Consider the following 72,089-nt stretch of genomic DNA (forward strand, 5'->3'; position numbering starts at 1 on the left):
TTGCATAGATTGTATATACTCTCACCGATTAAGGCAAATTTGGCAACATCTTTCTTCTCCCCTAAGAGGAAGAAGTCTCATCTCGAAAGGGCTTCGGTCTCCCCATAAGATCAATATCACAACCAATGAGGTATGGAGGGATGAATAGGATATTTCCTATATTTGGTTCCAAGCTCGCGCATTGATTCTATTCCCCATTCATGTCCAACCTTTCTTCCAGCCGGTGGTTGAGAACACTGAAGATTATGGTGGAACAAGCTAAAGAAAGGTGCGAAAGACACTTGATTTTGCATTCTCTTTTGAAATTTCAATATTCATGAGATTGTTTAGGAGTTAATTAAGGAAAATTTGATTTAATTTGAGCCGATTCATAATTAGTTAGGTATCATTCGTAGAACGAGTGTGTAAGGGATGCTAATATCTTCCCCTCACATAACTGTACTCTTGATCCCAGTTTTGATAAAAATAGACTGTGACTACTGATTCCTGACCTTAGAATTAGACTAGAGACCAATTAACGAGTAGTAATTAAGTTAACTAATTATACCTAGAAAAATAATACGTTAGTGGCGATTCCATCAAACTATCAATATTATCATCACCGCTCGCCATTTCAAACCCTTTTCGTGGACGTTGTGACACACTTAGTTGTAATCTCTTACAATTTTAATTAATTTATTTCTAACGTGTATGAGACTGCAACAAATTATGCATACGTTTATTTTAAAAGTTCACTAATGTTTTGTTTGGGTTCGAACTTTGAGTTTAGATTTGAATGGATTTGGAAAAATTTTAATATAATTTTATATTACTTTTTATCTAAATTCAATACAAATCAAAATCTTATGCCTCTCCAAATATAGGATAATAATAAATGTGAGTAGCAAAATAAGACTTATCATAATTACTTATTCTCATACACATAGCTTATTTTACATGTACTCATCATCTCCACTTATATTTTACATGTACTCATCATCTCCACTTATTATTATTATTATTATTATTATTATTATTATTATTTAATATTGATAGTTGGTATTATGACTTTGAAACTTTATGAAGCATTCATTATCAACACTTATCATATTAATTTTTTTTTAAAAAATAAATACTTAATAGTAAGCGCTCCAACTGATTGAATCTATAAATTTATTGTACAAAAATCTACTTGTGTGCCCTATATGCCTACTGAAATTCGACATCGTTTGGTTAATTGAATTTTATTTTTCCAATGGTATGCTTTCAAGTCCTATAATTTTAAATGTGTCAAATTTTTATTTCTCCAATTAAAATAAATAATAGTATATAAGTTCATGTTTTAGAAGGGCTTAAGTAACAGTTGGAAGGAAAGCGTAAGTCAATCAAACCTACTTGTGGCAACTGAAACTCGACCCAACTTGAAGTCAAATTAATTAATTAATTAATTTAACGAATTAAGTTCAAGTTTTAGAATGTCACTCGTAAGCCTAGTCAAACTTTTTTATTTTATTATTTTTATATTATCTAAGTCACATAATATATAGTTTATACATATTTAAATTAAATAATTTATATATCTATTTAATATTAATTTATAATTATATCAAATTCAATCGAGTTGAGCTTGAATTTTTTTAAGAATTTGTAGTTGAGTCAAGTTTAAGTTCATAAATCTTAAAATTGATCAAATTCGAGTTGAATTTTGAGTATTCAACTAGACTTGACTCAAATATATCGTTATCTTGAGCTAAAGAAAATGAACTCATTTAAAGCAAGCAAAGCATGAAAGAGATTTGATTAAATTTTACCTAAAAATAAATATTTACTTTTGAAAAGCAATAAGCTGTACAACAAGTTCAACAATTTAAGAAAAAATTGGTAAAAGAACAACTAGCTTGACAACTTTGCAAGTAATTTTTTTTTTTTTTTGTTTACATAAAAACTGTTTTCTACATTAAAATTATTATTTTTGACATACATATAAAATATGAATTGTTTATATATTTTTTATTTAAAATATTGAAAATTTAGTGATATATTTTATGTAAATATAGAGACTTACAAAATATAAATATAGAGCAAAGAAGACATCTCCAAATAAATTGGACTAGTTGAGTCTTAACCCATGGCTAACTAGTTCAACTGCAAAACAATAAACATTTCCAATTTTAAAGTGTGTCGCCTTTTTGAATTTGATTACTGGTTTTGATAATGACAAACCGCATGTTATTAATGTGTGCGCCTAAGTACTTGAACATGTTAATCATTCATATCATACACATGAAAAAAAGTGGAAACCAAAAAGACTTTAAACAAGTACATAAACTTAACATATTCCATGAGAATATAAAGATCAAAAGAAAAAAGAAGAATATTTTTATTGTAAATGCATTTATGTTTTAAATTTGGTCTGTAATAATGTATGACATGCATGATATGTATGATAAGCTCAACATGACCGTAGATTGACCATAGGGAACCAAATGACCGTAGGACACCCTTCGGTCGACCTTACCGACGCCGGATTTTTGAGGTTAACTCTTAGAGACCTTAGACTGACCTTAAGTTCGAATATATTGCATGAAAAAGCCCTCATATATCTTAAAAGTAATGATCATGAGTAGGGGTGACTTCAAAAGGAAGTTAGAACTCAAATGCACAATTTTCATGTGTTCGGTCGACCAAACCTGAAAATATATAACACTTTGGTTGATCGAACCTCCCCAGGGTCAAAAGTTTGACCATTTGGTCAAATGTCCCTAAAATGTACATCAACGTCTTGGGAAAATCTCAACGCCTTAGTCAACCGAACTTGAAGTAGAAAATTGACCCAATCGTCTGAACATCCAAATTCAGTCAAACAAACTTAACTTGGTCGACCGAACCTTGGAGGTTCAAAATCGCCTCAAGTCTGGTCAACCAACACCTTAGTTAAAAAACACGCTAGTCGACCGAACCCTAAAAATGTTCAACTGAACTTCTCGGATTGGCAAAATTTTTACCGCAATTAAATAAGATTATTTTTAACTAAACATGTTTAATCTTTTTCCAAAATACCCAGTGTGTCCCCAATGGTCACATTTTTCCCCAACTCTTTATATACCCCTTCATTTGTCATAATTAGCAAGAGATTAACAAAAATCATTAAGAAAATTTCTCTGAAATTTTTTTATACTCAACCTCCTTTTATTGCTCAAATACTTCCAATCTTTTCAAAGCATACTACTCATACTTTCTTACACTTATTTTTAAAATCATTTTGAAAAGAGCATTTGATTAATCTTTGAGCATTTATTTTCATTATCCAAAGCTCATACTCTCACTTGTTCTTTGCTTGTGAAAATTTATTTTTGATAGTTAACTTCTTCGATCTCCCATATATTTTATTGATAAATATTATTAGGAGAAAATTTATATAGATTACCTCGAAAGACTTGAGCACATATACTTTGTACTAGGAAAATCTTCTTGCATTTGTGCACACTTTGATGTACACTATTTGCAAAATCATTAGAAGACAAAAACCCTAACTTCCTTTGAACAAATTTTTGAAAATCTTTAGGGAAGAAATCTTTTGGGGTTGAATCTTTGAAATATTCACTATATACACTTTACTCAAAGATTCCAAAAAATTATGTTGAGAAAAATCACTATACTCGCACTGAGTTTATTTTCATATCATTCATTAGTGTATTTTGAACTATATTGTTGTACACATCTGCTTAGGGTAAGAAACACATTTGATTGTATACAAATTATTCATATATGTTGTATTCTCGACGAATGGTCGGAAGAGGGAGACTAGCTTTGTAAATAGTCCTGAACTGATTCAAACCCGATTAAGAGAACTAGGTGCACCATCCTGATAAGGTATTGTAAACGATGTCGTTCCACCTGTGATGTGAGTATCTAGTGGAATCCTCTTATTTGTGAGTTTGAGGTAGAGACGTAGGTAATATTGACCAAATCCCGATAACATATCGTGTGTTTGCTTTTAATTTCCTGCATTTTATATTCCTGCGCATGTATGTTATATTTGATATATTGTAAACGCCATGTATAATTTAATTTTCACACATTATTTTCATCTGCTTAGTTGGTATATGCTTAAAAAGACCCTAGGTTGTGTATTACTGCTACTAGTTTAGTTGAACCTAGGAGATAAATTTTTAAATACCAAATTCACCCCTCTCTTGAGAATACACCAATTCCAACAAAGTGTGACCTCAATAAACGTACACTAACTACAAAATTTAAGTCTCATCCTATGAACCCATTCTTCTCTATTCAAGGAAAAATCTTGCGAGTTTCAGAGCATCTATAACCAGGCAAAAGTCTACTCCGAATTCAAATTCAACTGCATAAGAAATTAAGAATTAACTTCTTTCAGTTAAAAAGTCACAAGAATCAACACTTGATATAGCAACAACACTCTTATTGAATAGGTAGAGAATCTAGTTATTAGAGACACTCATATTCCTAAAGTTTGTCGAAAAGATTGACACCTGCCATGAAATTTTAAAAATGCCACAGACTAGGTTTCAAAAATGTTGGAGGCCTCCCCCGAGGTTTAGCAAAAAGATGAAAACCTCCCCTAAACGAACTTATCTTTTTGCAAAATATAAGGAGGTTTATATATTTTTGACAAACCTTAGCGGATGTCCTTGGAATTCATGAAACCTTCGGGGAGGTCCTTAAAATTTTCGAAACCTCAGGAGAGGTCATTGTCTTTTTGCCAAACCTCGGGGGAGGTTAGTACCCTTCGCCCCTAGTTATTTTACAATAGTATTACAAAGTTTTCAGTATCATTATTTAGATAATGAATTTTAACAATACATATGATGTGCAAAATGGATTTATAATGCTTTTATCGACAAGAAGCTAGGTAATGTGGTTTTAAACAAAATATGAGTAAATTAAGAAAGAAAACTACCAAAATTGCAAATAATAGACAAATGCTGCAGTACCCAATTTTTTTGTGTGGAAGAGTGTAGGCTCTAGCTTGATTCCCAATCTTTGTACCATATACAGTGTCTTAGTAGTAATCTTTGGGATGGTGACATGTCAAAGGAATGTTTTCATGTGAAGTCATGTCAACAATATACTTTTTTTGGGTACTCTTTCAACAATATACTGTCTACAGTTGTTTGTAATAGACATGGAACACAGAATTGTTTCAAAATTAAGCAATTCCCTACAACTGGAAAAGAATTGGGAAGATAAGGAAAAAGGCATTGGGCGTTCAGAGTGGGAACACAAAGCTAATGCTAGTCCAAAAGCCAAAGATAGTTCACACTGGTGCCAGCCAAATGACCCAGTTGCATGCTAGAGGAATGACCTTGTCAAGAGTATAATTCAAATTGGATTGGCCTAATAATAATGATATCGTACATATTTAAGATATAGAAAACTTCATACCTGCTAAAAGAGTTGAACAAGGGCTTCCCTTTCAGCGGCTATGGACAACTTTAACCTGAGCTGCTCTTTACGAACACTTGATTCCATTGCCATTTCCAGATGTAGCCCCCAAAGGGTATATGCCTAATGGATCACCCTTTTCAAACCATATAAGACCAGCAACCTGCCATGGATGTCAGACATCTTCAATTGGCTCTTCACTCCTTGCAACAACTAAATACTGTTGAACAGGAATGGTGACGGAGAAAGCAAATGTGGAAATTTCAGTCACCTCCAGTGGCAGCAAATCAAAAGATCACCAGACGGCAACAAAGCAGCTGAATCTCACTTGGGGAAAGAGGTTGCATATAGAGCCCTTTATGGATCAAACAAACATTGCACTGGAGGCAGAAAGGTCAGAACCAAGGCCATCGGAGCATTAAAAAGTAGGCTAAGCAAGGTTTCATTGGTTGATCAAGCAGAACAGTAAGGGAAAAGGCTCTAGTAGTTTGCATCACCATACTGAATTTACTCTTGTTACAAAAATGTCACATCAAATTTGTTTTAACAATGCAAGTACATTCACCATAACAAAATGGCATGGCATAGAATAAGAGAGCAAAATTTATCCTTGAAAAAAGCAGTAGTACCAATAAAATCATATTTCATATCACACAATGTTTCCATGTAATAGAAGCATGTCTCTGTCATGTCAATCACTAAAATGATAGCACATAATTAAAAATACAGTTTTTTGGAGGTGCAATGTCAAAAAACCATGCCTCAATGCCAGAAACCAATTTCATTTTTGTTTTGTTTTGTATATTGGAGGGAAAGTTTAGAGGCTTTATAAGTGTGCAACTGTGTATCTATGTGGGTAGCAGAAGTTGTGGAATAAGGGTTTTACACACTGCACCAACTTTTGATCAGACCAAACAGGATAATTATCTGACAAAATCGGTTTCTAAATTCACCAAACCTATTTGCACCTTGAAACAGGAAAAAGAACTTGTGTACTTGGGCAAATAACATTCTGCACATCAGACCAAAACTAAAATATATTAGGCATGCAAGTTCTCTAGAGTTCCAAGACCTTTTTCTTCATGTTCTTTCTTTGAGCTTCAGCTTACTAAATTATAACATCTAAAGAAAAGGCAGATAAGCTAAACACAATTTAAACCTTCTTAAATTTTAGAGCTTGGATCAAACCTTTGCAAGATTACAAGCAGCATCTTCATGTCCAGGTAAACAAAATTATCCACCATCTATCCAAAATGTAGATAAAGAGTACTGACCATCTTTTAGCCAAAGACTACACAAGGAAACATTTAGGTGAGCGAAGCTTACAAACAACTCATAAATGGAAAATGATATACGAACCCAATCTTCCAACCTCAATCGCATAAAACACCCATCTTCCTCCTCCTCCTCTGCTTGTTAAAAATGAAATAGAACCAAATATGGTTAAGAAGAGGCAGGCATAGTTATCTTTACTTTGCCACTCCTACCTACTTCATGGAGAACCATAAAATATGCATTCCCTTACATATTAGCATCCATCAACTTCATACGCTTGTACATAAATACATAAACCATCCTTCCAAGAGAAACCATAACAAGAAAACAACACATGAAGCAGGTAGAAAATATTGCATTTTCTTTTTCTTTTTACCATCTTTCATTTGTCTCATGAACCCATGTAAGCCATAAGGAACTGATAACTACAGCCCCACCAGAAACCTACAAAGAATTGATTGTGATATCAGTTTATTATTAGTACAGAATCACTACCATATGCAAGACAAAACTTTACACAATTCTCGGTAGCATCTCTCTCCCTCCCCCCCTCTGTCCCTCCTTCCCTCCCAGTAGGAACAATAATGAGAAACTGCACTGCTACAAGAGTGTGGCAGTGAAATTGGAATAATAATCAGACTTACTGCTCAGGGTTTACTATCAATGTGACATGCATCAAAAGCACTATGAAAATATGTACACACCATAAATTAATATAGTAAACCAAGAAAATTAAAAACCTACAAATATGAAAGAAAGTTAAATCTTTGTTCATGTTGCAGAGAATGCACTTCCACCTAATTTATCATCTACCAGACAGAAGAGACAAGAGTATGTCACTAAATTTAACTTGACCTCAAGGAGAACAACAGAATGTGGTTTGATGGCACTGGTCACATAGACAAACACGTTAAAAAGGAACTTGTAGGCAAAGAAGATTAAAAGGCGAGGGGGAGTTACATTGGGAAAAAAGAAAAATTTCCAATATTGGCTTATGAACATAGACAGCAGTTGCTTTACACTTTTACCCATTTCCAGAAATTTTTTACCTACAAGAACCCCAAACCATCCCCATTCAAATCATCACCTAGAATTGGACAATCAGTTGCATCATGTCCAAACTGCCCACAGCAAGGCATGGAACAACGCCTTCGTTTCTTGTATATATCGACCCCATCTCTTGGTCTTCTTTCTTTCAGTTTCCCCAGAGTCATAGACTCGTGAGGATTCCCAGTGGTAAAACTTTGAACAATACCATCAGAATCTTCAACTTCTGGAAGAATCAATGAGTTTGAAGGGCTATTATAATCAATATCATTAGTACCATGTGCTGGCCCTCGAAATTCCTTGATGCGAGATAACACCATGGAAATTTGATCACAGGCAACATCAAGGCGTTCCTGTGTCTCAATTGATTCTGTTATAAGTGTAGAAACCATGGACTGTAATAACTGGGCTTTCCCCACATGTTCTCCAGAAGTAGAAGTGTGTAATGGCTTCATCAAAGGGGGGATGACATCTCGCCAGCGAATGGGTAGATACTGGTCAGGAATATGAAAACAATTGTTTGTTGATAAAACACGAAGAACATGCCTACAAAGAATGCCTGAAAATTCAAACTGATGGCAACTACAACTAATGTACTCATCATGAGGAATCCAAATTACTTTGGACCCTCCATCCATCTCCGTATGGTGTCTCACAATGAAATAATTCTCATCTACCATTAGTGATGCATACTGTGGAGCCAGCACAAGTTCTTCTTGTAGTTTGCAAAAGGCATATGGTGTAAGAATGGTAGCAGCATGTGACTCAAGTGGAGAACCTGATTTGAGAGAGACTCTGTTGGTCTTCCGTTGTATCTTCTGTTTTGCTCCTGCTTGATCCTTACAATCAACAACAGCAGCCACCTGTGAAGCAGAGGCTAAAATGGTGAAATTTTAAAAAAATTAATCAGCAATCAAAGGGAATAGGAAACCGTTTCAAACCTGCTCTACAAAGTTATCAAGAAGAGACTGTGCACTCAAAAACCGTTGGATATAAGCATTTATGGACTCTGCTTGGAATGCACTTGTCATTCCTGCAAAGAAGTAACATCTCAAAAAGGGCAGTGCCCAAAATGCTCTTAATGCATATAAGCTAACAATGTGCTTATTTCCATGGAGTCCATAAGTGTCAACCATCTCCCTCCATCCTACTTCAAAATCCTCCACTGACTGTAAATTGTACAGGCGATGGAACTCAACTTTCCATTTATCATACTGTGGTCCAAGCAGGACAGAAAACCAATCTGAAAATTTTGAAATGATATGCCAAATGCAAAAGGCATGCTTTGTCCTAGGCATTTCCACAGCAAGTGCTTCCTTAAGCCACACATTTTGGTCAGTTAAAATTGTTTCCGGAGCCTTTCCATTCATAAAGCCCAAAAATGTCTGTCATGCACCAGAGCAAGCAAAAAGTGATATTAGCGCATGGTAGACATGTGACCATCATCCCAAACAGCAAAGTAAATGAAATCAGCAAATAAAAGAAAAGGCTGACAGAGTGACTCTCTTAAGCCAAATTTCAAGCCAAGCCTTTAAGGCATAAATTGTGTGTCATGCTAGTCTCTCATGAGGATTTGACCTAACAGAGCCCCATGCCTTTTTCAAAGAACATTGCTTTGAGGCACACAAAATCAATAACCTCAGATGCCCATTAAAAGGTAATGGACGGGTTTAGCTTAATGTCTAGAATCACTAGGGGACCACATGTCACTATGAAAGTGGAAGCCATTAAAAAGGAAAATCATTAATCCATGCATATGTGCCATACAGCTGCCTACCTTTAATGCCCAAGAAAAAGATTGCATATTTTCATCCTGTAGAAGCACACAACCAAAAAAACAAGTAGCTCCATCATTGTCCACTCCAACCCAAATTCCAAGAAGCATATCGTAGGCATCTAAACGGTGGGTTGTGTCAAATATTATGGCATCACCAAAAGCCTCATATAATCGAATGGATGAAGCATACGACCATGCAATATGCTCCAATCTGTTATGTGCATCCATCTTGAAGTTGTACTTAAAGTTTGGGTCTTTATCCTTCTTCTCCTTGCACATCATAAGGAGGTCAATGGCATCATTATCTCGATCCACATTTCTAAAAGACTGCAGCAGGTTCCTCACATCTATTTCCGTGAATGGTAAACAACCCAGCTTAATACCCTTCTCTAGCTCCATTAATCTTAACATTTGTCGCACTGACATCCCTGCTTTTGCGAACATGCAAATCCGACTCTTGTCATCTGCAGACATGGGGCAGTAGGCTGGAAGTAGCTGCACCTCATTTGATTTCATGAGTTCATGGTTGTGGATGTTGCAAAATCCAGTGATACGCCATTCAGGGACATCAAAGTCTGCCCTTTTAACAATTCGCATATATGCTTGACATCCACAACGTGAAGATTTTCGATTTCGCTGCATCTTTCCATCATCAGATGGCTTTATCTGTGGGAAGCCACCACGATGGCAGGTGAAATCCCTCCTTGTAACTCCTCTACCTACACCATCTTTCCCTCGAGTACGATGACGTCTGATAGAAAAGCCACATTGCTTTGCAAAGCTGCAATAAAATTCATAGGCAGCATCCTGTGAAACAAATCTCTGGCCAATAAATGGGACAAGGTTCACAGAAGTTTGCCGTGACAAAATTGTGTGTTCAGGCATTTCCTCAATGGTGCCAATATCATCTGGAGACAGATCTGTGCCATTTTCAGAAGTTTCTTTTACAATACTTCTTAACTCAGACATTGCTATAAAATCAATAAATGAAACTGCAGATATAGTGCCTGCAAACAAGTTCAAATAAACAAATAAATCATAAAACAGAATCTGGGTCCTATATAAAAACAATTAAAAAAAAAAAAAAACATTGAAGCCTTCAAAAAGAAATCTTTGAAGCCTCATGCTGCTAAGTTATTGAACTTAAAACAAATATAAGAAATACAAACGGAAAAATAAATAAGAAAAACTATGAAGCTGAACGTGTAAACTGGGGTTCTGTGGATGTATGACACTTGAACATGTACTACATCAAAGCTTCATAAACATAATTAATCTTGTAAAGTAGTTCTTGTATGACCTACCTCGATGTTAATTAGGCAGATAGATCAATAAAGTTCTCGTCCACTTCATTTTTTCACTTCTCCACCCTTCCCTTTTTCTCAGTTTCTAAAGGGGAAACAACAATGAATGGACGGATTCCAGTTTCCAAAAAGAACGACTGACTTATGGCTGCAATAAATGTGAAGTTGCATGTTTGCTTCCTACTGATTGACCAGAGTGTAATTTACTCCACACCATTATAAATCTGCACTTACATTCTGATAAGATTGGGAAAGTTAAACTAATTTGCACTGCATACAAGAGACAAAAGCCCATTACTACAAGCACTTGGAAACAAAAAAAGAAACAGCAATATGACAGAGCGAAAGCAAAGACAAGATCTCATGAACACCCACAAAATGATGAATTTACACTGACAAGAACCATGTTAAGCAGTTGACTAACTTATGACATCATGAACTGCACAAGGGTCTAGACTTTTTGCTTCACTTCCACTTTCAATATCAGAAAGAGTTTGACATAAAGAGTATGAAATATTTTAGTTTATATTTAGATAGTATATATCAGAAAATTAAGCTGTAAATAATGCTGAAAATCTGGCAGCATTTAGGTGCTGAAAATGTGCTGAAAATTAGACTGTAAATAATGCTGAAAATCAGGCAGCATTTAGGCGCTGTAAATGTGCTGAAAATTAGGCAACAACTATGTAAATTTCTTCTATGTATAATGAAAGCAAACCAGATGGAAAGGAATTTAGACCAAAATTAACATAATATCAGAGCCCCTCTTCTGATTCTGTCATTTAGGTCTTAAATCACTGGGTGCGATTCTCATTGCTGGTTTTTTTTTTTTTTATAAAAGAAAAAAAAATCGCTCGGTTTCAACAAGTTCTTTCTTGTTTTTCGTGGGTGTCGGCCTTCTCTGTAGTGTCCACTTAGGTGGTTTTGAGTTTTGTTGGGGGCTGCCAGAATTTTTTTCAGTTGCACATGCTGTCCTTGGTTGCGGGCTACTCATCTTGGTGTTTTTCTCGTGGGAGCTGGGCATCTTTGTGGCTGTTGGCAGTTTCTGTGGTGGTCAGCAGCTTTGACTTCTCCTGGTGTGATCGACAAAGGTGCTGTGTTTCTTCCTCTGCTGTGTCGTTTTTCACACATGGCAGGTATTTTGAGATAGGCTTCCGTGTTTGATCTGAGTTTTTTTTTTTTATTTTCTGCAGAGCTTTTGTAATCTGGTTGTGTCTGAGGACCTCTTATTATTTGGATTTGGACCTTATTATTTGGATTTGGACCTGATTTGAGTTAGGCTTGCCATTTATTTGGTTGACTGCTTGGGCTTTTTTTTTTTTTTTTTCATTGCCTTCATCATGTCTATTGAAAAGACTTGTTCGATTTACTGTAAAGAATTTCCCTACGTGGGAATTCCAATTTAAAATGTTCTTGAAAGGGAATGAATTATCAAATCATATTGATAGTTCTGCTCAAGTTCTCACTAATGAAAAGGAATTTGCACAATGGGAGGTCGAGGATGCTAAGGTGATCTCTTGGCTGTTGGGGACGATTGAGTCTCACTTTGTGATCAATCTTCATTGTTTTACTACGGCTCAGGCTTTGTGGAATTATCTCCACCGTATTTACCACCAAGATCACAGTGCTCGGAAGTTCCAATTGGAGTCGGAAATTAATAATTACAGTCAAGGTAATTTACCTATTGAACAATTTTATTCTAGTTTTATTAATATTTGGAACGAGTATTCTACTATTGTTCATGGCACTCGTGACTCTTCAAGCGGTTCATGCTGAGAGTCAACGCGATCAGTTTTTGATGAAACTTCGATCTGAGTTTGAGTCTGTTGCCAGTTTATTGAACCGTAAGCCGGTTCCTTCTTTGAATATTTGTCTAGGAGATTTATTGCGTGAAGAACAGTGGTTATCCACTCAAATGGGTATGACTTCTAAGAAGGTATTTTTTGAAGCTGTGAATGTAGCATATGCAGCACAAGGGAGAGGGAGGAACAAGTTGCAGTGTTTCAGTTGCAAGGACAGTGAAGAACAGTGGTTATCCACTCAAATGGTCATATTGCTCGCAACTGTCATAAGAAAGTTTGTAACTACTGTAAGAAAGAAGACCATATCATCAAAGACTGTTGATTGCAGCCTCAAAATCGCCAATCCCAAGGCTTTTAGGCTGTTGTTCAATCCTCTACTTCTTCTACGCCACCCACTGTAAGCTCTAATTCGTCTATTCTCGCACTAGCAATGGTCCAACAAATGATTGTGTCTGCTTTTACGGCCTTAGGCCTGCAAGGTATGACTACTAAACTTCTTGGATTGTTGATTCGGGCGCTTCTAATCATATGACTGGTAATATGACGGGTCTCCATGGTGTTCGTAAGTATAAAGGCACGCAAAATATTCAGATTGCTAATTGGGCTCTTCATTTCACGATGTTTTTGTCTCTCCTGGATTGTCTACTAATTTGATTTCTGTTGGACAATTGGTAGATAATAAATGTGATGTTCATTTTTCTCGTGGTGGTTGTCTTGTGCAGGATCAGGTGTCGGGGATGATGATCGCGAAGGGGCCTAAAGTGGACGTTTATTTTCTTTACAGTTTTCTATTTCTAATGTTGTTTCTCTTGCTTGTACGACTATTGCCAATAATAATGAAGTTTGGAATAAGAAATTGGGTCATCCTAATTCTGTTGTCTTGGCTCATCTTATGAAGCATGGTTTTTTGGGCAATAAAGATTACTTTTCTTCTTCTCCTGTACCTTTTGATTGTGCTACTTGTCATCTTGGTAAAAGTAAAACTTTTACCTTTTCTTGCACATGGTAGTCATGCTTTTAATTGCTTTGAGATTGTGCATACTGATGTTTGGGGTGTGAGTCATGTTATTTCTTATGGTAAGTATCGTTATTTTGTGACGTTTATTGATGATTATAGTCGATTCATTTGGATATATTTTCTCTGCTCTAAAGCTGATGTGTTTTTTGTCTTTCAAAAATTTATTGCGTTTGTCGAGACACAGTTCAGTACTTGCATCAAAACTTTACGCTCCGACTTGGGGGGGGGGGGGCCGGCCCCCCCCCAGTACATGTCTCAATCTTTTCAGACTTTTCTTCATCATAAGGGGATCATTTCCTAGTGTTCTTGTCCTTATACCCCTCAACAAAATGGAGTCGTTGAGTGTGAGAATTGTCATCTCTTATATGTCATTCTTACTTTGTTGATTGATTCTTCCGTACCTTCTAAGTTCTAGGTAGAAGCTTTATCTACTGCTGTCTATTTGATCAATCGTTTGCCTACTGCCACTCTAAATTATGATTCCCCCTATTTTCGATTATTTGGCATATCTCCTGAGTATCAATCCTTTCATACTTTTGGGTGTATTTGTTTTGTTCATCTACCACCTGTTGAGCATCAAAAGCTTGCTGCCCAGTCCATCACGTGTGCCTTTATGGGACATAGTGCTACTCAGAAAGGATTTGTTTGTTATGATGCTCATGCAAACAAATTTCGGACCTCCTGGAATGTGATTTTCTTCGAAAAATCAATATTTCTTTCAGTCTCAGGTTATTTCTGATACTCCTATTACTCTTCTTCCCGCTTTTGATGATGTGTCTTCTTCTATTGAGTGTTTTAAACTAGGTGTAGTGTATCATCGACATTCTCCACCTTCTTCAACACCCCTTCCAGACACTAATCCGTCATCTGATTCCGCGGTTCCTCGGCGCTCCACTCGGGTTACATATCCACCGGATAGGTATGGTTTTTCTTCATACCTCACTGATTGCCACTCTCGACACTATTTCTGTTCCTCACTCATATACCCAAGCAGCCACCCAAGAATGTTGGTAACAGGCCATGCAAGAAGAAATCCAAGCTCTTCAAGATAATCACATTTGGGATCTTGTGACTTGTCCCCCTGGTGTCAAACCTATTGGTTGTAAATGGGTGTACTCAATCAAGTTTTGGTCTAATGGGTCACTGGACAGATATAAGGCCCATCTCATGGTTCTTAGGAACCGGCAGAAGTCTGGTATTGATTATGAAGAGACCTTTGCACCTATTGCCAAAATGACTATTGTGCGGACTATCTTGGCACTTGCTGCGTCGCAGGGGTGGTCTCTCCGGCAGATGGATGTGAAGAATGCTTTTCTACATGGGGATTTGAAGGAAGAAATCTATGTCTCCACCTCTCGGCATGTTTGCTACACCTTCCTTAGAGGTTGGTTGGCTACGCCGATCCTTGCATGGACTGAAATAGGCTCTGCGTGCATGGTTTGATAAATTTCGCTCTACCCTGCTTGCTTTTCATTTTACTCAGAGTCAGTTTGATTCCTCTTTTTCTTCACAAGACAAACAAGTGATTACTCTTCCTCACATTTCCACCGAACGTCAAACTCCAAACATATTCCCTAAAGCTCTTTCTCGGCACCAGCATCAGTTCTTGGTTGACAAATTGATGCTTCTTGATCTACCAGCATCAATTTAAGGGGGAATGTTATAGAGATAATTTAGGATAATTAGGTTGTAAATAATTTAGTTGAAATATTTTAGTTTATAGTTAGATTGTATATAGCAGGAAATTAAGCTGTAAATAATGCTGAAAATCTGATCCTGAAAATCTGGCAGCATTTAGGCGCTGTAAATGTGCTGAAAATTAGGCAACAACTATGTAAATTTCTTCTATATATAATAAAAGCAAACCCGATAGAAAGGGATTCAGCCAAAATTAACAATCTACACTAAAATTGGCATTAAGACTATGACAAACCCGTCATGATAGAAAGTGAAAAATAAAGTTTAAACAAGGATTCAGAAACTTAGTAAAAACATCCAAGAAAGGTCCTATCTGATAATTTTTCAGAACCTAAGGTTGTTATTTATAAATTTTATGTGAAAAAGAAAACACGAAGTCCCATTGGTGACGTTTGATTTTTGTGTTATTAGACAAAAAATTAAGAAAACTCGAACATTTTTGGCCTTTTCATATATCCCCATTTTAGCAAAAACATATATTGATGCAGGACAGGGACAGAAATCAGAAACAGTGAGAAAAGGAGAGAGAATTATGTTCCACTTTAGCTAAAAGCTTAAGCTGTTATGTTTGGCCAACAAAGTGTATCAGGCCTTAACACTCCCCCACACATGCAGCCTGACAGCGCATGGGGAGATAAACACACGAAAAACAACACCCATTGTAGGGAATAAGATAATTCTTAACAAATAAATAATAAATGCAGGCAATAAGACTAGAACCCAGGACCTCCTGGTAACTAGCTTTGATACCATGTCAGATTACCATTTTACCTAAAAGCTTAAACTATTAGGTTGTGGGCCAACAATGTGTATCAGGCTGGACAGTAGAGAACAGAACAGAACAGAACAGAACAGAGAAAGAAGAAGGGAAGAAGGAGAAGAGAAGAGGAAGAACCTAGATGTGTGTGTGTGTGTGTGTGTGTGAGAGAGAGAGAGAGAGAGGGAAAAACAGATCTGGAGAGAAGACTCAAATCGATAACTAACTCTTTACATATTACAAACAACATATTTATACACCCCAAAATACAACCAAAACAAATAATTATAAAATAGCCCCAACTAAAACAAATAATTACAAAAATTAACTTGAAAGTACTTAAAATATGCAAACAAACCTAAATTAACTAACTTCTAAAATAACCAGAATTTCCCAAACAAAAAAATCTCAGCCACAATATAAACATCTAAAGCTCTCCGGTGGTTCTCCATCAAACTCCCCTTGTTAGAGAAAACTTGACATCAAATTCTGAAATGTAATAGTAGCTTTAATTCCATGAGTGGGAATAGTGACAAATGTAGGCAAATCAACAGGTGGTACAATCTGCATTGCATTGTCAGCCACCATTCAAGAGTATCTAAAATATCCTCCAACTGTGAGTAGCATAGAAGGCTGCAATGTCCTTTGATAAGATAACAATTCCTCCAACGAAGGAATCAATTTAATATCCAAATCTATTAGCAGCTCAAGCAAATATGCATTTGATCATATTATAGAATGATGGACAATGTTTCATTTGATTTGGCTAACGAAGATGTGGAGGGAGAAGATGCGAGGGTTGGAGACAAAAATTGACTTGGTGGAGGAGAAACATTCTCAAGGGGATTTTCAACAATAGGATCCATGATTAAAGAATTGTCAACAAACTCTGGAGCAACCAATTGTTTCTCACTCTTTGAGTTAGAAAAGGAAAATTGTGGTTGAAGAGCAAGGTAATTGGCAAACATATCTATTCTAGTAGTTGGAAACTCATCTTGAAGCTCATTGCAAGTCTCAACAACCAAGTTTAGTGACCAGTTGAGGTCCATTTCTAGACTAGAGGCACCTACAATGTTTAAGATCACTAAAGAAAATTTTAAGGGCTTATTTTGATAAGAATATTCATGACTTATATTCACTCAAGAATAAAAAATATTGTGCACTGATAATATGCAAATCATTTGTGTAGTCATGTACTTAGTTGTGCAACAATTTGCATGGGCACTTACGATATTTGATTGTTTATCCTCAACAATTTGGGTTTTCTCTTGAACATCTTGGGTGGGCCTAAGACTACCTCGTGACCATGAAGATTGATCTAAAGTCTAAACTGACAGAAGTCTTTAAGATTGGTGTTAAGGGCTGGTGGGTGGAGATATCACTCAACTTCCAAAGTCATGTCGTAAGTCTTAGATAGAGAAGAGGGACATTTTTGAGTTTGCAAAATCATATGCTTTCTGATTTCATCCCCTCAATCCTTTCCTTTAACATAATCACTACTCTAGGTTTCATTAAGAGCACATAAATAAATAAGGTCTCTAAATTTAATAATTGGTGACACTACAAGGAAGTTGCCTTGAACAACACGGACCACTAATTGCTCCTGTAAGAATGTGGATACTTCAATCTTAAAATATATCTCATTTTTTACCATGTGGTGACAGGAGGTTCTCCAAGATATTTTTGTCCCTTTCAAGTTTTTGCCAAAATTTCTTCGCTAAATCAAGAAGTTTTGATTTAGCTACCAATTAAAAGAATTCCCCATGCCATCCAACCAATCTTCGAAAAACTGACCTGAAAAACCATCAAAATCAGGACACCTATGTTTTATCAATTGTTGATAATCGTCATCTAGGTGGGAACTAGATATGCAGAATTGAATCATATATGGACCGATACAAAATCAAACAAGTACCAATTAGAGAAGCAACATTAAATCAATTTCCATGAAATCCAAGCAGTGTAAGCTTATGCAACAGTACCAAAAGGTCCTAGTGCTGAGTTTCAAGAGATTTTTCAAATATTTAACTTCAATTTCCCATGGATGCTCCAAGAAAACTCCACTAATAAACCTGAATGGAGCTGGTACACTGAATTTATCCTCCAAAAAGTATGTATCAAACAATTGAAGATGTATTTCTTGAGACCAGCATCAAAATTTCGCAAAGGAAAGCTAATTTTTTGCAATAAATCCCAAAATATAACAACTTGGCCTAAATCAAAATGTTGGCAGGCCTTCAAAACACTCAAATTCGCACTGACAGTCCAAGATGTAGTGGTATAAGTCCAAATATTGCGAAAAACCCAAAATATCCTCGCTAAAGTCAATTTCTCACGATTCTGGAAAATGGAGAAGAGTCTGGTGGTTTCTCCCATGCACGTTGCTGGTGCGTGGGGCACGTGTGCCACCAGCTAGGGTCCTCTGGTGATGGTTTTCAGGATGGACGTCGATTGAGGGGCAGTGAATAGAGCGGTGGTGATGGTGTCAAAACAACTCCGGAAAGGCGGAATTTTAAAGGGTCCAGCGGCTGGGAGATTTGCTGGTGGCAGGTTTGGCCACATTCCTGCTTCGATGAAGGTGAAATTGCGGGTGAAGGCTGTTCGGGGGGCGCCGGGGGGGGGGGGGGGCGCTCTGCCTACAATATGAGGGAGGTGTGATGAATAAATCAGTACTCGAATGTGAGGCTTGACTGTAATTTTTTGAAAGTTGCAAATGAACAGTGCTTAATGTCCTAATTTTTTCACACACAGCCGGTCCTAAGCCCGGGTAAAGGAGGAGGGTTGTGTTAGGTAGCAGACAGCCAGGGTAAAATTTGTCAGATCACTATGATATGAATCCTTGCCGAATATTTGCTGGGACGTCCCCTACAAGTGACGCATTGCACTTGTCCCACCTGGGTGTAGCGAAAAGTGGGCGAGGGTGGGCTAGGTCGTTGCCATGAAGTGACGTACCGTGTCGGCGCTCGGGTATGGTGTCAAATATGCGAGGGTTCCTGCATAATTCTGGACGTGGGCAGGTAAAAACGTTAGTTCAAGAAACTAGGATTATATTAGCAACTTGGAATATAAGGACACTTACAGGTAAAGACATGGAAATTGTGGATACAATGATCAGAAGAAGAATTAATATAATTTGCCTTCAAGAAACTAAGTGGGTGGGGGAGAAAGCTAGAGAAATTGATAAATCAGGATTTAAACTTTGGTACACTGGAAAAGAAAAGCATAAGAATGGAGTAGGAATTATTATAGACAAAAACTTAAAAAATAGCACTGTTGATGTAAATCAGTGTTTTGAAAGGCGTTTTTGAGTGCATTTGGGGACACAAACGCCTCAAGGTGTATGTGTAAAGGCGTAAATCCAAGAAAGCATTCACCTCAGCCAACAAAGCGTACGCCTCAGCCAAAAAACCACACTTTTTTACGCCTCATAAGCAAGGCGTACACCTTTCGGCCTCCCACAAGCTTCTTCTCTGCTATGTTGCCGAAGCCTGACGAAGCCTTCACTCTCTCTTTGAAGCCTGGATGAAGCTTGACGAAGCTCAGCGAACCCTCTGCTCTCTCTTTCAAAGCTTGGACGAAGCTCCACGAAGCCAATGAAGCTCGGTGAACCCTTTGCTCTCTCTTTCAAAGCCTGGATGAAGCTCCACGAAGTCGACGAAGCTTGGCAAACCCTCTACTCTCTCTTTCGAAGCTTGGACGAAGCTCGACGAAGCCTCTGCTCTCTCTCAGCATCTGCTCTCTCTCTCTCTCTCTCTCTCACAGCCTCTGCTCTCTCTCTCAGCATCTACTCTCTCTCGCTCTTGAAGCATCTGGTCTCTCTCTATTAACATCTGGTCTCTCTCTTTTTCGAAGTCTCACATGTCTGAGTTCTTTATTCGTCTCTCACATTTTTGTTTCATATTTTAATTGTTTAAATTAAATCTTGTTGCTGAAATGTTTGAAGTTGATTCAAGGGGCCAAAAAAAAGATTTTTCTTGGAATATTTTCTCCATTATTTTAACATTTTTCTCCATTTTTCTAACATTTTTCTCATTTTAATACTATATATATAATTTTTTATTTATTAATTATTTTAAAAATTACAGTCTCAAAATGCTTACGCATCAACACCTTGAGGCTTACGCCTCGCCTCGCGAAGGGTAAAACACCTCACCTTACGCCTTTGCCTTTTAAAACACTGATGTAAATAAAGTAGGGGATAGAATTATAAAAACCAAGATGGCATTGGGACAAGAGATAATAAATATCATTAGTGCTTATGCACCTCAAGTCGGCTTAGCCGAAAATCTTAAGAGACAATTTTGAAAAGATATGGATAGTATTACACAAGGCATATCAAAGACTGAAAAATATTTATAGGAGGGGATCTAAATGGATACGTTGGAAGGGATAATAAAAATTATGAGAGAATACATAGAGGATATAGATATGGAGACAAAAGTGAGCCTGGGGAGATGATCTTAGACTTCGCTATGTCATATGATTTTAGTATAATAAATACTTGCTTTAAAAAGAGAGAAGAACACTTAATAATCTTTAAAAGTGGGCAAAATAAAAGTCAAATAGATTTTTTTTTTATAAAAAAAACTAGGAGGGTAGATCGTTTATCATGCAAGGATTGTAAAGTTATTCCAGGTGAAAGCCTAACCACACAACTTAGAGTCTTAGTGTTAGATATATGTATTAAAAAATGAAAGAAAAAGGATTAAAATAAACCAATATAAGAGAACTAGGTGGTGAAACCTAAAAGGAGAAAATATAATTAAATTTAAAGATAAAATGATCAAAGATGGGGATTGGACTATAGAGGATGAGATAGATACAAATACTCTTTGGAGTAGATTAGCTGCCTCTATTAAAAATATAGCAAAGGAGGTTTTAGGTGAATCAAGGGGAAGATTCTCAAATAGCAAAGAAAGTTGGTCGTGGGATAAAGATGTACAAAAAGCCATAAAGACAAAAATAATTTGGTATAAAATGTGGTAAAAATATAGAAATAGGGATAACTTTGAAAAATATAAGGAGGCAAAAAAAGATGCAAAAAAAGTCATTAGTGAAGCTAAATACTGATCATTTAATAGTTTGTATGATAGATTACAAGGAAAGAGAATATATTTAAACTTGCTAAAACTAGAGAAAGGAAGAGTAAGGACTTAGGAAATGTAAAATGTATAAAAAATGAAGATGATATTGTCTTGGTTAAGTATGAAGACATTAAAGAAAGATGACAAAGTTACTTTAGTAAGTTGTTTAATGAAAACCAAATAGAAGGCTTAAACTTAGAATTGTCAAATGAGAAAAAGACTAAAAATATGAGATTTATTCGCAAAATTAGAGTTAACGAAGTTAAGTTTGCACTAAAAAAGATGAAAAATGAGAAAGCTATGGGATCAGATAACATCCCAATGAAGTTCGGAAATGCTTAGGTGATAACAGAATTATATGGTTAACTAATTTATTTATACAATTATAAAAACTAAGAAAATGTCAAATGAATGGAGGAAAAGTACTTTTAACACCTATATACAAAAATAAAGGAGATATTCAAAATTGTAATAATTATCGTAGAATTAAACTTATGAGTCATACGATGAAACTATTGGAAAGGATAGTTGAACAAAGATTTAGGTTAGAAAAGAAGGTCTCAGAAAATCAATTTGGTATTATGCCTAGGAGATCAACCACAGAAGCTATATATCTTTTAAGAAGATTAATGGAAAAGTTTATGGAAAAAAAGAAAGACTTGCGTATGATATTTGTTGACCTTGCGAAAGCTTATGAGAGGATACCTAGGGAAGTTCTATGGTGGATTTTAGAAAAAAAGGGCGTATATAGTAGGTATACTGATGTCATTAAGGATATATACAATGGAAAAATGACTAGTGTAAGGACTATAGATGATGAAAATAGAGAATTTTCTATCACCATAGGTGTACATCAAAATCTGCTTTGAGATCTTATCTTTTTGCTTTAGTGTTGGACCAATTGACTAAAAGTATTCACAAGGAGGTTCCATGCTATATGTTGTTTGTAGATGATATTGTATTAATTGATGAAATTAGGGACAGAGTAGATGCTGAGTTAGAATTATGGAGAGAAGCTTTTAATTTAGAGGCTTTAGGATAAGTAGAAATAAAACAAAATATATGAAATGTAATTTTAGTAATGATAGGAGGAATATTTGAGACAAAGTTAACTTGATAATGAAGAAATAAATATCACTTGTAGATTTCGATACCTCGGATCTATTATGCAAGCTGAAGGAGAAATTGAAGATGGTGTAATGCATAGAGTTAAAGCAGGTTGGGTAAAATGAAGAAATGCTTCAAGTGTGCTCTATGATCGTAGAATACCCTTAAAATTGATAGGGAAGTTTTATAGGACAGCTATAAGACTAGCTATGCTATATGGATCGGAATGTCGGGCGACAAAGAAACATAATATCCAAAAAGTAAAAGTTGTCAAGATGAGAATGCTTAGATGGATGAGTGGTATAACATTGAAGGATAAATTAAGGAATGAACATATTCGCGGTAAGTTAGGTGTAGCTCCTATAGAAGATAAGATAAGAGAAAGACGACTCAAATGGTATGAACACTTGCAACGTAGGCCGCATAGTGCACCAGTGAGGAAGAATGAGTAAGTTACCGTGGGGGGCAATAGAAGGGATAGGGGTAGACCTAAAATAACTTGGGAGGAGATAATAAGTAAGGATTTAATATCCCTGAATCTGTCAAAAGAAATGGTCCATGATCACATAAATTGGCGGAAAAGGATTCATACAGCCGACCCTACCTAGTGGGACTTAAGACTTGATTTTGTTGTGTGTTGTTATTGTTGTGCAGATGAACAATACTTCAGTTCTTGGGGCTTTTCATGTGATTTCTAAACTTTGAATGCTTGGTAGGACTTGTGGTTATGCACAAATCTTACATCAATTGAAATTGAATCAAATTAACAATAAGTTGGGATGCGTGACAACAATGACAATGGCAATGGCAGAAGCATGTCGATATGGTTCAAGCGAGCACCATGATACCAAATTGATGTATGACAGGAACAGAAATCAGAAATAGTGAGAGAGAGATTTATGGGATAGAATTAGAGAGAAGAAGAGAATAATGGAAGGAAAAGAAGAATAGAGAGGAAGAGAGAGGGAAATAGGCTGCTGGATAGCAGAGAACAGAAGAGAAGGAGAGGGGAAGAAGGAAGAGAAGAGAAAAGGGAGAAGATGGACAAGAGTGAGGGAAAAACTGTTATGGGAATCATATTCAAATTGATAACTACCTCTAATACATTACAAACAAGGTATCTATACACCTAACAAATTCAACTAAAACACATAATTACAAAATAGTCTGAAAGCACTTAAAATACACAAAATAAACGTAAATTAACTAAATTTATAAAACCATGGAATTTCCCAAACTAAGAATAAGAATCTTTGCTACAATATAAACATCTAAAGTTATCCATTGGTCACATACTCATCGTATATCATTAGGTCATACCCAACAGAGTGAATAAAGATTACCTAAAGAAGCATTTGAAAGTCCCATGCAAGCTGCACCCCAATGTGAAAAAAAGAGCAGCCCGGTGCACAAAGCTCTTGTGTATGCGGGGGGAAAGGGGTAGACCATAATTGGCCTATAGTACGCAGCCTTACCTTGCATTTTTGCAAGAGGCTGTTTCCACGCCTTGAACTCGTGACCTGCAGGTCACACGGCGACAACCTTACCGTTGCTCCTAAGCTGCACCCCACCATGTTGCAAAATATTTTAACAAATCCATTTCAATGAGTGGGGCCATTGGTAGAAAATAGCTACTTTCAGTACAAACGCTGATCTAAGCTTGGAAATGTGTTTGTCCCATGAAGTAGCAAAACTGATCTAAGAACTTCAGTATTTGGTGATGGCCCTATTTTTTTGTGAATAGCCTCATTCATGATGACAATTGTATGCATTTTTAAATGCTACATTAAGTTACAACGAAGCCATCCATTTTCCGTAGTATGACCAAGACCCTAACTTGATGTTTAATGCTATCACACATACCCAAAACACCAACCAAAATAACAGCAACAACCACTCAACATTAAGTCCCACTAGGTGGGTTGGCTATATGAATAATCTTTTTTTAATTTTATTTTTATTTTTTGAAAACAGGCTATATGAATCTTATTTTGCCTTTCCACACAATCTGTGGAGTTATCTTCTGAATTGGAATGCTGTCAAACATTAAGTCCCACTAGCTGGTGGGTTGGCTATATGAATCCTCTTTTTCCATTCCACATAATCTGGGGGTGATATCTTCTGAATTGGAATGCTGTCAAATCCTTATTCAAAGATTGGTAGTTATTTTAGGTCTATCCCTTTCCCTCCTATGGCCCCCAAAAAATGACTAAATCCTCATGATGTGTTATTTAGCCTATGTTACAAGTGACCAACTATCCTAATTCAAACTTCCCTTGTCTCATCTTCTACAAGTGATATACCTAACTTGGCATGGATATACCCAAAATAAAATGTTAAATATTGATGTTCCTGTCAATCAATCTCTCATTCTCCTGGGTATTGCACCTAGCAAGCTGAAGCACATAACACTTGCAGCATCATTCATTGAAATGCATACCAAGTATTCTTCACCATTGCACCATATACAAAATGTTTGGCATTTATATACGGCTTTGTTATACCAGTTAAACATTTGCACACATCATTGCAGCATTTCAGCTATAGAATTTACTTTGAAATCATACGCTCTTCATCATATGCATTTAGGGGAAAAAGAAAATCAATATGAACTCACCCGAACGCTAGCATGTTTCGTTCAGGCTTCACTCCAAATCATCTGAAATCTATAAGCTCCCAATTGATCACATTCTTGATAGGCGACCACCGGAGGAAAAATCTGCATAAAGCAAGAAGATCATACCAAATCGGTGCCAATGTACCTCAGAAACAACAAAATAACAATAATATTCATTGCAAAAGTGGAAAGGGTTCCAGACCTAGAAAATGAGAGAAAATAATGCATATCAAATCAAAGGGATCAGTCACAAAATGGGAAAATTTTCTTCACAATCAACAGTGACTAGAAAAAAGAGGAAATATCAGAAGGAAAATTACAAACCGAGTTGAGTTGGAATCGCTACGAATTCCGACGAAGATTAGTGCTCGAAATTCAAAGAAAATTTGCAGAGACCGAAACGGGCGGGGAGGTTCAGGGGAGGGATGAGTAATGCGCATCCATGGAGGACGGTAGCTTTTACATCAGGTGTGAGCTATCGTGCGCCAAGTGGAGACACGGGCTTATCGAGCGCGACCCGATCGCTAACCGTCAGATCGCCATTTTACTGCTTTTTCGTGTGAGTGAAGTAACGGTGGGTCCACAGGTGACGACCGTCAGATTCGGACTGTTGCTGATCGAGAGCACGCATGGGGGGCACGTGTGAGCCCGGCGAGATAAGTTCGGCGGAACCCTAGTTTTGGGACGGCTGTCCCGGAATTCCGCGGCGGGCGCGCCTCCAAAATGCTAATGTGCGCCGGTTTCTTTGTTGAAGAAGTAAATTTCATTGGTGGGCCTAGGACTGTTGGGCCGCTCTTCAAATGGGCTGGGCTTTTTCTAGGAAAACTTGCAGCTCTCTAGGCTTGACGGACCACAAAGCGAGAGGCAACCTACGGAGGTTGGAACTTGGGCCACAGCCTGCTCTTAATGTGCTCTTAATGTGCCCAAGTTGTACACAAGTAGTAAATATTCAAATTTATTTCGACTAAAAATTTTTCTAAGTTTGAATATTTAATCAAATTTCGTCAATTTTATAATTGCTAAACTCAAGCTTGAAAGTGAGCTCTGCTATGAATTCTTAAAATTTGAGCTCAAGTTGGATTTGAAGATTTGTATAATATACATAAAATAAATACATTATATATTACTCAATAATTTATCACTCGAAGTAATATTAAAAATATAAAAAATAATTAAACTCGATTAGGCTTATAAGTAATATTATAAAACTCAAACTTGGCTTGTTAACCTACTCGAATAACTTGAACTTGATACGTACTAAAATAGAGTTGAGATCAATCGAGTTATAAATCAAGTAGAGGTTCAACAGCTTATAAGTCATTTTGACTTGCCCATATCCTTGCTATCTTTTTCTTTTAAAGGGTCCATTTTATTTTATTGGTCAAGGTAAGCTGAACTTGCTTAAGCTTTTTATAATCTATAGCCTAGGATTTTTTTTTTTTTTTTTAAATGATTGGGCAACAACTATAATAAACTAAATCTTTCCAAATAGGGTTTGAACTTATGGCATACAAGTCAGTCCATTATTGACTACTATATTACTAAGTTACTAACTTATCAATCCATGACTAATATGAGTTTGAAACTTCTTTTGTAATTCGAAACTTTTTCTAACTAGCTAACTGCATTTTATGCCTTAATGTTTAGGAACTATGAGTTAACTCCCCACCAAAATAACTCGAATCCAACATCCATCAACGCAAACTTACGTATTTTTAACATCAAAGAAGAAAAGACATGTGCTATCGAACACTAGCTATTTTGTTGTCATATTTCCACAAATGAAGAGTTATATCCTAAACCCAATGTACATGAGTAACATAAAATGATCGTTTGTATCAAACAAAATGATGCTAATAGATGGACATATAACATATGGGGAAGAATATAATGGGACACTACATGCATGACATTTAAATAAGTCATGAAAGTATTAGAATGGACCACTAGCTAGCTAACTAGAGTGCTCAATGCTCTGATGGAACTCAATAGATGACCGGCAGTTAGATGGATCATAAGATAGCCAAATTATTATAGTTGCATACATTTTGATTGGTTGCATGTGAATTGCAATACTTTGATTGATTTTAGAATCATGAAATTGGTTTTGCAATTGAATGGTTAACACTTTGATTCTATCTCTTAAGAACTTTTGAATCTGGATCCATCTCAGGATCCAAATTAATTCAAACCAACCCAAACTTGACAACCCGGTCAACTCTACCCAAACACTTAGTCAACCTGACCTCAAGTGCCCAATGAACCCTATTTGAATACCCAGTCAACCCTACCCAAATACCCAAGTCAACCAACCTGATAACCCAGTCAACCTTACCTAAATACCCAAGTCAACTTGACATGAATACCTAGTCAAATCTACCTATTTATCTGAGTCAGCCATACCCGTTTACCCAGTCAAATATATCAGAATACCTAAGTAAACCCGCCCAAGTACCAAAATTGGACTCCTATTTTTTATTTTTCCTTAACCCAATTTTAAGAGACTTAATCCCATTGATTGAATTTTGACTTTTTTCTTTGAATTTACAAAAAAAAAGAAAAAAAAAAAAAAGGAACTAATTTCCAAACTCGGGTAGCAAGCCTAGCCAAACTCTAACCCAAATTTAACTCGGCTTAACCCAAACCACACTTAAACCCAACCCCAAACAAACTTTGGTTAAGTTCACCTGAGCCCATGATCTGCTTATTTGGTAACAAGGAAAATGAAAGAAAACAAAAGAGGAGGAAAGGAAAAGAGAAGAAAAGACGAGAACATAAAAGGGCTCGGTTTGCTGTTTGGTAGTCAAGAAAATAAAAGAAAAGAAGTGGGGTGGGGGCTGTTTGGTAGCCATGAAAAAATAAAAGAAAATAAAAGGGAAAAGGCAATAGATAAGAGGGGGGGGGGGGTAGATATAGTACCAAGATGAGAGAAATTTGGCCATAACAAGCTTACTATAAGGAGGAGTCTGAAGCTCCTCAATGAAGGGGTGGTGAGAACCTCACCCAAGAGAGAGCAAAGAGGTTAGAGAAAGAAAAGAAAAGAAAGAAAAAGAAAAAATGAGATGAGAGAAGAGAGAAGGAGTGAGATGAGCTTACTCAAAGTGGTGGCTTGTCAACGACGATGGCAACGCTGATTTCATAAGGGAGGGCAAACCCTAAGGGTTCTTTGTTGGAGAACACTCGAGAGAGGTAGAGAGGAGGAGAGAGGTGTGTGTGTGTGTGTGTGTGTGAGAGAGAGAGAGAGAGAGAGAGAGAGAGAGAGAGAGAGAGAGAGAGAGAGAGAGAGAGAGAGAGAGAGAGAGAGAGAGAGAGGGGAAAGGAAAAGGGAAAAAGTTAAAAATAAAAAAAAATAATAATCAGGTCCCCCTAAAAAAAGTCAAAAGTCCATATAGTGCCACATGTCGCCCATCGGGGGAGATATATTACAAAGCCTTTCGGCCACTAGGTGACATCGCAGACACCTGGCAGCCTCTAGCTATGTCCTATCCAAAAAAAGGAGTTAGTGGGTTACGTATCACCCTGAATGGGTGACACATGGCATAGTTTTATGAATAAGGTGCTAGCTAGTGTGATGTTAGTGTGATGTCACCCTACCACATGCCATGCCCCAGTTTTCTAGAAAATGATAAGATAGAAGTGTCACAACGTCTCGGCGAAGGGTTTGGAATGGCGAGGGATAATAGATTTTGAAATTTGAATGGAGTCACTACTAACCTATTATTTACCTTGGTGTGGTTAGAATACCTATTTACCACTCATTGGTTGGTCTCTAAACTATTCTTAGGCTACGGAACCAGAGTCTCAGTCTGCTTCACAAAAATTGGGATCAGGAGTTTAGTTATGTTAGGGGAAGGTACTAGCACCCTCTACACACCCATTTTACAAATGGTAACTAATTAGTTATGGATTATCCCTAAATTGAATTTGATGGTATTTCATTAACCTTTTTTTAAATAAACAATTAAGTAAATAAATAAACAAAGCAAGTTTAAAGGGAAAATAAAAATCAAAGTACGATTTAGGAATGTCTAATAAGACCTCCAAAAGAGGGGATTTTGTAAGATAAACCCCCCCTCAGAGCTAATACAGGTGAGGTATGAAATACCTCTCTACCCTTTTTGAAATCATTGGGATGTACCCACATAAAGAAATCAAGTAAAATCATGAAATTTTGAGTTAAAATATCTTTGAAAACATTCCCAGATTTTTGTAGAATTTTATAAAAAATTCCCACATTTTTTTTTTTTTTGGGATTTTTGAAGATTTTCCTCATTTTTTTATTTTATTTTCCATTTTTTTTTTAAATTCCAAGTCAAAATAACTCAAAATATTTTCTTGAGTTCAAAAATAATTTTGTTCAAAATATTTCCCCATTTTTTTGTTATCTTTTAATGATTTTTCTGCTATTTTTCTCTAATTTCTAAAATTTAAAACAAATTAAAAACTTCAAAAAAAAAAAAAAACGATTCAAGATGGTTTTGTTGGCATAACAAGGCTTAATCTCATTTTCATAATGACAAACCAAGGCATCTGATTGTATCCTTAAGTGGGTATACAAGTATTACAATATAAAAACACAATGAAAGATGCAAAATGGAAAGCCATGAAGAACACATGAAAATGAAAGATGACTATTGACATGAAGCTTGGACGAAGACCTAGCTTAAGGACATGAAGACCTAAATTGTTTATCATGCTCATTGTAAAATAGGTTTCAAGTAAGTACATCTCAATTAATTTTTGTTACGAAGCTCTTAGGTGACCTAGTTGGACCTTAGGTATTTTACATTATTGGAAAATATTTGTACAAGTCCAACACGTTATTTCAAAGGGTTAAAATCATTTTTAGAATAAAAAACATAAAGGAATTCATACTTTAGGATGTTCGGGTGACTGAGGCACTGTGCTGAGTCGACTAAATGAAGAGTCTAAACACTGGTCTGACAATTAGGGAGTTTGGGTGACCAAACCGCAGGTTCAGTCGACCAAATAGCCACTGCCATTGTTAAGTTCCAAACATAGTTGGTTTGGGCGACCAAACCTCAGGGTTCAATTGACCGAATGGGTTTGCGCGACCAAACTTAGAATTCAGTTGGCTGAATCACTACTGCCACTTTGGAAATTCCTTAATTAATTCGTTTGGGTGATCAGACAATCAGTTCAGTCGACTGAAATGCTGTGATAAGTTTCTCAAACAGTAGAAAATCTTTTTGATTCTCAAATACTATGTTACCAAAACACGCACAACGATTATAATTCAAACCTATATATAAATAGCTAACCCTAAATGTATTTTATACACGATTTACACTGATCAATTAATTGAATCGCCGTTCTTGCTGAAAACCTTTTCTGAGTTTGTTCTTTCAAGCTTATAGCTTTTCAAAACCAGTAAACCTAGCCTAACTTTTCGAGCTTCATAGCAATATCATTTTGAGAGTGTATTAGATTTGATTGTGTACTCATCTACTCCTTTTAAAGAGTTAACCCCTGTTGATTACATCTTTGTAACAAGAGAAAGGGGATTTTCGCTTGAGAGGCTTCTCCGCTTATTGAAGGAAAGAGGCAACTCCACCTATTGAAGGAGAGAGGCGACTTTGCCTAGTGAAGGAGTGAGGTACTCCACCTAAGCAAAGGAGAGAGGTAACTCCACCTACATAAAGGAGAGAGGTGACTCCGCCTATTGAAGGAGGTTTTGTAAAAGGCTTCTTTGCCTACTAAAAGAGAGAGCTTCTTTGCCAACTGAAGGAGGGATAGTCAATCCTTATAGCAGGTCGCTTGAGGCAAGGACGTAGGCACGATTGCAGAACCTTGTAAAAATATGGTGTCACTCTCTACCTTAACTTCTTATCTTTCTAAGCTTATTTACTTTGATTTGTATTTGCTATGCATCTTGTGAATGTTTTTATTAATTGAAATCTATAGTAGTTACGAATATCATATTGATTTAATTTGCTAGGAATTTTATTTTGTTGGCTTATCGCTTACTCAAGTTATAGCATAAACTATCTTGTGGCTGAACATATTTTTATTAATATTGATCTACTATGAGTATTGTCAATATTGTGTAGTTTGGTTTCATACTGAAATCTTAGCTTAGATTCTTTACAATTTAATGATATATAAATTGATAAAATTATTTGTTGAGAATACTGTTGTCATTGAGAAGTTAAGATCACTTGTGAAAATTATATTTAAAATTGATTAAAATTTCCACATAAACTTTTAAATATCCAATTCAACCCCCTCTTGGGATCACACCTCGACTTTCAATTGGTATCAGAGCCAAGTTGCAATAAAACCTAACCAGTAGTTGCGTCTAATGGTAAACCTAGGTGTGTCTAGTGAAGGTCATGTAGAATAACAACACCAAGATCTATTTTGAAGAAATGATTGAAGAGATAACACAAAGTTTTATTACAACAATCAAATTACAACAATCTGTCCAACTATGCACTCACTAAATGAGCTTCAATGACGAAAAGACAACAAATAGAAAAACAAAAGAGGACACAATCTTGCAGTTAAGATGCATGTGTTGCTTTGGTGGGGGGGGGGGGGGTCTAATTTATAGCCTCTGGTTCATGGAAGAAGCACATGGGTGGCTCACCTACCATGGTAGGTGGTGGTAGCTCATCTACCATGACTGACTTTGACATTAGTGGTTGACTTTGATATTAGTGGCTGTCTTTGAAATTAGTGGCCGACTTAGACATTAGTGGTCGTATTTGACATTAATGATCATCTTTGACATTAGTGGTCGTCTTTGAAATACCGTACCCACTGTTCACACTGGATAGGCTATATCGTCTCTGGGGGGGGGGGCTGCCCTCGAACCCCCGTGTCTCAAAAGGGAATGTTTTCTGTCTTCGTAGTACCATTGCGGTTTACCACTTTGACCTTATCTGAATTATACATTAGGTAATGTGTGCCAATTAACTCGTGGGAGGTGGGTATTGCACACATATACACCAACACCCCGCTCAATGTCCACCTACACTCTTGAACCAATATCAAGAGTATCTCAATGCTTTTGGAAGTCGGAACTACCCAAAGCTTTGGTGAACATATCTGCACGATTATCTTTTGTTGGGCAATACTCCATCTCAATAACCTTATCCTCAATGAGTTCTTGTATGTAGTGATATTGAATCTTAATGTGCTTGGTTCTTACATGGAACATAGGGTTCTTACTGATAGCTATGCAACTTTGATTGTCAAAATGAATTAAAGTTGCAACATTTATTGTTATCCCAATATCAGTAAGAATTCTTCTTATCCAGACAGCTTCACATGAGGCGGGACAAACTGACTTGTACTTGGCTTCTTTGGATGATAGCGACACTGTTGACTGTTTCTTGCTTGTCCACGAGATAATTCCATTCCCAAAGAGAAAACAATATCTAGAAACTGACTTTCTGGAATCAATATCTCTTGCCTAATCGGAGTCACAATATCCAATTAAGGAGTTCCCTGATGTATAAGAGATGCCAAAATGAGGAGTCCCTTTTATATACTTGAGGACCCTCATTCCAGCCTTCTAGTGAATTTCTCGTGGCTTATTTGCAAATCTACTCAGAACACCAACTACAAAACTAATATCGGGCCTTGTGTTGCACAGGTACACCAAACTCCCAATTAGGCTTCTATACCTCTTTGTATCAACAAGTGGAGAGAGATCTTTAATGGAGAGCTCAATGTTTACTTCCACTGGAGTGCATTTTGCCATCCCAAATGCCTTCAATAACTCTTGAGCATATTGTTGCTGATAAATAAAGGTTTCTCCTGGTTGCTGCCACACTTTAATGCCTAAGAAGAAGTGGAGTAGCCCCAAGTCTCTCATCTCAAATTTTGAGCAGAAGCCTTCACGAATGTTGTTGATCTTCTCCTTGTGGCCACCTATAAGCACAAGATCATCTATATATAGTACAATTATTACATACATCCCATTCTCCTTTAGTACATATAAATTTGTATTAGAGGTACTTCTACAAAATCCATAATTGGTGAAGAAAGAATCAATCCTATGGTATCAAGCTATGGGGGCTTGTTTCAGCCCATACAAGACTTTCTTCAACCTGGACACTCTGTTGTCTGAATTTGGCAATTCAAATCCTGGTCGTTGCATCACATAAACCTTCTCTTTAAGATGACCATTGAGGAATGCAGACTTCATGTCCATTTGAAATGTCACCCAGCTTCTGTGTGCAGTAGTAGCCAAAACCAAACAAATTGTTTCCATGCAAGCTATTGGTGCAAAGGTTTCAGTAACATCAAAACCTTCCACTCGAGAGAATCCTTGTGCAACAAGGCATGCTTTATACGTCTCTAAAGTACCATTAGCTTTATATTTTACCTTCCATATTCACTTCATGCCAATTACCTTCCTATGAGGGGGACAATCCACATTCTCCCAAGTATCATTTTTCATGATACTTTCATATTCAACTTCCATAGCTGTTCTCCACTTCGGATCGGCCAGCGCTTCATCTAGGCTACTTGGCTCCTTAACTATACTAATTATATTAGCCATTAAGGTCATATTTACCAAGTGTTCTGCTGATCGTTGTTGTTCCTCTATTCTCTTCGACCTTCGAGGTCGATCAGGTTGTGAACTTTGATTCATAGGTTCTGGATTGCCTTCGTCAAAGATCTGTTGTACCCACATGGGATGTGGCTTCTGAATAGGTGCTACAGGTACAACAGGATGGTTTTGAATTTTTTCATCATTCACCTCAATCTGCTGTTTTGAGTGAGGCACATGGTGGGTTACTTTATCGGTTGATGATAAAGTGGGCCGATCTCTATCTCCCACTGAGTGTGGTCCTTCATCAAATACCACATCTTGGCTTGTGACGATCTTATTTGCCTCTACATCATACAGACAATATGCCTTCGATTATGTACTATATCCTAAGAAGATGCACTTGCGACTCTTGTCATCTAACTTCCTTCGACTGTCATCTAAAACATGCACAAAACATCTGCAACCAAATGTTCTAAGATGAGAAACGAAGGGTTTCTTACCAGAGTAAGCCTCATGAAGTGTTTTATTCCCTAAAGCTTTAGTGAAGCATCGGTTAAGGATATACACAACTGTATTAACAACTTCTTCCCAAAACTATTCGAAGTTTCTTTAACTGCAAACATGTCTCATTTTCAACAAGTTTATGCCCCACTTTAAATTTTACAAAAGCCTTAACCTTATCACAAAGAAAGTACACCCACATCTTTCTACTATAATTGTCGACTAACAACATAAAATAGAAAGATCCTCCTAGTGCAGGAGTAGTCATTTTACCACAGAGATCTGCATGTACCAACTCTAGAGGAAGCTTTGATTTGTTGTTGCTCTCTTGTGGAAATGATGACATACGACGTTGCTTGCCCAGCATGCAAGCTTCACAAGGCTCTACAGTATCAACTATTGTTGGCTTTATAAGACTTAACATCTTATTTTGATGCTAACAAATAAGTAGAACTTAACATGCTTTATTTAAGTGATGAATTTTCAGGACTCAATGATGAATGCATTGTTAAAGAATTCATGCAAGCTTGTACTTCAAAGAAGGATGATTATATCAAAGCTTGAGGCATGGATTAAAACTTGAAGTTCATGAGAGCATTGATATTAAAGAAAAAACTTCAAGAATGAAAGCCCAAATGATTAATATGGAAAGCTCAAAGAAAGATGAAGCAAGCATAAAGACCTCATGGAATTTAAGGATTGAAAATTTGATAGAGTCTAGGAAATTTCATGTAAGTACTTAAAATAATTTCAATATGGATACATGAAACTCTTAGGTTAATTTATTGGACCTAGATACCTTTTAACATACTTGAAAAATATTTTTATAAGGTCAAAAATCATTTCAAAAAGGTTAGAATCATTTTTGGAATGAAAAGTATCAAAAAGAGGATTTTCAAAATGCTGTTAATTTTTCTACATCTACATTGAGGTGTATTTTTCTCTTTCAAAAACTCTTTATTTTAAAAAGTGTTCAACATGAAAGTTGTAGGATTTTTCTCTTAGCTTTCATTTGATGCCAAGATCATCAAATTTGGAGTTACACTGAAAAAGTTATGACCGAAAAATAGAAGGGTACTCGAAGTTGATAGCAACCAGTAGACTCCCTGAACCAGGACAGGCGCCTGGGTGGTCAAGCCAGGCGACTGGCTGTGTCCTAGCAGGCGACTGCCACCCTACTTCCTTTTTTGCTCCTTTAAAAATAACATGGCAGGCGACTGGTGGATTGGGCAGGCAACTGCCACGAATAGAATTTGAAAAAAACTTCAACGGAAACATTTTTTAAATGGTTTGCTTGGGGCTCAAACTTTGTGAAAACTTGGGGGATACTCCAAGTTACTTGGGGACCAAGTTACATACCTTTTAAAGTCTATAAATAAGTCTCAAAGATCATTGAATCAATGTACCAAGAATTCAAATTCAGCAAAAATTCAAAATCTCTCTCAATTGCTCTCAAATTCTCAAGGCTCTCTCTTGCTCTCATCTTGCACGAATTCAACTGAGTTTTTGTTGATCTTCTTCCACCAGAATTGTGCTACAAATTCTAAATCTTTCAAATATTGAAAGAATTAATTGGTGATATACTTCATTGAGCTTCAAGTTAATTTCCATATTGTTATTCACTTTGAAGTATATAGATTTAACTTGTACTAATCAGCTATTTGTGTGAGCATTCTTTGTACACATCTTTTGGTTGTATTTCTGGTAGATTGACGATTCCAAGGATTGTTTGGATCGTTAGTTAAGCAAGGGGATATTGCTTGGAGAGGTGGGCTCTAACCTATTTGAATGAGTAACCGAATGAGGGTACATCGTTTGGAGAGGTGGGCTCTAACCTATTTAAAGGAGTGACGGAACGAGGGTATATCGTTTGGAGAGGCGGGCTCTAGCCTATTGAAGGAGTGTGTAAAGGTTTGTTCCACCCGGTAAAAGAACAGGTTTAGTGAATCCTTTGGCGGTTTTCCAAAGGTGAGGATGTAGGCTGGGTATAAGCTGAACCTCGTAAAAATCTCCGTCTCACTTTCTCTTGCCCTATTCTTTATTTTCAGTACATATTTAAATTGTGTGGATGATTTAAATTTAAAATCATATAAATTACGTAAATTTGGAAATCAAGTAAACCTTAAAATTTGATTTTGATTTGGGTTGCGGAAACCGAAAGGAGTACGTTGGTTGAACCATTCTTTGCGGAAACTATACAGGAGTACATTACTTGGCTAAACACCCAAAAGATAAATTAATTTAAGAGTTTATTTGAATTCTGAAGTTTGGAAAGAGTAATTGCATTTTATATTGAACATCATATTGAAGAAGAAATTTCATATATACAGGGCTTTGTTCAAAACTCACATTCACCACAAGGCTGAAAACATCAAAAGCTGAAAGTTACATTTATTATATTGATTGTGATTGGATACTATAAAGATTTGTTTTATATTACAAGAGTCTTAAATCTTGAATCTTCCATCAATCTAATAGTGCTGCAGTGAACTTATATTTGGCAAACAAATTATGGTTGAAGATTGAATGCTTTATTAGTTGTCTTGTTGATTGTTTAAAAGAAACTAAGTTCTTGTTTGATTGACAAAATAGATAAACAAGTCAAAGAATTGGTTAAATATTAAAAGAAGTTAAGGACTTTAAAAAGAAATTTTTAAAAGCCAATTCACCTCCCCTCTTGGGAAGCTATTCCTAATTTCAATTGGTATCAGAGAGGGGTTATAGCAAATCTTAATTAGTGGCTATAAAAAGATCTAAATAGCTCAATTAGGCGTAGCTCCCTTTGGAGAGGGACAATTTTCAACTAGGCCTCCTTTTTTTTGTGGACACAACTATACTTTCTGGAAAAAGAGAATGCAAATATTTCTCCAAACCATGGATTGGAAAGTTTGGGAGGTTGTCACGGATGGTGATATAATTCCTACCAAATTAGCAGATGGAAAATAGATCCCTAAGGAAAAGAAGGATATGAAAGACTTAGACCATAAGATGCTACAAGTTAATGCTAGTGCTATGAATGCGTTATATTGTGCTTTAGATGCTAATGAATTTAATCAAGTAATGACTTGCTAATCAACTAAGGAGATACGGGATAAGCTAGAAGTAACATATGAAAGAACAATGGATGTTAGGGATAATAGGGTTGATATGCTCACAAGAAAATATGAAGCGTTTAGAATGAACCCGAATGAATCCATATCCAGCATGTATACTAGGTTCACTCATATAATAAATTCCCTAAATGCCTTAGGAAAAACTTACACTACTTGTTAGCCTAACAAGGCTTAAAATCTTGTTATCTTATTTTGATGCTAACAAACAAGTGAAATTTAATGTAATTGTGTGAGTAATGATATTTCAGGATTCATATATGTGAAAGTAAGGTCAAAGTGCCCACAAGGATCAAATATGATGGAAGCAAGGTCAAAGTGCTCACAAGGATCAAATGAAGCTTAAATGAGCCAAGACATGAATTACTTGTTGAAGAACATGAGGACATGAATAAGTTGTTGAAAGCCAAGGCATATTAAAGTCAAAAGATTCAAAGAAAGGCAAAGTAAGAAAGCTTAAAGAATATGGAAGTTTGAAGAAAAGATGGATTCAATCAAAGGACAAAGCATGAAGACTCAAGAACTTAGAATGTTAATATTTTAGAAGTCTCATGTAAGTGCTTTAATGTTTAAAATATCATTTGAAATATTTTGAAGCTCTTAAGTTAACTTCTTAGACCTAGATACTTTTTAAAATACCTGAATAATATTTTTATATGGTCAAAAATTATTTTAAAAAGGTTAAAATCATTTTTGGAATAAAGAGCACCAAAAAGAGTTTTTTCCCAAATGCTGTCAGTTTTTATACAGCCGCATTGAGGTGAATTTTTCTCTATCAAAAACTCATTATTTTAAATAGTGATAAACACAAAAGTTGTAGGATTTTCTCTTAGCTTTCTTTTAACACCAAGATCACCTAATTTGGAGTTATATAGAAAACGTTATGGCTAAAACACTAAAATGAGGTCACTGCTGTCAGACATTTAAAAATTGTTCAACGGGCAAATTTTTAAAATTTGAATGTTTTAAATTATAGCTGTTTGAACCTTAAATATTATAATAAATAGGGAAATTCTTTAAGGAAACTTTTTCAAGTTTGAAAGCCTATAAATACCTGGTTTTGCAAAACAAATAAAAAAAAAAAAACTAAGAATTGAAAAATCTATTTTGAGAAGCTGAAAGTATTCTTGTTCTTCCTAAGTTCTCTTGCTCACTCATTGGAAAATTCTTTTGCTGAGAACTCTGAAGTGTTGATCCTTTTTCCTTTGAATTCCTACTACTAATCCTCTTCTAAGAAGGATATTGGTGAATTCTACACTTGAGCTTCATTCTATTTCCTATTGATATTTTACATTTAAGTATATAGTGCTGAAATTGTACTAACTTGCTCTTTGAGAGAGTATACTTGTACGTAGATTTTATCTTATGTTTCTTGTAGTTCATTGACGTTCCAAGGTGTTTGGATCGTTGGCTAAGCAAGGGGATATTGCTTAGAGAGGCAGACTCTAGCCTATGTAAGGAGTGACCGAATGAGGGAATATCGTTTGGAGAAGGCAGGCTCTAGCCTTAACCAAAGAGTTTTGTAATCGGTTTTGTTCCACCCGTCAACGGAACAGGTTTAGTGAATCCTTTGGTGGTTTGCCAAAGGCGAGGACGTAGGCTGGGTATAAGCCGAACCTCGTAAAAATCTCCGTCTCACTCTCTCTTTCCCTATTCTTTAATTTCAGTTCATATACAACTGCGTGGATGATTTAAATATCTAAATTATACATACTATGCATATTTGGAAATCAAGTAAACTTAAAATTCAATTTTGATTTGGGTTGCGGAAACCGAAAGGGAGTACGTTGGTTACACCATATCTTGCGGAAACCATACGGGAGTACGTTACTTGGTTAACACCCCAAAGATAAATTTACCAAGAGTTTATTTGAATTCTAAATATTTGGAAAGAGTGATTGGATTTATTTATACAGGGCTTTACTTCAGTAAGCATAAATTATAATTCATAATCATAGGGCTTATATAGACAAACAAACTATCTCAAGATCTTATATTACCAAAGTGCTGAATACTTTATGTCTTGATTTGGTTGTTTGTTGTTTAACTTGTACTTGCCAAATAAATTGATTGTTTGGTTTGAAGATTGTGTTTAATTGATTGGATAAAAGAACTAAGTTCTTGATTGATTAAGGAATTAAAAAAACAAGTCAAGAATTGGTTAAGTGTTTAAAGAAGTTAAGGATTCTTAAAAGAAGTCAAAATAAATTTTTATAATCCAATTCACCCCCCCTCTTGGGAAGCTATTCCTAATTTCACTACTTATGAGATGATAAGAAAGATTCTAAGAGGCCTTCCCTCCATGTGGGAACCAAAGGCTACTGCTATCATAGAAGGTAGAAATATGAAAAACACATCCTTAGATGAGCTTATAGGTTCTCTCCTCACATACGAAATGACAATGAATGAAAAGAGTAGGAAAACCAAAGCCCAAGAAACAATAGTCTTCAAAGCCTCAAAAGAAAACTCTAGTAGTGAAGAGATGGATGAAGATGAAGCACCCTTTATATCTAAAAAGCTAGCGAAAATCCTTAGAAGGAGAAACAAATTCAAAAGAAGAAACCAAGACTCCAAATCAGATGAAAAAGATATTGGTACGAAGAAATCTAAAGATAAAACCCGTACTTGCTATAATTGCAATAAAATTGGACATATAAAACCAGAATGCCCACTATTAAAGAAAGAGTCTAAAAAGATAAACAAGAAGCCCATGAAAGCCACTACTTGAGATAGTACAAGTAGTTTGAAGAATGAAATAAGTGACCAAGAGGTTGCCTACACGTTCTTTATGGCATGTGATAATGAAGAAAGCTCTTCAACTAAATCTTCAAATAATTCTTGTAGTGATGAATCAAGTGATGAGGGTATGCCATCTTATGATGAACTTCAAAATGATTTATTCAAAGTATATAAGATGCTGATCAAAGCAAATAAACAAAATACTTTATTGAAGAATAAAAATGAAAGTATAATGAAAGAATTAGAATCCCTTAGAAATGCTAAAAGAGAAAATGAAAGAGAAAAGGATTCAAGGATCAAGAAAATAAAACATAAGTATGAATCAGCAATGAAAGAAATAGAATCCAAAAATCTTGCTGAAAAAGAAAACAACTTGAAAATCAAGAAACTAGAAAGTAAGAATGAACAAATGATAGAAGACCTTCGATCCCTATCCTCTACAGTATATGAGAAAGATATGTATATTTCTGGATTAGAGGATAGAATAAGAAAATTATCTCTAGAGCTAGAGAAATCATTAAATGATCTCAAGAATCAAATAAAAGATAAGGATAAAATTATTTACAACTTTACAAAAGGAAAGGAAAATCTTGATAAGATGATTGGCTCACAAAGAATGTCATTAAACAAAGAAGGCATTGGTTTCAATGGAGTTAAAAATAAAAAGAAAAAGGGTCTTTACATGGGTTATTCTCACAAGCCTCCAAAGATAATGCAAGCACATCCCTTAATGCTTACACTAACACCATATGCTATCAATGTAAGAAAAAGGGCATATAAAGTTTGAATGTCCATTTAAGAGAAAAGGTGTGAAAACTAAACAAATATGGAGAGTTAAAGAAACATATTTTATGAAACCACCAAGAAGGTATGGGTACCGAGATGATAGACTAGTTCATAAATGAAACGCTCCATGGATTAAGTCATTCCCTTTAAAAATTGAGAAAGTAACTTAATTCATGATCAATAAACAAGCTAGTTAAAATAGAAAAACTTAAAGAAAAGTTTAAGATAAGTTTGAGAATGAATGACTATATGAGATGTTATATGCTTACATGCCTATATGATATGCTATATGATATGCTTGACTTATATTGAAAATTTATGGCTCTCTATGTTGAAAATTTGAGCATGAGATTATTGAGTATAAACATGAATTTTGATATGAGATTAATTCTTGATCATGCATGCTATTGATGAATTACATTGATAGACTTACTGCTTTTTTTTTTTTTAATATTGATATCCATGAGCTATAAGAGATATAATGACTATATTGGTATCCATAAGTTATGCATAATGTGAATATGACTTTGATATCTATAAATTACTTTGGTATCAATGAATATTTTTGGTATCACATTTTAATAATTTTAATTGGTATCAAAATTTAAAAGCTCACTTGGTATCACAATCTAGAAGTTCAATTTGTCTTTTGAGCATGACAAAGATAATTACATCTATGAGCATGGTATGACATTGATGATATGAGCATAATATTGATATTTGATACATAATGTGAATCAATGTTTTGAAATATAGGATGATGAAAGAAAAATTGATTACAAAACTGAATGTATTGAATTCAGGGGGCGTGTTATGTCATATTACTTATATTATGATTGTTTCCCTATTAATCAATTCAGAGAATTTTCATTTGGTATCATGAATTAAATTTTCAATTGGTATAATGAATTTTAAATCGATATCATGAATTTAATTTTAAATCGGTATCATAAAATCAACAATTGAAATCTTGAATATTGTCTAAAGAAAAAAGCTATTAGTAATGAAAATACAACTCACGTACTCTAGCCATCACCGTTGCCAACTCTGCATCATCACTCTAAGCTGCTTTAATTCTCTCGTATAGTGTAGGCTGAACCACTAGACTGACAATAACTGCCTAAGGACTCTCCTCCACCAATTCTATACCGAGCCACTCCAAATCCACCAGAATCGAGTACTGAATCTCCATAGCTGCTAGTACGGATCCCCCTGATTTCTTGCTCAAAGCATCTACCACAACATTCCCTTTTCTTGGGTGGTAACTAATCGTGCAATCATAGTCTTTAATAAGTTCTAGCCACCTTCTCTACCTCATATTCAACTCTTTCTAGGTAAAGAAATATTTCAAACTCTTATGATCCGTGAAACTCTCGCACTTTCCACCATATAGGTAGTGCCTCCAGATCTTAAGTGCATACACAACCGCAGCAAGCTCTAAATCATGGAAAGGATAATTCCTCTCATATTCTTTATGCTGCCTAGATGCATAAGCAATAACCCAACCATGCTGCATCAACATGTATCCAAGACCCTTCAAAGAGGCATCACTGTGTATTACAAAATCATCCTCCCCTGATGGAATAGCCAATACTGGAGCTGAAACTAACCACTGCTTTAACTCTTGAAAACTCTGCTTACAGTCATCAGTTCATTCAAATTTTACATTTTTCCTCGTAAGTCGTGTTAATGGATCTGATAGCCTAGAGAAACCATCCACAAAGTGCTGGTAATAACCTGCTAACGCCTAAAAAACTCCTGACTTCTTGAACATTTCCCAGCCTCTCCCAATTCACCACTGCCTCTATTTTACTCGGATCAACTGATACTCCTACTTCTGAAATCACATGGCCGAGAAAAGTAACTTGCCTTAACCAGAATTCACATCTCTTGAATTTTGCATATAATTTCCTTTCTCTCAATAGCTGCAATACCAGTCTCAAATAATGCTCGTGCTCCTCACAACTTCTCGAGTAGACTAGTATATCATCAATAAACACAACCACAAACTGGTCCAAATACTAGTGGAACACCCGATTCATCAAATCCATGAAAACTGTTGGTGCATTAATCAATCCAAATGGCATCACTAAAAATTCGTAATGCCCATACTTGGTACAAAATGCGGTCTTCGAAATGTCCTCTGCTTTAACTTTCACCTGGTGGTAACCTGACCGCAGATCAATCTTAGAGTAAACCTGGGTCCCCTGGAGCTGATCAAATAAATCATCGATCCTAGGGAGAGGATATTTATTCTTGACTGTCAGTTTGTCTATCTCCCTATAATCAATGCATAATCTCATGGTTTTATCTTTCTTTTTCACGAACAGAACTGGCGCTACCCAGGGAGACATACTAGGCCAGATAAAACCTATATCAAGTAATTCCTATAGCTGATCTTTCAAGTCTTTCAACTAAACTGGATCCATACGGTATGGTGCTTTAGATACTAGTGCAGATCCCAACAACAAGTCTATCGTAAACTCAACCTCATGATCTGGTGGCAAACTAGACAATTCTTCTGGAAATACATTTGGAAATTCTCTCACTACTGGTATGTCAGTTTGTCTTAATTCTTCTTTTGGCAATTCTTTTATGTATGCGACATACCCCTGACAACCATCTTATAGCAGTCTCCTCACTTGAATAGCCGACACCAGCTGTGGTGAGGCACGCATGTGTGAACCCGTAAATCTAAATTCTGGCTCACCCAGAGGTCTGAAAATTACTTCTTTGAGATGAGATTCCACCAGATCGGCTAAAAGCACTCTCTCCTGAATACTTACTGGAAAATTCCAAAGTACCCTCCAACATCTAATCACAAATCCCATCAGTGTACCCACAGATAATTCTATATCTAATGGTTGTGTCTCTATCCCATCTATTTTCACATACCCCACCGATATAAAAGAGTGGATGACACCTGTATCAAACAAAACAATCATTCTATATGATAAAGCAGCAAGAGTAACTGTGACCACGTCTCCAGCCGTCTCAGCATCTCCTGGTGTTAATGCGTAAACCCTCACCAGTGCAGTGTTCCTCTGCTGACCATCGTGGGGCGTCTGATATCCACCTCAAAATGGTCTGGGAGCCTGTGCATAATTCGATGGCATCTGACATGATCGAGCCATATGACCGGGTGTTCTGTAGTGGTAGCAAACATTCTCCCCAAATCAACATTCACCCAGGTGTCTCCGTCCACATCTGCTACAAATGGCGGGAGGCTGACTGCCCTGAATTCTACCATGCTCTATCATCTGTCTCTGACCTCTGCCAAATCTACCTCCTTTCGAAGGGCCTCGGTTGGGACCTGCCTGAAAACTTAAGGGCGCAGTCCTCTTCTTTTGACTCTGCATCTCCGTCTCTCTAGATAGACTCTCCTCCGCTATAGTGGCTCTATCAACCAACTTTGAGAAATCCTGGATCCTCAATACTGCCACCTGCCTGTAAATATCACACCTCAAATTTCTCTCAAACATTTTAGCCTTCTTTGCTTCATCGGGGACAACATATGGGAAGAAACGAGAGAGCTCAATAAATCTCGCCGCATACTATGGGACAGTCAGCGACCCCTGGGACAGACTCAGGAACTCCTGTACTCGAGCATCTCTAACTGAAGCTAGATAATATCTATCAAAGAACATGTCCCAGAATCATGCCCAAGTCATCTGCACTGGTATAGCCCTCTGCTCTTCCAACAGCCTAGTGGCTGCCAACCATCTCTCGGCCTCCCCCGTCAACTTATATGTAGCATATAAAACTCTCTACTCATCGGTGCAATGGAGTACTGTCAAAATATTCTCTACCTTTTGCACCCAGTTCTCTACAACAGCAGGATCAGTCGCTCTAGAAAAAGCTGGCAGATTCATCTTCATAAATCTTTCTATGGTACATCCCTGAGCTGAGGATGGACCTCCCTGCTCTCTAGAACTCTGTGCTATCTCAGCCATGACTTGCTGAGCCACATTACGTAGCACAGCATCTGAATCCCCACCTACTGCGTTAGAAGGACCCGCTCCATCATCCCCACTGGCGTGAGCGCTATTGTTTCCTAGGTCTATCTTGCAAACACATAGAACACCGTTTCAAAATTCTATTCTCCTACAGACCCTAACTTATTCAACTAAAACTCTAAATTCTCTATTAACTATCCCTCATGATTCTAGCCCCAAAATCCACTCCTGCAACCCAAACATATGACTCGTTGACAGTTTACTATGGTTTTCCTGAAATCGTCATCCTAGGAAAAACACAGAAACTACCACAAAATCCTATATCCAGATCATAGAATAAAACCTTAAATCTTTTCCTATATTCTGGTATTATTTTCTGCTGCACTATAGAGTCTACAGAACCTAGCAACCTAGGCTTTGATACCAAATTGTAACAACCTTAAAATTCTAACCATTTTTTTTATCTATATATATATATATATATATATATATATCTGCATATCTATATCCAAACCTAAGCAGCGGGAACACATATCATATAACCATTCACATATATACTATACAATACCAGAATCCAATATATACAGACCATAGTCACACAAAAATACCCCTCCAACATCATCTATTCAAAATATATACAACTTTTTCAAAAACTCAACCTATAACCAGGGTAATCAGAATACTCTTTATCCACGAGCCTGATATGCTTGCCTAACTAGCTCACTTGAAAAATGTTAAAGTAATGGGGTGAGTCAACGCTCAATAAGTGGAAATATGCTATTACTAGTGTATGGCAACTAAGTTAAGAGTACTTTCAAATAATAATTGAACTGTAATGCAATAAATAATCTGTAAAGTATATCTTTCTTTTACAATTTAAAATATACTGTATCATTTGTATTTTCTACTTTTCATACTAATAATATCATATTATACTCTTCATATACTATAAAACTGCATACATATACATATCTGTGCTTTATCCCTAGGACTCTGTACGTCATGATTTGACCCCTCATGACTGGGTTGTGCGGCCCGTAGGCGGGACTTCATCTGGTCGGCCCTCTAGATAAGTCAATATACTCTACACAACCTCAGCCCGGCCAAACTGCAGCCTCTCCTAAGATCGGGACTAGCTACTACCTCGTTAAACCGGCCCCCTCCACCTAGTGAACTGGGGAGCTACATACTCTCCGAACACGACTGACGGTACCCACACACTGTCTGAGATATGTGGTTGCACTCTATCTGTATCTAGCAATGGTACCGTGCTCTGTATTATATATCTGTACTATATCTGTCTGTAATCTTTCCACATGGATCTGATACTATATACATATATACGTATATACTCTTTTACTGTTTTCTTCATGTTTCCAAAATTACCATAACGCTATCTTTCTGTGCTGTAAATATTGTAATCTCCGTATACTATATCTGTAGCATCTTGATGCTACCTCTGTATATCTGTCTGTATACTCTGTTTATATATTCTGTCGATATACTCTGTATGTTATGGTAATAGGAAACATGACATACTATAACTCTGTATATACTGTTCTGTATAAAACTATGATATAATACTGATCTGAATAAAACTGTATACATGTATATGTGTGTGTATATATGTCTATTTCATGAAACTACTCATATAAAAACTGTATATGCATGTAAATTTCTCTATATACTCTCTGTCTATATAAATCTATAACTGTATATTATGTGTAATCTCATATACTGGAAAAATTATATAAACTGTATATACTATCTATATCCGTGTACTCAGTATAGTATGATACTTTATAAAAGCTGTATAAATTTTTCATCACATGAAAATCTACTCAGGCCACACAAGCATTTAAATTCATATTCTGTAAATACTGTATAATAAACTGGTATAAATATGTGTCTATGAAATCTCTGATAGCGCTATGAAAACTCTTAGCATAGCATATTTCCCTTACCTTAACTCTGAAAAGCCCTTATAAAACTCTGGCTCTATACCCGTTGGGTTCCTAGCTCAACATCCTGAAAACACAATCTCCCAGAAAAAAATATCAGTATTTTCTTACCTACAACATTTCTTATAACTGAGGGAAAGGCAAATAGTGAATAAAATGCTTTACCCTGAGATTGGGACGAAATCCAGTCCAACTTTTCCAATGATCAATTTTAGCTGACTTGTAAAGAACTTCGCCAGAAGCGTCGTGGTAGCCTCAAATCTTCGATCCGGTAAGCAACAGGCCCGAAAACGAAGAGAGAAGGAGAGAGAGTCGTAGGAGAGAGATAGAGAGAGAGGAGCGCTGAAATGAGATAAAAATCCAGTTTTTCTTTATTTATAGGGCCAGATTCGTCGACGAGACACGTCACTTCATCGATGAAACCTTCAGTAAATTCGTCGACAACTCCCTGTATTCGTTGACGAAATTCAAGCTGCCCCAGAACCGCTCTCGGTATTTTCTTGTCGACGAAACCCTATATTCGTTGACGAATTTCCTTATACACAAATTTACGGGTTGTTACATTCTCCCCTCCTTATAAAATTTCATCCTCAAAATTTACTATCTATATCCCCATCTATACACTCCATCATTCCGTAAAAGGAAAATGGTCTACTTATTTTATTACCTGCCCTCACTTGTGGCGGAGGAATACCATGGTTACATTTACGTTCTGGGAAAATTACACATATAAAACCAAAACCATCTACTAACTAAAATCAATACATGTACCTGCAAAAGAAACCTATCTAACTATTATACTTTACTTGAGTACCTTTATACCTCTTGGAACAACTATGGGTATCTCTATCAAATCTGCTCATCGAGCTCCCAAGAAGCTTCCTCTATAGCCTGATTCCTCCATAAAACTTTAACTAATTGTATTTCTTTAGTGTGTAAAGTCTGAACCTTTCTATCCAAAGTCTGTACCGGTACTTCTTCATATGCCAAAGAATCCTTAAGCTCTATCTCTGCATAGCTGATGATGTGGGATGGGTCTGGGACGTATTTCCTTAACATGGCAACATGAAACACGTTATGAATACGAGCCAAAGCTGGCGGTAAAGCTAGCCTATAGGCAACTGGCCCTATTTTCTCAAGTATCTCAAAAGGGTCAATATACTTAGGGCTCAACTTGCCATTCTTTCCAAACCTCATAACTCCTTTCAGAGGAGCTATCTTCAAAAATACTCGATCTCCCACATCAAATTCCGACTATTGGCGGTGAGTGTCTGCATAACTTTTCTACCGACTTTGTGTTGTACTGATTCTTTCTCTAATTAGTTGAATCTTATCGCAAGCTTGTTGTACTATCTCTGGTCTCAAAATTTGCCTTTCACCTACTTCATCCCAGAAAAGAGGAGAACGACATCTCCTGCCGTATAATGCCTCGTATGGAGCCATGGCGATACTAGCCTAATAGCTATTATTATAAGCAAACTCAACTAATGACATAAACTGGATCCAACTGCCCCCAAAATCAAGCACACATGCACGAAGCATATCTTCTAGTATCTGAATTGTCCTCTCAGTCTGACAATCTGTCTGGGGATGAAAAGTAGTGCTAAAAGCTAACTGCGTACCCATAGCCTCTTGAAAATTTTTCCAAAATTGTGAAGTAAATCGAGGATCTCGGTCCGAGACTATGAATATTGGTACTCCATGAACACGAACTATCTCTTGAACGTATATCTCCGCCAGTCTGTCCATGGAATAACCATTTTTAATAGGGATAAAATGAGCTGTCTTTGTCAGACGATCTACAACCACCCAAATTGCATTTAGTCCCCATTGTACTAGTGGTAGCCCCGTAACCAAGTCTATTGAAACGTCCCACTTCCATTCTGGAATGAACAATGACTGCAACTGTCTTGCTGGTCTCTAGTGCTCAGCTTTAACTTGCTGACATGTCAAGCATTGCTGAAAAAATTCGGCTATCTCCCTCTTCATTCCGCTCCACTAGAAATACTCTCGTAGGTCCTTATACATTTTAGTACTGCCGAGATGGACCGTGTATAAGGATCTGTGAGCCTCCTCCAGTATAGTCCTCCTAATCTCAGTATCTGCAGGAACACATAGCCTAGTACAGAATCGCAGAGCTCCATCATCTGATATGTTGAACTCCTCACCCTAACCTTCACGTACTCTAGCCATCATCGTTGCCAACTCTGCATCATCACCCTGAGCTGCTTTAATTCTCTCGTATAGTGTAGGCTGAACCACTAGACTAGCAATAACTGCCTGAGGACTTTCCCTCCACCAATTCTATACTGAGCCACTCCAAATCCACCAGAATTGAGTACTGAATCTCCATAGCTGCTAGTACGGATCCCCCTGATTTCCTACTCAAAGCATCTACCACAACATTCCCTTTTCTTGGGTGGTAACTAATCTTGCAATCATAGTCTTTAATAAGTTCTAGCCACCTTCTTTGCCTCATATTCAACTCTTTCTGGGTAAAGAAATATTTCAAACTCTTATGATCCGTGAAAATCTCGCACTTTCCACTATATAGGTAGTGCCTCCAAATCTTAAGTGCATACACAACTGCAGCAAACTCTAAATCATGGAAAGGATAATTCTTCTCCTATTCTTTATGCTGCCTAGATGCATAAGCAATAACCCAACCGTGCTGCATCAACATGCATCCAAGAACCTTCAAAGAGGCATCACTGTGTATTACAAAATCGTCCTCCCCTGATGGAATAGCCAATACTGGAGCTGAAACTAACCGCTGCTTTAACTCTTGAAAACTCTGCTCACAGTCATCAGTCCATTCAAATTTTACATTTTTCCTCGTAAGTCGTGTTAATGGATCTGATAGCCTAGAGAAACCATCCACAAAGCGCCGGTAATAACCTACTAACACCTAAAAAACTCCTGACTTCCTGAACATTTCCCAGCCTCTCCCAATTCACCACTGCCTCTATTTTACTCGGATCAACTGATACTCCAGCTTCTGAAATCACATGGCCGAGAAAAGTAACCTGCCTTAGCCATAATTCACATTTCTTGAATTTTGCATATAATTTCCTTTCTCTCAATGTTTGCAATACCAATCTCAAATGATGCTCATGCTCCTTATAACTCCTCGAGTAGACTAGTATATCATCAATAAACACAACCACAAACTGGTCCAAATACTAGTGGAACACTCGATTCATCAAATCCATGAAAACCGCTGGTGCATTAGTTAATCCAAATGGCATCACTAAAAACTCGTAATGCCCATACCTGGTACGAAATGCGGTCATCGAAATGTCCTTTGCTTTAACTTTCACCTGGTGGTAACTTGACCGCAGATTAATCTTAGAGTAAACTTGGGTCCCTTGGAGTTGATCAAATAAATCATCGATCCTAGGGAGAGGATATTTATTTTTGACTGTTAGTTTGTTTATCTCCCTATAATCAATGCATAATCTCATGGTTCCATCTTTCTTTTTCACGAACAGAACTGACGCTCCCCAGGGCGACACACTAGGCTTGATAAAACCTTTATTAAGTAATTCCTGTAGCTGATCTTTTAGTTCTTTCAACTCAACTGGAGCCATACGGTATGGTGCTTTAGATACTGGTGCAGATCCCGACAACAAGTCTTTTGTAAACTCAACCTCATGATCTAGTGGTAAACTAGGCAATTCTTCTGGAAATACATTTGGAAATTCTCTTACTACTGGTATGTCAGTTTGTCCCAATTCTTCTTTTGGCAATTCTTTTATGTATGCGACACACCCCGGACAACCATCCTGTAGCAGTCTCCTCACCTGAATAGCCGACACCAGCTGTGGTGAGGCACGCACGTGTGAACCCGTAAATCTAAATTCTAGCTCACCCGGGGGTCTAAAAATTACTTCTTTCAGATGACAATCTATACTAGCATGATAAATGGTCAACCAATCCCTACCCAGTATCACATTAAATCCCTACATATCCAGGACCACCAGATTGGCTAACAGCACTCTTTCTTGAATAATTACTGGAAAATTTTGAAATACCCTCCTACATCTAATCACAAATCCCATTGGCGCACCTACAGACAATTCTATATCTAATGGTTGTGTCTCTATCCCAGCTATTTTCACATACCCTACCGATATAAAAGTGTGGGTGGTACCTGTATCAAACAAAACAATCAATCTATATGGTAAAGCAGTAAGAGTACCTGTGACCACGTCTCCATCCATTTCAGCATCTCCTAGTGTTAATGCGTAAACCCTTGCCGGCACAGTGTTCCTCTGCTGACCATCGTTGGGCGTTTGATATCCACCTCGAAATTGTCTGGGAGCCTGTGCATAATTCGATGGCATCTGACATGATCGAGCCATATGACCGGGTCTCCCGCAGCAGTAGCAAACATTCTCCCCAAATTGACATTCACCCGGGTGTCTCTATCCACATCTGCTACAAATAGCGGGAGGCTGACTGCCCTGAATTCTACAATGCTCTATCATCTGTCTCTGACCTCTGCCAAATCTACCTCCTCTCCAAGGGCCTCGACTGGGAGCTTCTTGAAAACTTGAGGGCGCAGTCCTCTTCTTCTGACTCTGTGTCTCTGTCTCTCTAGATAGACTCTCCTCCGCTATAGTGGCCTTGTCAACCAACTTTGAGAAATCCTGGATCCTCAGTACTACCACCTACCTATAAATATCAAACCTCAAATTTCTCTCAAACATTCTAGCTTTCTTTTCTTCATCGGGGACAACATATGGGTAGAAACGAGAGAGCTGAATAAATCTCACCACATACTGTGGGACAGTCAACGACCCCTGGGATAGACTCAGGAACTCCTGTACTCAAGCATCTTTAACTGAAGCTGGATAATATCTATCAAAGAACATGTCCCTAAATCAAGCTTAGGTCATCTGCACTGGTATAGCCCTCTGCTCCTCCAACAACCTGGTGGCTGCCCACCATCTCTCGGCCTCCCCCGTCAGCTTATATGTAGCATATAAAACTCTCTGCTCGTCGGTGCAGTGAAGTACTGTCAGAATCTTCTTTACCTCTTGTATGCAGTTCTCTGCAACTGTAGGATCAGTCGCTATAGAAAAAGCTGGCAGATTCATCTTCATAAATTTTTCTATGGTATATCCTTGAGCTGAGGATGGACCTCCCTGCTCTCTAGAACTCCGCGCTATCTCAGCCATGACTTGCTGAGCCATGCTGCGTAGCACAACATCTGAATCCCCACCTACTACGCCAAAAGGACCCGCTCCATCATCCCCACTGGCGTGAGCGCTATTGTTTCCTGGTTCCATCTTGCAAACACATATAACACCGTTTCAGAATTCTATTCGCCTACAGACCCCAACTTATTCAACTAAAACTCTAAATTCTCTATTAACTATCCCTCACGATTCTAGCCCCAAAATCCACTCCTGTAACCCAAACACATGACTCGTCGACAATTTACTATGGTTTTCCTAAAATCGTCACCCCAGGAAAAATACAGAAACTAACCCGAAAACCTGTATCCATATCACAGAGTAAAACCTCAAATCTTTTCTTATATTCTGGTATTGTTTTCCGCTGCATTATAGAGTCTACATAACCTAGCAACCTAGGCTCTGATACCAAATTGTAACGACCTCAAAATTCTAACCATTTTTTTTATCCATATATATATATATATATATATATATATATCTACATATCTATATCCAAACCTAAGCAGCGGGAACACATATCATATAACCGTTCACATATATACTATACAATATCAGAATCCAATATATACAGACCATAGTCATACAAAAATACCCCTCCAACATCATCTATTCAAAATATATACAACTTTGTCAAAAAATCACCCTATAACCAGGGTAATCAGAATACTCTCTATCCGCAAGCCTGATCTGCTCGCCTAATTGGCTCACCAAAAAAATGTTAAAGTAATGAGGTGAGTCGACGCTCAGTAAGTGGAAATATGCTATTACTAGTGTGTGGCAACTAAGTTAAGAGTACTTTCAAATAATAACTGAACTGTAATGCAATAAATAATCTATAAAGCATATCTTTCTTTTACAATTTAAAATATACTGTATCGTTTGTATTTTCTACTTTTCATACTGATAATATCATACTATACTCTTTATATACTGTAAAACTGCATACATATACATATCTGTGCTTTATCTCTGGGACTCTATACGTCATGATTTGACCCCTCATGACAGGGTTGTGCGGCCTATAGGCGGGACTTCATCTGGTCGGCCCTCTGGATAAGTAAATATACTCTACACTACCTTAGCACGACCAAACTGCATCCTCTCCTAAGCTCGGGACTGGCTACTACCTCGTCAAATCGGCCTCCTCCACCTGGTGAACTGTGGAGCTGCATACTCTCGGAGCACGATTGATGGTACCCACACACTATCTGAGATATGTGGTTGCACTCTATCTGTATCTAGCAACGGTACCGTACTCTGTATTCTATATCTGTACTGTATTTGTCTGTAATCTTTCCACAGGGATTTGATACTATATACATATATACATATATACTCTTTTTCAGTTTTCTTCATGTTTCCAAAATTACCATAATACTATCTTTCTGTACTGTAAATACTGTAATCTTTATATACTATATCTGTAGTATCTTGATGCAACCTCTGTATATCTGTCTGTATACTTTGCCTATATTTTCTGTCTGTATACTTTGTATGTTATGGTAATAGGAAACATGACATACTATAACTCTGTATATACTGTTCTGTATAAAATTGTGATATAATACTGATCTGAATAAAACTATATACATATATTTGTATATATATATATATATATATGTCTGTTTCATGAAACTACTCATATAAAAACTGTATATGCATGTAAATTTCTCTATATACTCTCTGTCTATATAAATCTATATCTGTATATTATATGTAATCTCATATACTGGAAAAACTATATAAACTGTATATACTATCTATATCCGTGTACTCAGTATAGTATGATACTTTATAAAAGCTGTATATATTTTTCATCACATGAAAATCTACTCAGGCCACACAAGCATTTAAATTCATGTTCTATAAATACTGTATAATAAACTAGTATAAATATGTGTCTATGAAATCTTTGATAGTACTGTGAAAACTCCTAACATAATATATTTCCCTTACCTTAACTATGAAAAGCCCCTATAAAACTCTGGCTCTATATCCGCAGGATTCCTAACTCAACATCTTGAAAACACAATCCCCTAGAACAAAATATCAGTATTTTTTTACCTACAACATTTCTTATAACTGAGTGAAAGACAAATACTGAATAAAATGCCTTACCCTGAGATTGGGACGAAATCCAACCCAACTTTTCCAATGATCAGCTCCAGCAGACTTGTAAAGAACTTCGCCAGAAGCATCGTGGTAGCCTCAGATCTTTGATCATGCGAGAAACAGGCCCAGAAATGAAGAGAGAAGGAGAGAGAGTCGTAGGAGAGAGAGAGAGAGAAGAGAGAGAGAGGAGCACTGAAATGAAATAAAAATATGGTTTTTCCTTATTTATAGGGCCAGATTCGTCGACAAGACATGTCATTTCATTGACGAATCCTTTAATAAATTTGTTGACGACTCCTTGTATTTGTCAACAAAATTCAGGCTGCCTGAACCTGGATAGGCGACAACTCTTTATTTTCAAAATGCTGTTAATTTTTCTACATCTGCATTGAGTTGTATTTTTCTCTATAAAAAACTCTTTATTTTAAAAAGTATTCAACATGAAAGTTGTAGGATTTTTCTTTTAGCTTTCATTTGACACCAAGATCATCAAATTTGGAGTTACACAGAAAAAGTTATGATCGAAAAACAGAAGGGTACTTGAAGCTGACAGCAACCAGTAGACTGCCTGAACCTGGATAGGCGACTGGCTGTGTCCTGGCAGGTGACTGCCAGCCTACTGTCCCTGTTGCTCCTTTAAAAATAACATGGTAGGCGACTAGTGGATTGGGGCAGGCGACTGCCATGAACATAATTTGAAAAAAACCTCAACGGAAACATTTTTTAAATGGTTTGCTTGGGGCTCAAACTTTGTGAAAACTTGGGGGATACTCCAAGTCACTTAGGGACCAAGTTATATACCTTTTAAAGTCTATAAATAAGCCTCAAAGATCATTGAATCAATGTACCAAGAATTCAAATTCAGCGAAAATTAAAAATCTCTCTCAATTGCTCTCAAATTCTCAAGGCTCTCTCTTGCTCTCATCTTGCACGAATTCAACTGAGTTTTTGTTGATCTTCTTCCACTGGAATTGTACTACAAATTCTAAATCTTTCAAATGTTGAAAGAATTCTAAATCTTTCAAATGTTGAAAGAATTAATCAGTGATATACTTCATTGAGCTTCAAGTTAATTTCCATATTGTTATTTACTTTGAAGTATATAGATTTAACTTGTACTAATCAGCTATTTGTGTGAGCATTCTTTGTACACATCTTTTGGTTGTATTTCTTGTAGATTGAAAATTCCAAAGATTGTTTGGACCGTTAGCTAAGCAAGGGAATATTTCTTGGAGAGGCGAGCTCTAGCCTATTTGAAGGAGTGACCGAACGAGGGTACATCATTTGGAGAGGTGGGCTCTAGCCTATTTAAAGGAGTGACGGAACGAGGGTATATCGTTTGGAGAGGTGGACTCTAGCCTATTGAAGGAGTGTGTAAAGGTTTGTTCCACCTAGTAAAAGAACGAGTTTAGTGAATCCTTTGGCGGTTTGCCAAAGGCGGGGACATAGGCTGAGTATAAGCTGAACCTCGTAAAAATCTCCGTCTCACTCTCTCTTTCCCTATTCTTTATTTTCAGTACATATTTAAATTGCATGGATGGTTTAAATTTAAAATCATATAAACTACATAAATTTAGAAATCAAGTAAACCTTAAAGTTTGATTTTGATTTGGGTTGCGGAAACCGAAAGGGAGTACGTTGGTTGAACCATTCTTTGCGGAAACCATCTAGGAGTACGTTACTTGGCTAAACACCCCAAAGAGAAATTAACTTTAGAGTTTATTTGAATTCTGAAATTTGGAAAGAGTAATTGGATTTTATATTGAACATCATATTGATGAAGAAATTTCATAAATACATGGCTTTGTTCAAAACTCACATTCACCACAGGGCTGAAAACATCAAAAGCTGAAAGTTACGTATATTATATTGATTGTGATTGGATGGTATAAAGATTTGTTTTATATTCCAGGAGTCTTAAATCTTGAATCTTCTATCAATCTAATAGTGCTGCAGTGAACTTATATTTGGAAAACAAATTGTGGTTGAAAATTGAATGTTTTATTAGTTGTCTTGTTGATTGTTTAAAAGAAACTAAGTTCTTGTTTGATTGAAAAAATAAATAAACAAGTCAAAGAATTTGTTAAATCTTGGATCCTCCGTACCGCCACCTGCCTGTAAATGTCTCGCCTCAAGTTCCTCTCGAATATTTTGGCTTTCTTCACTTCATCGGGGACAATATATGGGCAGAAACGCGAGAGCTCGATAAATCTCGCCGCATACTGTTGGACAGTCAATGATCCCTGGGACAGGCTCAGAAACTCCTGTACTCGAGCCTCTTTGACTAAGGCTGGGTAATATCTATCGAAGAACACGTCCCTAAAACGAGCCCAGGTCATCGGCACTGGTATAGCCTTCTACTCCTCCAACAACCTGGTGGCTGCCCACTATCTCTCGGCCTCCCTCGCCAGCCTATACGTAGCATATAAAACTCTCTGCTCGTTGGTGCAATGAAGTACTATCAAAACCTTCTTTACCTTCTGCACCTAGTTCTCAGCAACTGCATGATCAGTCACTCCAGAAAAAGTTGGCGGATTCATCTTCATAAATTTCTCTATGGTATATCCCTGAGCTGAAGATCAACCTCCCTGCTCTCTAGAGGTCCGTACAATCTCAGCCATAACTTGTTGAGCCACACTGTGTAGCACAGAATTTGAATCCTTGCCTGCTGCGCTAGAAGGACCAGCATCATCATCCCCACTAGCATGAGCGCTATTGCCTCCTGGGTCCATCCTGCAAACACATAGAACACCGTTTCAGAATTCTATTTCTCTACAAACCCAACTTATTCAACTAAAACTCTAAATTCTCTATTAACCATCCTTCTTGATCCGAACCCCAAATCATATCCCATAACCTAATACATAACTCGTCGATAGTTTGCTATGGCTTTCTTGAAGTCGTCACCCCAAGAAAAACAAAGAAACCATAATGAAATCTTGTATTTAGATCACTAAACAAAACCTCAAAATCTTTTCCTATATTTTGGTATTGTTTCCCGCTGCACTCTAAAGTCTACAGAACCTAGCAACCTAGGCTCTGATACCAAATTGTAATGACCTCTTTATTTATTTATTTATTTATTTATTTATTTTGTATATATTAATTATTCTCATACCCTCTGCTAAGGAACTTGAGCCTCGGAAGGCACCAGGGTGAATCTGAATATAAAATCATACCTATGCAGTGAAAACGTAATCCATACATCCATACACATCATACAATACCAGAAATCCGTATTTCTAAACCATAACTATATAATACATCTCTCTCCAAAATACCTATCCCAAAATACAAGACTCTACACAAACTTACCCTCTAAACGAGGGTAATCAATATACTCTCTATCCGCGAGCCTGATTTGCTCGCCCAGCTGGCTCACCTGAAAAATGTTAAAGTCATAGGGTGAGTTGAAGCTCAGTAAGTGGAAATATGCTATTACTAGTGTGTGGCAACTAAGTTAGGAATACTATTTAAAAACCAACTGAACTATAATACAATAGTAAATCTATAAAGCATATCTTTCTTTTCACAATTTAAAATGTAACTGTATCATCTGTGTTTTCTACTTTTCATACTACTAATATCATACTATACTCATCATATACTGTAAAAATGTATACATATACATAACTGTGCTTTATCCCTAGAACTCTGTATGTCATGATTTGACCACTCATGACAGGGTTGTGCGGCCCGTAGGTGAGACTTAATCTGGTTGGCCTTCTAGATTAGTCAATATACTCTACACTACCTCAGCCTGGCCAAACTGCATCCACTCCTAGGCTTGGGACTGGCTACTGCCTCTTCAAACCGGCCCCCTCCACCTAGTGAATTGGGGAGCTGCATACTCTTCGAGCACGATCGACGGTACCCACACACTATCTGAGATATGTGATTGCACTCTATCTGTATCTAGCAATGGTACCGTGCTCTGTATTCTTTATCTGTATCTATCTGTAATCTTTCCTCAAGGATCTGATACTATATATATATATATATATATATATATATATATATATATATACATATATACTCTTTTACTGTTTACATTATGTTTCCAAAATTACCATAACACTATCTTTATGTACTGTAAATACTGTAATCTCTGTATGCTGTATTTGTAGCATCTTGATGCTATCTCTATATATCTGTCTGTATTCTATGTTTATATACTTTGTCTGTATACTCTGTATGTTATGGTAATAGGAAACATGGTATACTATAAACACTTTATATATTGTTTTGAATAAAGCTCTAATATACTGATATGCTGTATACATGTATATGTATATATATCTATTTTATAAAACTATTCGAATAAAAGCTGTAAATGCATGTATATCTTTTTGTATAATCTTTGTGAATGTATAACTATATCTATATATTCTGTATAACTCCATATACTAGAAAAAACTATATAAACTGTATATACTATCGATATCTGAGTATTTAGTATAGTATAATATACTGTACAAACTATATAATTTCTCCATCACATAAATATCTACTCAGGCCACACAAGCATTTAAAATTCATATTCTGTAAATCTAGGTAATAAGCTGGTATATATACATGTGTAAAATCTTAATTAGCATTATAACAATTCCTAGCATAGCATATTTCCTTTATCTTAGATTTAAAAAGCCCCTACTAAATTCTGACCCTATACTTGCAGAGTTCTCCACTCAACACCCTGAAAATCAAATCCCCAAGAACAAAACTTCAGTATTTCTTCATGTATTATTTTTCTTATAACTGAGGGAAAGGCAAATACTGAATAAACTGCCTTACCCTAAGATTGGGACAAAATCCAAACCAACTCCACCAACGATTAGCTCTAGCAAACTTGCAGAGAACTTCACCAGGAGCGTCGTGGTGGCTTCAGATCATTGACGAACTTCCTCCCTCATCAACGAATTTCAGACTGTCCCAAAAACCCTTTTCAGTATCTTCTCGTCGATGAGGCATGGCTTCGTCGATGAGATCCTTTTATACACTCGTTGATGAACTCCCTATGTTCATCGACGAGGCCCTGTGTATTACTTCTGGGTTATTCCATCCAAAATGCAATGTCGTTGACGAACACTTCACATTCATCGACGAAGCCTGCTGCCTCCTTCCGTTTTCGTTTCCAATTCCCTTTCTCTCTATTATTTAAATACCATTATTTTTTGGGTTGTTACACGGATACACTTGTGACAATAGCACAAAGTGCATCTGCATTCCGCCTTTTCCATGCTTTGATGAGGGCAGCATCTGGAGGGATGATTACCTTAGGATTGTTGGGATTAGGTGTGCCAATCAGTTCTGGATCCATACCTTGAGTTGTATCAAGTAGTTCAAATGAATCCAGAATATCACTTATCTTGAACTTCGAAAAAATGTAGTTCGTGCCATCTAGATTTCCTTCTATGAATGCTGGTGGACGTATCCGAAGTGCTAGTGGAGATGTAGTAGCAAAAGATGAAGTTCCTGCCATTGCAACATCTCAACAATTATAGTTGTTTCTTCTTAGTAGCCGTTAGCTCTGATACCATGTAGAATAACAACACCAAGATCTGTTTTGAAGAAACGATTGAAGAGATAACACAAAGTTTTATTACAACAATCGGATTACAACAATCTGTCCAACTATCCACTCACTAAATGAGCGTCAATGGCGAAAGGACAATAAATAGAAAAACAAAAGAGGACACAATCTTGCTGTCGAGATGTGTGTGTTGCTCCAGTGGGGGGGGGGTCTAATTTATAGCCTTTGGTCTATGGAAGAAGCATATGGGTGGCTCACCTACCATGGTAGGTTGTGGTAGCTCACTTACCATAACCGAATTTGACATTAGTGGCCGAATTTGACATTAGTGGCCGACTTTGACATTAGTGGCCATCTTTGACATTAGTGACCCTCTTTGACATTAGCGGTCATCCTTGACATACCGTGCCCACTGTTCACACTAGATAAGCCATACTGTATTAGGGGGTATTACCCCTTATACCCTCACCAGGGGCAGCGCTGCCCTCGGACCCCTTATACGTCTTCTGTCTTCGTAGTACCATTGCGGCCTATTGCTTTGACCTCATTTGAACCATACGTCAGGTAAGTGTGCCAATTAACTCATGGGAGGTGGGTATTGCACAAATATACACCAACATGTCAATCCTCCACAAGGCCTCCAATATTTTACGGTGTTAACTACACCTTTTGGAAACAAAGGATAAGAAATTTTATTCAAATTATGGATTGGAGGGCTTGGAGAGTTATTGTCCAAGGCAACTATGTGCCAACAAAATTTATTGATAATAAGGAAGTGTCTAAAATTGAGAATGAGATAAACGAAGCTGACGTGAAGTTAATGCATATTAATTCAAGTGTCATGAATGCCCTTTATTGTGTGTTAGACGCAAATGAATCTAATAGGATAATGGGTTGTAAGAGTGCTAAAGAAATTTAGGAGAAGTTATAATAACTTACAAAGGAACCATAGACCTTAAAGATAGTCGTATAGACATGCGCACCAGTGAGTATGAAACCTTTAACCCCGATGAATCTATATCTAGCATGGACACTAGGTTCACAAATGGAAAATACTTAGAGGACTCCCATCCATACGGGAACCTAAGGCTACAACCATAGCTGAAGGTAGGAATTTGAAGGCAATGATTATAGATGAGTTCATCGGGTCACTTCTCACGCATGAGATGGTTATTAACGAATGAGCAAGTGAAAACCCTAAAGCCAAGACATCCATCGCCCTTAAAGCTTAAGCTTCCAAGGAAAGCTTGAGTGATGAAGATGAATAAGAGATGGATGTAAATGACATAACCTTTATTGAAAGTCATTTAGTGATAAGAGGGGGGGGGGGGTGTGAATTGGGTTTATAAAAATTCTTTTAAGTGTTTTTCTAAATTTTCAACATTTTGAAAACTTAAGCAAACACACAAGAATGACTTAATGTTAAATCAATCACAATCCAAACACAAGCCAAAAACCAATCACAAACCAAAAATAAACATTGCCTCTTCCGAAATTCATCAGAAAAATCTTTAGGCACCTGAACTTATTCTTTAGTTTCCTGAGCAAAATTTTCAAGCGCCTAAGCTTACCCTTCAGTCACCTGAATAGGCAAATTTTATGTTTTTCAGTTCAGTTTTCAAAAACACTTGGCTCTCTTACTTTGTTACTTTATAAAAACATTTTTCAAGGTTTTAAAATAAGGTCTCTAAGTTTAAGACAAACCCTTATGAGCTTCAAAACATTTCACATGATATTTAGCATGAAGTTACAAAAATTCATCTTAAAGCTTTAAACACTCTAAGCTTTGAAGTCTTCTTATTGTCTTTGCTTTGAATCCTATTAGACTTTGAGCTTGAGACAACTTTAGGTTTCCACATGATTTTGTTCATTTTAGTTCACTTGAGCTTCCTTTGAATCACTTTGAAGATGAGAGTGGCTTTATGGTCCTTGGTGATCTTGAACTTGCATTTCCTTTGATATTTTGAACTTTGTCAATTAAGCATTCATGAAACATCATCACTTAACAACAATATGTTAAATCAACCTTCATTGGTTATCATCAAAACGAGATTCGAAAGCCATGTTAGGCCAACAATCTCTCCTTTTTTTTATGACGACAATTAAAAAGCAAAGATGAGAGAACCTTTAAAAAGGCCCCCCCTTACAATAAGCATGTCTTTTTAACAAATATGAAAAATGATGAATTCAAGTATGAGTAAGTTCAAAAATAGTTTACAATCAAAAAGTGACAATCAAAAGTGCTCATGTCATATAGTCATCATATATGCTTTTATTAAGTTTTCATGTTCATTTTTGCTTTTACTCCCCCTTGCTATATGCCAAGATTTTATATGCTTTATATATTTGCCATATTCTTATTTTTCATGATTGCTTTCTCATGTTTGCTCAAAATTTCTCCCCTTTAGACATCATAAAAAAGGAATTGAGGTACATAGACACAAAGTGGTTTAGCATATTAAAAGAATAGTCACATTAAAAGCATAGTCATATAACAAAAGGTCACAAGCAATAGAGTTTACAAGCCAAACTGAAAATAAAAACAAACAAAGCAACATAAAACAAGGCCAAAACATAAGGAGTGCTTAATACTACACAAAGTGACAAATCAAACATCGGTTATCAGCATCGTCATCATCTTCCTCTTCAGCTTCCTCTTCATCACCTTCTTCTTCATCGCCTTCCTCATTACCTTCCTCAGATTCTTCATCATTACTTCGAGGAGCAGAACTAGTGTCCATAGGATCAACACCACGAGAGGAGCTAGCTTGATACTTATCAATACGAGTGAGACACTGATCAAGTGACGAACAGGTAGTGTGAAGTGAGGATACATCCTCCCAAAGGGACTAAAGTCTTGATCTCATGTCTCTGCTGAAGGTGGAGAATTCATGATGAAAGGGAATGAACCAAGATGGCGTATCAGTAGGAGGTCCTTGGTCTTGATCTGGAGGAGGAGGAGGTACAACTGCTCACCTTTGAGGTCTTCCTCCTTTCAAGAACCAACCCTGATCGTGTTTTTCATAGCCCATTTTCTTGAGGTTTGTAGAGGTGAAGAGGTCATAGCGAGTGCATTTGATGAACAACTCAGAAGGTGTGGTAATATCAAGTTGAGCAAAAATAAGGTTCAACACACCTCCATAAGGAAAAGTTACATGAGTGGCTTCCAACTTGGTCCACATCCATTTCAAGATAAGGCTAGAAAGATCAAGCTTCTTTCCATTTAATAAACACCATAAAACAAGGCAGTTGACATAGGAATGATGATCATACGAGCCAGCCTTAGGTAAGATGTTGTTGGAGATGATTTTTTGAAGTATTTGTGCTTGGAGGTTTAATTGCTTATAATAGGTGGATGGCCAAAATATACGGGTTCATTTACCATAATCAGAGGCAAAAACTCTTCGGGTGTGAAGCCTTGCTCTAGAATCCAAGATTGAGCGAAGGCAGGACATTCGAATTCACCAGGGGTGATATGCAAAATGGGAGCTAGGATTTGAGGAGTCAAAACAATTTTCTTGCCTCTAACCTCAATGGTCAGAACATTCTCGCCATGAATCATATTGGCATAAAAAATCTTGACGAGGTTGGGGTACATGCTTTTGGCTTGAAAAACAACAAACCTTTTCCAATCTATATTCCTAAACAGAGGCAATATTTCAGGAAATTTGGAATCGAAGAAGGTGGTGTAAATCACCTTACCAAAGATTAGGTTCGTAGAGCGAAGAGTAGAACGATAACGAAGCTTATATTGGGGAGTGACTAACCATTGCTCGATGTTGTTATCGTCCATTTCAGAAGAAGTTCCTCAGTTCATTGTGGTCTTAGTGCGAGGCATTATTGTATTTTTGGAGAATGAAACCCTAGAATCAAATGAAACCCTAGAATCAGAGGGAAAAAGAGTAAGAGAAGGAGTTTGGAGCTTTGATTTAGAGGATTTTGAGTGAGGAAGCAAGGGAGACAAAAGGTTGGAGCTTTAGGTGAGTGATGGAGTAGGAGTCAGTAGCCCGAAGTTAGGGTTTTCGTGCTTTAAATATATTGATCCTGCGACTTCAGGTGCCTAAAGATTAAGTTCAGTCGCCTACAAATTTACAGAATTGAAATATCAACAGGCAGTAGCACCTCAGTCCCCTGAGGTCTATTGGCTCAGGCACCTGAGCCTTCAATATACAGTGCTCAGTCGCTTGAAGTCCCTAATTTCTTAGTTTTCTCATTTTGCTCAATATGAAACCTACCTAAATCACTTCCATGCTATGTAACAACCCAAGTTCTCTTCTAATGGATATAAATCTTTTTTCGGAAAGAGGTTTTGTAAAGATATCCACCCATTGGTCATTTGCGTTTATAAATTCAAGTATGATGTCTTCTTTTAGAACATGATCTCTTAGAAAGTGATGTATGTCAGTGTGTTTTGTTCTTGAGTGTGGTATTGAATTTTTAGAGATGTTTATAGCACTTGTGTTATCATACTTAATTGGTATGGTGGAATATTCTAAATTGTAGTCCTTTAATTGTTGTTTCATGTACAAGGTCTGTGCACAACAACTCCCAGCTACTACATACTCAGCTTCAGCTGTGGATAAGGCTATGGAGTTTTGTTTCTTGGAAAACCAAGATACTAGGGATCGTCCTAGAAAATGACAAGTCCCACTTGTACTTTTTCTGTCTATCTTACACACTGCATAATCAGCATATGAATAGCTAATCATTTCGAATTTGGTGTCCTTAGGATACTAAAGTCCTAAATCTATTATTCCTATCAAATACCTTAGAATTCTTTTTATAGCTATTTGATGTGATTCTTTAGGTACTGATTGAAAACGTGCACTTGCATACACTAAACATTATATCGGGCCTACTGGCTGTTAGGTATAGGAAACTTCCTATCATACCTCTATAATATTTCATATCTACTGGTTTCCCTTTTTCATCTTCAGGGCTATGGAAGTGCTCATGGGGGTACCTATGGGTTTACTACTTTCCATATCGAATGTCTTAAGCATATCTTTTATGTATTTGGATTGACTTATAAAAGTTCCATTTTTTGCTTATTTGATTTGTGATTAATCCAAGGAAGTAGTTCAATTCTCCCATCATGCTCATTTCAAATTTTTTTTGCATACATTTAACAAATTCTTTACATAGATTATCATTAGTTGCACAAAAAATAATATCATCTACATAAATTTGGATTAAGATCATAACATCTTTCTCAGTTTTGATAAACAAAGTAACATCAACCTTACCTCTAGAAAACCCTTTGTCTAGTAAGAATCTACTAAGTCTTTCATACCAAACCCTAGGGGCTTGTTTCAAACCATATAAGGCCTTAGTTAGCTTGTACACATATTCAGGTTTTTGTATGTCTTCAAGGCCCAATGGTTGTTCTACATATACATTTTCATTAATGAAACCATTAAAAAATGCACTCTTTACATCTATTTGATACAATTTAAATTCCTGATGAGATGCATAAGCTAAGAGCATTCTGATTGCTTCCATTCTAGCTGCGGGAGCAAATGTTTCATCATAATCCATCCTTTCTTCTTGGTCATATCCTTTAGCTACAAGTCTAGCTTTATTTCTGACTACAATTCCATTTTCATCCTTTTTGTTTCTAAATACCCATTTAGTTGCTATGATTGAATGGTTATCCGGTTTGGGAACTAATTTCATACTTTACTTCTTTCAAATTGATTTAACTCTTCTTGCATGACAATTATCCATGAGTCATCACTTAAATCTTCTTCTACATTCTTTGGTTCATCTTGAGATAAGAAAGCATAGTAATCGCATAGATTTTTCAAAGAGGATCATGTAGTTATACCTTGTGATGGTTCTCCTATTATTTGATCTTTTGGATGATTTCTTACATATTTCCATTCTTTTGGTAATTCAATATTTTCAACAACATTATTATTTGATTTTTCTTCATTTTCTTCTTCTTCTTTTTGAGTAGTTTGAACTTCCTCAACTTTTATTGGTTTATTGAATGGACTTTCTTCATCAAATGTTACATGAATTGATTCCAAGATTGTAAGTGTTCTTTTATTGTATATTCTATAGGCTTTGCTTTTTAATGAATATCCTAGAAACATAACATGGGTTTTTGAGATTAAAACAATGTGAAACCTAAACTAAGAACATAACATGCAAGAAACGGATAATGGTAAATAAACAACGGAAGGTAAACGACAAAAAAATGAAACAATAAATTAAACAATGAAAAAATTAAACGAACCAAACGACTCAATATTTAAACATTCAACTATGAACTTAAACATGAGTATTTCATTCATTTAATAAACATTCAACCATGAAATTTCCACTCCAACATTAACTTAATTAAAAATAAATCCAAGAAACTCAATCCCATAATTAACCAAAACTATTTATCTAATGGTTCATTCAAGCAATAAAACAACTATAAAGTAATTAAATAAACCAAACAACTAAATACTTAAGCATTCAAATAATAAATCAAAAGCAAGAATTTCATTAAGCTAATAATAACCATTCAACAATAAAATAAAATACAAGATATTGAAATAATAAAGCATAAAAGAACTACTCTAAAATCTGAAAATAATGAATGAAAAATAAAGCTTGAATTCAATCCAATAATAAAATCAACAAAGGTATTGAAATAATAATAAAGTAAAGAAAAAAAATTAAACAAAGGAGAGGGGAGGAGAGAGAGAGAGAGAGAGAGAGAGAGAGAGAGAGAGTGAAAGAGATGAGGCCGAGAGTGAGAGAGGGAGCCCGAGAGTCCTGCGTTGAAGGCCTGCACACAGTTGCTGCCCGAGACTCTTGCACACCAACATAGTTGCAGCTTCATAAAGCTGCTACTGCTCCTCCTCTTTTTTCTCTTCTTTCTCGGCTGCCTCCAAGCTCTCCCCAAGCTCTATTTTTTTTTCTTTTTATATTCTAGCGCACAACCCCTTTTTCTAACCCTATTTGGCTACCTCTTTTTCCTCTAGCGCACAACAACCCTACGGCCCACAACCCTCTTTTGCATGCATGGGCCTCATGTGCTCCTCTTCTATTTCCTAATTGGCTGCCAGCACTCGAGACCCATTTCCTACTCCTCTTGAGACCCAGGTCTACGGGCTCTTTTTTGACAATTCACAACACACACCCCTTTCTTTTCATTTATGCATGGCCCACGCATACTTCGGTTTTCACACACGCACGACTTCAAGCTCGAATGCATGGCCTCCTCAATAAAAAGTGTATGGTCCATGCATGCATGGGCCTCACGTGGCTCACGGCTCCCTATTGGCTATGCAGTGCACGACAACCTTCTATCAAGCCCTCTTCTCCTTTTCACGTGCTTGAGCTTCCTTGTGCATATGGCCCATACAAATTTGGGTGTCCCTTTGTCATGCTTTAATTTGCATGGTCCTAGCCCACTTGGTTTTGCATTTTTGTGTCTCCTTTAATTTCCAAAAATTACCCTACAATAATTAAACATGAATGTTCATAAATTTACGGCAAGTGTACGACAAGTGTAGGATAATTATCTTAAAAGTATCAAATGAGCTCAAGGATTAAATACTGGACATAATTAGGCATTTAAGTAAATTTAAAATCCTTAATTAATGCCTTTTGAACACCTAATTACGCAACTTTGATGCATCATCAGCCACTACTTGGGACAAATCAAGCTCAAGTAGCTCAGAAGGCGAATCAAGCGACCAAGAGGTTGCGAACTTCTACCTTATGGCATGGAATGGCGATGTGGAACAAAGGTCTTCTTTAAACTCATTTAATGATTCATGTAATGAATCCTGTGATGAATCATATGATGAATCTAATGATGAAAGCATGTCCTCTTATGAGGAATTGCAAAAGGAGTTATTCAAGGTTCATAAGATTTTGGTTAGGGTGTCCAAACGACATGGAAAAATGAAAATGAAGCATTGATAAAAGAATTAGAAGCTCGTAATATTTCTGAAAAGGAAAAGGGCTTAAAAATGAAAAAATTAGAAAATAAGACTGAGAAATTGTCAAAAGAGCTAGAAGACTTACAATCCCAAGCTTCTCTTGGAAATGAAAAGGATTTGAAGATCACTAGCTTAGAAAGTAAGGTTGAAGACTATGCTAAGATAATCCATAAATTTACAAAGGAAAAGACAATTTCAATAAGCTAGTAGGCTCTCAAAAGATGACCTTGGATAAAGAAGGCATCAGGTTCAATGGCAAAGAGAACAAGAAAAAGAAAAACCTCTATATGGGTTATTTTGTAAAAGAATCTAAATTCTACGATAGCACTTCGAAAAATAAAGCTTATACTCACACTACTTGTTTCTTAAGCAAAAAGAAGGGTCATATCAAATTTGATTGCCCGTCTAAAAGAAAAAGTGTGAAAACCAAAAAGGTTTGGAGAGTCAAGGAAACATCTAGTGCTAACCCCTTGAGACTCAAGGAAGAATAGGTACCAAAACGAATTACATAATCTTTAAAATAGATCTTCATTAGGACTTAGGATTAGTCATCTACTAAGGATTAAGTAGATTCAACTATACATAAATGAAAAGGTTTAGTAATGACAATATAATGCTCTGATAGTGGATAATGCTTAATGTGTCAAATCCTAGTAGATGTATCTCCTATACTAAGGACCTTAGAGAATTAAACCAATATGATATATTCAAATGAGAAATCCAAGACATCCTCTTAACTATGTATATCATTGTTGATTGGTTAATACATGAAAGTATTGCCTATAGCTCCAGGGATGAGATAGTATGCTAGCTTAGGACTAGAAAGAATTTTGTCTCCACATAAATCCAAAAGATATGATCACTCCTAAATACTCATTGCCTAAATGGTTAGAATATGCTTATCATGCTTAATCCACAAGTATGAAACTATTAGGCTTAATTTTGATAAAAGTCCACACTCCCTATTCAGCTCTCACCTTTGTATCAAGCACTTGGTAAATCTCTACATAGGGCAACTACTGGATCTTCACTTTAAAACATAGAGAATTATTCTGCACCTTATAACCCAGAAAATTTTTGTTAAAATCAAAGATGAAATGAGTTAAGACAATGTTGGACGTTAGTTCCTAGACCTATTGATCACATAAGTATTGGAACCAAACGAATATGAAAAATAGCATTGTTGGCTACAACCAAGCAAGGTTGGTTGCAGAAGGTTTCAATTAAGTTGAAAGCATTGAATTAAAGGAAACCTATGCACCAACAACTAAATTGGAAAGCCATGCGGAATTTGACCATTTGAATGCAAAAAAGAATGATTTTAGATTAAAAAAAAAAAAAAAAAAGAGATAATTTGAAGCACATTAGGATTATTAGACTTTAAATAAGTTGTTTGAGGAGAATTAGTTCATTACCTAAAGTATTCCAAGCTAAATCTAAGAAATTGGCAGATTTTAGGACATTTGGGTGACTGAATGTCATTGTCCAGTCGACCGAACACTCATTATTTTAGGCGTTTTTGCAATCCAGATAGTTCGGGCGACCGAAGGGTGAAGGTTAGTCAACCAAACCCATTAACCAGGAAGTTGAGATATATTAAGTGTTTTTGGTGATTGAGCGTATTACAGATAGTCAACCGAATGCTTCGGGCGACCAAATAATTTGTCCAGTTGACCGAACCTGTATTGCCTCTATTAATTGGGTGTGTTAGGTGATTCAGGCGACCGAACCACTAGTATTTAAAAATTTAAACTTGCAAAAAATCCTAACTTTTTGCCTCTTCAATTCCCCGAACGTCACTCCTCTCTCACCCAAAGGTGCGTCCCTTCCTATTTGACCTTCTTAAGCTCTGATTTCTCTTCCTAATCTCAGGTTTCTCCTCCAAATTTATGATTTCTCTGCATTCGAACTCCAAAACCATGTCTAGAAGAAAGAATCTAGTTAGAAAAACTCCAACTATAGGTCAGGATGATACCGAGTTCATCCATCATTGATTCATGATGCCTGGAGCCAAGAAAATCTATAATGAGCATCTTCGTTCCCTTGATCCTATTCTTTGTAAGATCCTTGACATTCCATTTATGCAAGAATACTTCCCAAATATTCTTCGTAGGTTTTCAGATTTAGGATGGGGTAGGTTTGTGTCTTATCAACCCCAAGGAGTTTATCCAAACCTTGTGTGCCTTTTCTATGCCAACTTAGGTAAAGAGGGTGAAAAATACACTACTCAACTCGTGACCAAACATTTTACGCGCACTGCTAGCAACATTGCTGCACTGTTCAACCTTGACCGAGGAGATTTTGAGTGTCCTAGAGTTGGACCTACCTAGATAATGGAACATGATTTTACCCCCCCCCCCCCAAGCCTTTCTGCCTCTTTTTTCAACTAAACAAATTAATAATTTTTGGAATCCCCCCCCCCCCCCCAAAATAGAAATTTTACTTTTGAAAGCAAAAATCATCCACCTTCTCATCACATACAATATTCTTCCTCGAAGTGGTTCGAGAGACCATCTTTCATACTTAGATTGTTTTGTGATGTGGTTTCTTTACACTGGAATGCGTTTGGATCTTCTGTAGTGACCAAGAGAATTTATAATATTTAAATAATAAAAGGAAGGGAGAAAAGGAAATTAAAAAGGGGCAAATCAGGTCTTCGTCGACGAACGCGAGATGTTGCATATTGGGCTCATCGATGAAGGTGTGTTTCATCGATGAGAAAATACCAAGAGAGGTTTTGGGTAATTCTAAACTTTGTTGATGAAGAGAGAGTTCATCGACGAATTGTCTTCTTGACCTCGTTGACGAGGTTACGTGGCTCGTCGACGAAGGCCAGTGTATAAGTAGCCCTAAAAGCCATTTTTTGGTGAATTTTGGCCACATAAATCTCTTCTCTCTCTTCCTTCAGTTCCCCTCACTTCTCTCTAAGATTTCGGACTTATCTTTTGCCGGTTCAACGATCTGAAGCCACCACGACACTCCTGGGGAAGTTCTTTGCAAATCTACTGGAGTGGATCGTTGGTGGGGTTAGTTCGGAATCCATCCAAAATTCAGGGTAAGGCTTTCTACTCAATATTTGACTTCCTAACAGTTGTAGAAAGCATAGTACGCGTAGAAATACTGAATTTTAGTTCTGAGAAATGTCGTTTTTAGGGTGTTGAACGGGAAACCCTGCGAGTGCAGGATTATTTTCTTAAGGGCTCTTCAATCAGGTAAGAGGATAAACTAAGCTAGTTATTTTATGAAAATGTATGTAAGTTATTACAACATCTGATTTTAGGAAAATAAATATACTTATATATGCTTTATGTTTGGGAAATACTGCTATAAAAGATGATATGTTTAAATGTATATGAAACCTATTTCGTGTGGCATGAGTAGAATTTATAATAAAATACTATTTTCTGGGAATATGATAAAGATATGGATTTTTATAATGAAAAATTGGTGTGCGGGTCGAGAATTTTATATGATTGCCGGTGTATGGGCCGAGCTATGGATATGATTTGCCGGCGTATGGGTCGAGCTATGGATATAATTTGCCGGCATACGGGCCGAGCTATGGATACATTTGCTAGCGTATGGACCGAGCTATGAATATGATTTGCTGGCATACGAGTTGAGCTATGGTAAAATATGAAATACCGGCATATGGACCAATGATTTTCATGATATACGTATATATGCAAAATGATATGATGATATTGATTTGGAAATTAATGGTATGAAATATTCATGTATCACAATTTCATTATATGCTATATGTTATCAAAACCTGGTTGACTTGGTTTAGGCTAGTACTTGCACGATACCGCTGCTGTACGGAGTAGCGTGAGGACGGATTGTTGATGTGGTTTTAAGAAGTGTGAGTGCCACTGGTGTACGGACCAGGTCTGGTAGACCCATTGGATTTATAGACTGTATTATTGACTTGGCAGTGGTCGGCCAACCATTGTCAGGTCCCGTCTTCGGGCCACACAACCCAGTCATGTGGGGGTAATACATGACAACAGTCAGCTAACCTACCAGGGTGGTTTTCGTATTATCATTATATGAGATGAATTATGTTATGAAAATCCATTATGTTCTGTGTTGTTATGGCTATACATGTTTTTCTTAGAAATGATACAGAATATTTACTTGATATGCCTACATATGCTTTTATGTACAACACGAATGAACTCATGTTGCCACACACTAGTATTAGTTTATTTCCCTTACTGAGAGGTGTCTCACCCCTAAATTTTATAAACATTTCAGGAGCCTTAGATAGGAGAGTGGATAAAGCTCCGCTGAGATAAATATAGTTGACCTGCCCTTTCTGAAGGGTAAGTATTTTGTTAGGGTCAGATGGGTTTTGTGAGAAGTGACCCTAGGACTCTTTTGGAATGTGTACTTATAAATGCGATGGATGTAGTAACTTTGGTATTGAGATGGATGGTATTATGTGTATGATATTATGATATGTTTATGATTTTATGTTTCCTGCTGCTTAGGCTTCCGTGCTATTTTCTGATGTATCCCTAGTACCCATGGGTCCAGGTGGATTATGATATGCTGGATATATTATATGGGTTTTATTATGAAATGAAAAAAAAAAAGTGTGAATTTAAGCAGGTCGTTACATCTTCCCTCTCTCATCATCAAATGGATGATTGCCAAAAAGGAAACCAGAAGAGTCATTCTTCCTTATGGAGGGGGTTCTAACTCTTATTTTTGAACATCTTGGTGTTGCTCGTCCTTTTACCTTATTTGTTAGATGAAAAGAATTTGATAAATTCTCATCTACAACCGTGAAACAAATGGATTATGAGTTGGCTGATGTACT

The 72,089-nt window shown here is 36.7% G+C and overlaps 2 protein-coding genes and 1 long non-coding RNA gene across 5 annotated transcripts; all 3 read right to left on the bottom strand.

The window, feature by feature from the left end:
• Window positions 1–4,148: 4,148 nt before the first annotated feature.
• On the bottom strand, window positions 4,149–6,520 carry LOC131156289 (uncharacterized). Its single transcript, XR_009136956.1, has 2 exons — window positions 5,401–6,520; window positions 4,149–4,339 (listed from the first exon to the last, which is right to left on the bottom strand). It is a non-coding gene; the product is annotated as an uncharacterized LOC131156289 (long non-coding RNA).
• A 904-nt stretch (window positions 6,521–7,424) lies between these two features.
• On the bottom strand, window positions 7,425–25,551 carry LOC131156287 (protein FAR1-RELATED SEQUENCE 11-like). 3 transcript variants are annotated; one of them, XM_058109835.1, is made up of 6 exons: window positions 25,211–25,548; window positions 24,887–24,988; window positions 10,804–11,040; window positions 9,500–10,506; window positions 8,664–9,107; window positions 7,425–8,585 (listed from the first exon to the last, which is right to left on the bottom strand). In XM_058109835.1, the coding sequence occupies exons 4-6, from the start codon at window positions 10,466–10,468 to the stop codon at window positions 7,725–7,727; spliced, it is 2,274 nt and encodes a 757-aa protein (XP_057965818.1). In that variant the 5' UTR covers window positions 10,469–10,506; window positions 10,804–11,040; window positions 24,887–24,988; window positions 25,211–25,548; the 3' UTR covers window positions 7,425–7,724. The 3 variants fall into 3 exon arrangements, with proteins under 3 accessions (XP_057965818.1, XP_057965817.1, XP_057965819.1); XM_058109834.1 differs by having other exon boundaries at window positions 10,804–11,073; XM_058109836.1 differs by lacking the exon at window positions 10,804–11,040 and having other exon boundaries at window positions 25,211–25,551.
• Window positions 25,552–61,906: 36,355 nt separating this feature from the next.
• On the bottom strand, window positions 61,907–62,877 carry LOC131156100 (uncharacterized). Its single transcript, XM_058109547.1, has 2 exons — window positions 62,698–62,877; window positions 61,907–62,110 (listed from the first exon to the last, which is right to left on the bottom strand). Exons 1-2 carry the CDS (start codon window positions 62,875–62,877, stop codon window positions 61,907–61,909), a joined length of 384 nt encoding a protein of 127 aa, XP_057965530.1.
• Window positions 62,878–72,089: the final 9,212 nt, after the last annotated feature.

This window comes from Malania oleifera, chromosome 5 (assembly GCF_029873635.1).
Source record: "Malania oleifera isolate guangnan ecotype guangnan chromosome 5, ASM2987363v1, whole genome shotgun sequence".
NCBI lineage: Eukaryota > Viridiplantae > Streptophyta > Magnoliopsida > Santalales > Ximeniaceae > Malania > Malania oleifera.

Bases quoted from the DNA above. Each gene is read 5' to 3' on its own strand.
- LOC131156287 (XM_058109836.1), bottom strand. From the start codon at position 10,468: ATGTCTGAGTTAAGAAGTATTGTAAAAGAAACTTCTGAAAATGGCACA. The intron at 9,108-9,499 runs GTAGGCAGCTGT...GGTGCATGACAG, and splicing joins CTTTTTCTTGGGCATTAAAG to ACATTTTTGGGCTTTATGAA. The intron at 8,586-8,663 runs GTTTGAAACGGT...TCTGCTTCACAG, and splicing joins TTGATAACTTTGTAGAGCAG to GTGGCTGCTGTTGTTGATTG.
- LOC131156100 (XM_058109547.1), bottom strand. From the start codon at position 62,877: ATGATTCATGGCGAGAATGTTCTGACCATTGAGGTTAGAGGCAAGAAA. The intron at 62,111-62,697 runs GTAAATGAACCC...TCACTTGATCAG, and splicing joins AGTTTTTGCCTCTGATTATG to TGTCTCACTCGTATTGATAA.